The sequence below is a fragment of the Mustela lutreola genome, chromosome 5, assembly GCF_030435805.1.
Source record: "Mustela lutreola isolate mMusLut2 chromosome 5, mMusLut2.pri, whole genome shotgun sequence".
In the NCBI taxonomy this organism is placed as follows: domain Eukaryota; kingdom Metazoa; phylum Chordata; class Mammalia; order Carnivora; family Mustelidae; genus Mustela; species Mustela lutreola.
The window spans coordinates 1,455,514-1,527,028 of NC_081294.1; positions in this window are offsets into that span (position 1 = coordinate 1,455,514).

Below are 71,515 nucleotides of genomic sequence, written 5' to 3' on the forward strand. Positions count from 1 at the left end.
CCTGGTGTCTGTCATTAGCATTAGAAAGTTCTTGGCTGTCATTACCTCAAATACTTACTTCAACCCCTTCTCTCTTTCTTCCCCTCCTGGTACTGAAGTTACATGTAACACCTTTTGAAAGTGTCCCTCTGTTCCTGGAATTGTGTTTCTTCTCCCATTTTTTGGCCACTTTGTGTTCAGCTTGGAATTTCTGTTGACCTATCTTCAAGTTCACTGTATTTCCAGACATGTTTGTTCTTGCTGTCTGGCTGTCTTGTAACTTTTTGATTAAAGCCAGACATGTCCTATCTGCGTGCAGGGAAATGGGCCTCTAGAGCAAGTGCTTTTGCTAATGTGGTGGGGAGCTGGTCTTAATGTAAGGCTTTCTATGGTCTCATTGCTCCTGACTTTGGGCTTCCCTTAGAGCTCCTCCCCAGAGCATGTCTACACCTGCAGCCTGTTTGGCCATCATCCATGGTTGTCCTGGAGTAAAACTGGAGTGAGGCGAGCCTCGGGGAGGGACGGGTCCTTCTGTAGTCATGGTCCCTTGGATGTCACCTGCACAGAGGATTTCTCTCTTGAAGCTTCTTCTCCTCCACAGGTTGAGACTAGAAGATGCAAGGGGACTGGAGTTGAGGAACAATCTCCCCTGGACTTTGTACTGTGGCTCTTGGGAAACCTGTTCCCTTTGTTAGAGAGAATTATCTGGGTGTATTTTGCGGTGCTGCTCCTCTTTCCCACTGCAGAAGCCAAGAGGGGGTTTTCCTGTGACCCTCCACCAGAAGATCTCAGAGATCTTGGGAGTACAGCCACTGAGACCACAGCCCCACACTTCATACTCAGCATCCAGAAGTCCATCAAAGCCCGGCTCACCTGTCCCTACCAATTTATGGCGCCTGCAGCTTCTGCCCTGGTGGAACTTTGCTGGACTAGCCTGTACCTCAAGAGGTCAAGGTGCCGGTTTGCATCACACACTGATGGTTTCAGGTTGTCCAGCTTTTCTTAGTGCAAGGACCGGAGTGGAAAGTGCCATACCCTTTAAATGTCGGCACTAACTTCAGAGTCTCCTCCACTGGGAGAAGTGTGCTCTTCAGCCATCACAGATATATTAATAAATATTAATATACAACTAATAAATATTAATGCTGGGATATAGAATAATATATTCTCCTTAGCCAAGAAAGGAAGAAATTCCATTCCTTGTGCATCACCATTCTTAAAAATGCTTCCGGTTAATGTTTGATTCTGAGACATTGAGGACGTGAGCCCAGCCTCCTCGCACTACCTCCGACCAAGGTTCATAGGACTGAGTGACCACAAGTCCCCAGGGGAGACATCCTTGCAGTGACACCATTCAGCTCTCCCACTGGCTGTAGATTCAGCCTGTGGGACTCATTCCCGGCCCCAAGACAGGAAAAGTGTGAGACTCAACGAGTGAGGAAAAGCCAGCCCCCAGTGTCCCGAGAGGAAGCAACTCCACAGGCAAAGTGTTGCCTGGTCATTAGCTGAGCCAAGGGTGTTCTCAGGTTGCTCGAGATCAATCTGGTTTCCATTTGCCACCGTGGTGGAATGAGCAGCAGCTCGGAGTCCCCTCTGTGGCCTCAATTTGGCCAGGTCCCCTGGAGCGCTGACGGGCGGGACTCCCCTTCACCTGAACGTGCCCGTGAAGGCTCTCTGGGCTCTGTGGGTTCTGGGAGGAGGGGTCACAGAGACACCCCCTGCAACGGGCAATTGTCAGGCCCTGAACACCTTCATGTTTCACCCCACCTCAGTTCTGTGAGTTTCTTTCTTTACAAAAGAAGACTGATTTACACACAGGGAAATTCACATTTTTAGGGAATAGCGGGTACCAGCTTGCATGGCTGCATTCCTTCCAGGCAGGAACTGAAGCAAACAGCTTAGAAGCCTCAGAAAATGTGCCTGGGCTCCATTTTCTAGACACAGGGCTGGAGGAGAGTCATGGGGCATCAATGCAGGCCTGCGTACTTAGAGAAAAACGGCTGATTTTCCCTTAAGTATTTAACAAACACATCACGATATGCTTGGAAGTAAGTCACTGAGGGGTCCCAAATATGCAACCAGGTTTCCAAAACTTCATACCATCTAAGTTGATATTCTGAAAATAAAATCTCCGTACTTAAAAAATGGCAGTAAATGATCAGCAGAAAAACCGAACCTCGGGCATGCCCTTAACGCTTCAGGCGAACAGTGTTTGAAATTCACGATCAGGAAAATCTTGTTTTCTCAGAGCATCCCCCAGACCCAGGGGGACCTTGAGCTGGGAGCAGCGGGGACACCAAGGCTTTGTTGAGTTGGTCAGTGTGGGGAAGCGCCAGGGCTGCGATCAGTGCAGGTGCCCTCGCAGCCCTGGTCCCTGGAAACCTACTCAACGTCTCCCCCGGGTTACCTGTTCATGTTTTCTGTCCCCTTCCATCGCCTTTCATTTTTATCTCTCTAAGGGTGGTGTTTTGTGAATCGAGTTTCTGGGGCCCACCCGCGCAGGCAGTGTGCCGGCGAGTAGCCATGGGTCCCCGTGCGCCCGAGGGCGGTTCCACCCTGGGTGTCTGGGACAGAGCCAGTGAAGGTCCAGCATGTTTCCCTCTGGATGGAGAAAACAAGGTTTAAATGTCTGTGCCTGGCTTTCTTCTAAACTTGAAATTACTGTTGATGAACTCGCTGTAAAGAAACCTTGGTAACGTGTGCAATAATTAGTAAAAAAATAAATGTGTACTTAAGTATTAATGAAATAAATATTTAGCAGGTTATTTGGGATCTTTGCTATATCCTCAGATGTTTAAAAAATAATGAGGGGTTATTAAAACTTCCAACTCTGACTCCATGGAAAGATGTTCACAATGCAACCTCCTAAAATCAGAAAAAGGATTTGTTTCCCAGGGTGAGGTTAGGCCAAATGACATACCGGAGGCTGGGGACAGACGTCCTGGACAGAGGCCGGGGCAGAAAGATGGTGCACCCTGGTTTCTGAGCGCACCCCCGGCTGTTACAAACTAAGGGTTCAGAACAGGGAATTATAACTCCATAAGACCTCGGGTCAGAGAAGAGGGTCCGGCTCTGAGCTCGGGCTTCGAGGAAGAGTCCAGTGCAGGACCGCGTGGCAGAGCCCGGCAGGGGAGGCACCCTGTTGGCTGCCCCAGGGCGGATGGAATCGGGACCGTGGAGAAGCCAGAGGAAGGTGCGCCCAGGGGAGCCGTCCTCTCTGCCAGCACTCGGAAGCCAGGACATCAGGGTGCTCGTGGCTCCCCAGGCCCTGAGCCTGAGGGTCAGCACCAAGAAGCAAACAGACCCGGACCCCCTCCATGGCGGAGGCAGCCCAGAGCCCGCACGCTGCTCACATGCAGCTTGGTGCAGAGTCTGGGCGAGGTTGTCGTCAGGGTCCAGACTCTACAGACTGGGGGGTCTCCCCGCAGGTGCTCCTGCAACCAGTGCATGGGGGATGCTGGAGGCAGGCAGCCCCAGTCCCTGGAACAGACAAGGGGCCTCTGAGCATTCACCGCTACTAGGGTTTGGCAAAGACCTGCTTGTGATTCTCCTAGGTGACCCCCTCCTCCACTGCAGGAGGAGGGACCTGTCAGCCCCCTTTCTAAGCCCTGCCACAGTCTGAACCTGGTGCTAAGTGGCCACAGGTAAACCCTGTCCCCTGGCTGTGCCTTTCCATCTGTAAGGGTCCCTCTCCCATAGCCCGGGATGGGGGAAGAAGTCCCTGGAGCTCCGAGAGGCTAAAAGACCATGGCGGTGCTCTTCTGCCCAGAGAAAGGGGTCTGTGCATGCTCCGTCCGTCCTTGGGGTCCCTCTGCAAACCCCAGGACCCAGGCACTTAGGACACATGTGTTAACGCATTTGAAACTGTTTACCTAACAGTTTCCAAGTCACAGTAATGAAGCCCACGGATGCCACCAGCCTGGACGGCCGCAGGCACACGCACACGCACGCACCCTGCTCGGAGCTCACTTCTGCAGAAGCAAACTGCGCGGTTCAGCCCGCGTGTGTGCACTAACGTTCCTTTCTTTTCTTTTCTTTTGGCCATGAAGGGTTCCCACCGATTTAAAAACCAATAAAGTGGGAGGAAAAAACGTCAGGGCTCGTCGTGGCTGACCGGCGGCAGTGGTCATATTGGAGGGAAGCCTCCTGCAGCATAAAGTGTCATTAATTTAAAAAAAAGTGTTCTATGGGCTACAAAATGATCAGTTTTTACTTGGAGAGACAGTGTAAAGGCAACATGTGTCAGTAACACTGGTGTGAAGACCGTCAGACCAGACACTGGATAGGATTCCGAGAAACACCAGAGACTCCTGTTTCCTTGCTTTTTTCTGCCTAAAAAGGGAAAAACATTAGTAGAAGGAAGACTGAAGTTGGATGAACAGTGGCCTCCACGCCCATAACCTTCAGCGTCCCACTCACCTGGAGCGCGCCTCTACCCATAATGCACTAAGTGGATGATTAAAAAGGAATGGGGGGCTTAACCGAGGGTTCGCACGGGGTCCCGCGAGCCCCGCGGAGCACTGAGCCGTGCATCGACAGCTGTCTCCACACAAGCCCGACATTCTTTATTTATTTGTTATGAAATATTTATGGGTGTTATGAAAGGTTTAAAATAATGTGTCTGTCCCTCTCTCCCCTCTGTCTCTCCCCTCTGCTCAGCACACTGCTTTCCAATGCATAAATAATTCTGGGCTCCGGACTGGGGGACAGCACATTAAGGTGTGGAGTATCTGCTGTATCACATTTTTTCTGCCTGAGAGAAAATACCATTCCTAGTAATTTTCTACACTTATACAATCGGCGTTGACAGTAAATAATTGATGTATGAATTTAGGACTAAACTCCAACACAATATGACTTTATGTCAAGGGTTACTCCCAGCAGATTTTGAGCTAAATCATCTTGCAAAATGGGTTCTTTCAGGGGGAGAAAAAAAGCTTTTTGAAATTATTTTAATGGAAAACTGGGACCTTCGTGCAGCTCTTCTTTTGATGAGGTCTTGCTTTGCATGGCTGGTAATAAAACGGAGCAATCTACCCATTATGAGATTGGAAATGTTTCATTTGTGATCACAAATGGATTTTTTTAAAGACTGACACAAGCTGTTTTTATTCAGCTCATCCTTTTTTGTCTTTTTTTCCTCTTCTTCTTTCTGTGTGTGTGTGCATGTGTGTCTGCGTGTGATTGCGTTGGTGTGTGGTAGGCGGCCCTCTGCTTTTCATGCTAGAATCTTCCATAGAAAGTACAATTATGACTTAAATTACAAGCTGGATATATTTGCAACTTAAAGATATATAACCAGCAGAAAGGGTTCAGACAAAGCGCCACACATCCCCTCCCATCACTGCAATTAAAATCCTTTTCATCATGAAAAGAAAGCGGTTAACCGCGGACCAGGATGGGGAGAGCAGATGAGGGAGAGAGAAACCTTTCATGCGGTGGCCTGCGGAGAAACGCGGTGCAGCCTCGCGGCTGCGGCCCAAGGCCGGACGAGCAGATCAAAGGAGACAGAGTAGGTGAGGGATCCAGAGCGAAATTCTCCGTTTGTCTCACGGCGCTTTGGGGGAACGGAGATCTGGAGCGATCAGAAATCCTTATGTAAGTTCATTTTTGCTGAGACGGAGAGACAGAGGCTGGTGTTGAAAGCCAGGCCCTCGTGGCTTCGATTCGCTCTCACCTCCCTGATTATTTTCTCCCGTGTTTTCAGTTGTGCAAGCTTTGGTGTCTTCATTTCCGGACCCACTGTTCTTTGGAAAAATTCAGATCTTCCACATAATGATTCTAATTGAATTTATAATGTAAATGAAGAGATATGATAGAATCCGAAACTTTCTGAAGAAAAAACCTCCTCACAGCAAGCGCTCCACTGGACTGCGAAGTCCAAAGTCACAGGTCCCGGCCCGTGCCCCGCGCTCGCTCTGGCCTCCCCTGCGGTCCCGCTTCCCGTCTGCTCCCCCCGTCTGCTCCCCCCGTCGTCACGCAGAGGAGGCAATGGCTGTCACTTCATTCCATAGGTGGCACTCACGTCTCTATGCACGCAGTTCTAAGAAATTCCAGACGAAGCACTGGTTTGCAAAGCACTTGCTCTCAGAGAGGGGTACTTATTTCTGAAAACACGACACAGATTCCAGTAAAGGGAACTTGGAGACAGCGTTCGTAACTAGGGCTATTTGGCTCATGCCCCGATTTGGGATGGCCCTGAGAATGCTCGTCAATGGGTCTCAGCGGGCAACTGTCCAGCCGGACCATGGGTGTGTGTGAGCTCCACGTGAGTGTGTTGTTGGGTATGTGTCTGCAGGGTTCATACGGACACAGCAAGTTTTCACAAAAAAAGCTTTACTTAAAATATCCCTGCTTGAGTGGGTGCGTGAGTGCGGCATCTGCAGGGCTGGCCTCGAGCACGTTGTGGGTGCCTGCTCCCTCCCGCTGGCCTCAGAGCCCGAGAGTGTGTGCGTGTGTGTCTGCAAGGACTAGACGTCTGCATATGTGTCGGCGAGGAATGGATTATGTATGTGCATGTGTGTGTGTCAGCAAGGACCAGATGTATGTGTGTCAGTGAGGATAGGGGTGTGTGTGTGTGTGTGCGCGCGCATGCGTGTGTGTGCATGTGTGCCGGGGAGAACCAGTAGGTCTTGGGTGCTGGAAGTCCACAGATGCGAAGGTGTCGACGTCATGATTTCTGTAACAGTTTCCTCCTCAAGCTGGAAAGGAGGATCTGGATCTCGAGACTCTCTGACCCTTAGAGATGGTCTTGTCTGATGGTTTTGCTTTGTGTGTGCAGAAGCCCACAGGACACCAGCTGCTTCCCCTTGATTGCAGGCTGTTAAATGACAGGGCACAGGTGACATCGAGCTGTCAGACTCCAGGATATTCATCTAAGAACCCCCTGTGTCAGACAGAACTGGGGGGCTCCAGCATGGCCCCACCTAGTGCTGGGACTCGTGCCTGGCCTGGAGCGCCCACCGCAGAGGTCTGACTGCCCCTGAGGCCCCTGTCGGGGAGAGGGGAGACGTTCAGCCCCAGGGCTGTAGCACTGCACCACTCAGCTCTCCGGAGCAGACAGAGTGGTCTCAAGGCCCTTCGCTTGACCCCCGTGGGCCAGCCAGGGGACCAGAGAGAAGGCGCCAGAGGTCACGAGTCTGTGTTCAAGGTCACTGATGCTGAGGTGAGCATTTCACTGGGAAGAAGACTGTTCCCTGAGGTCTGGCTCCTGAGGCCAAGAAGTGGGGAGGTTTGGATGTGCAGACTGATGCCGCCGGGCCCTCCCTGTGCTGCCAAGGCTGCGAGCCACGGCAGCCGCCACGCACCATGACGGGGAATGTCCGAACGTGCATGAGTCTCTGTGTTTGGTGGGGTGACACTTGGGAGCTCCCCCAGGGTGCAGGAAAGCAGCCCCCCGGGTCTCACCAGCATGAGGTGGGCATACGGTTATCCCAGGGCTGTCTGGGCCCTGAGCCTGCGTCCCCACCACCGGTGACAGGCTGGACACACTGACTTGGCCTCCAGGGGACACTGGCCGCCTCCCTGCATGGTGTTTCTGGGTGGAAAGTGATGGCCTCGTTTTAAGCCAAACAAACTTACACCCTCCCTTAGACAGCGGCACCGTCCTCATGGGGATCCCCGCCGGCTGCTCCCCAGACTGGAAGGGATTAGCCAGTCCAGAGAGGTCACCTGAGCCGGCTACACTCACGAGGGCTCGCTGCCGCCGTCCTCTTCACTCCCCGTGTTCCTGGACGCCTTCCAGAGGCCTGGCCGGAGGCAATGGAGGCTTCGGGAGTGGTTTTCCAGCGCAGTTGGGCACAGGGCAGGCATTCCACTGAGCAGCCTGCGCCCTCTGCCCCGGAGCCCCTGCCCGACTCCCAGGCTCTAGGGGAGCCCTTGTCGCCTCCCCTCGAACACCGCCCTGGAGCTGGGCTTGTCCTCCACTGTCCCTCCCAGCATGCCTGGGACGCGGGTCAGAGCCACTGGACCGAGTTGTGGTGCTGCTGGTGTGCAAGGGAGTGTGTGTGTGTGTGTGTGTGTGTGTGTGTGCGCGCGCGTGCTGTGTGTGATGCGTGGACACACGTGTGCCGGTGCGTGGCGTGTACATGACTGCAGCCATGGTGCAGGAGGTTGCAGGGCCTGGAGGCGCCTGTCCCCACCCCGGGATCTCCTGAGAGCCCGATTCCCTCTAACCGGCAGCCGCAGGGCCGTGGGGTGACTGGCCCCTGTGTCTGCGGTGCCCAGGGCTCCCATCGCCGTGATGGAGCAGTTGGCTGAGGCCGCCTCTCACGGCCCGTTTCTTCTTTCTCTTTGCAGGCGTCAGCAGGAAAGCCATGTGAGGGGCTGTGGGGTGCTGCCCCATCCGGGGGCTGTTCTACTTCCAGGAGACACTGGGCTGCTGTGGGACAGGCTGGGGCCAAGCCCTGAGGGGACACCCACCTTGCAGGTGGGGCAGCGCCCCGACAAGGGAGCTTGTATCTGTGCGGCCCCTGGTCAGGCACCCCAGGGCCCCCTCGCCCTCTCAGAAGTCCCCCCTGACCTCCCTCTCTGCGGCTGGCCCCCTCCCGGTCCAGCCCTGACTCTCCTGGTGCAGCTGGCGGCTACCTGAGTTCCGTGAGCCTCTAGCAGTCTGCTCGCTCCTTGCCACCCCGCCGCGCGGGGGCCACGGCTCACGGACGTCACCCTGCCTCCTCTCTCTCCACTGCTGTTCCGCGACATCAGCCTGAGTCTGGCCCTGGCAGGTGCTCGGCTGTGACAGTAAGTGTGTGGATGGCGATACCAGCTGGAGGAGGCGATCCCTGAGCACTGGACCCCGCGCACAGGGCGCTGCCCAAGAAACCAGGGCCCCATTACCACGTACTTCAGCACCTCCCAGAAGGACAGTGGAAGCAGGGGCACCCCTGGGGCAGCTCACACAGCACCTTTCCCAACTTAAACCCGGGGTCCGGGGACCATTGTGAGAGCCCAGAGCTGGCCCGGCAGCGTGAGGAGCTGCCTCGTCCGTGGGACTGGACCACGCACCCTGCTCCAGTCCCCGTGTGGGTCTGACACTCCCCATGCCCTTGACTCAGCCTCGACCCTGGGCTCAGCTCTCACGCAAAGGGAGGCTCAGAGGAGTCTGCGTCTGGAGTCCAGGCTCTCGTGGTTTTGTAGAAAGACCTTCCTCGGGGTCACTGTGGGGAAATCTGGCTGACAAGTCTCCTGGGGCAGTTTTTGTGGCCTGGGACCCTCCGTGCTCTGTTCTTAGCTCAGGAGGTCCGGCGTCCGTGGGGTTCTGTGCTGTGCCAGGTGTTCCTAGGGACAACGTGGTGCCCGCTGACCATGGCCGACGCTGCTCCTCTGTTTCCGCTCGGATGCACACGGAGATGAGCTCGATGGGGACCCGCAGCTGGGCTGGCCACGCCTTTCTTTCAGTGGGCAGGGCGGAGCCCCCGCCAGCCTGCCTGGGACCCCTGGGCAGGAGCGCCTCAGGGCGGGGGCAGAGCTGCTCAGCACTCTGCGGACACCAGACGGAGAAATTACGCAGGATAGCGACAGCCTCAGAAGTCACCGAGCGACTCCCAACCAATTTTCTCAAAAGTTCACTTTGCTGCTGCTCGGATGGACAAAGTGTGGCATTAAAAGGTTCTGTCCGAGGGAAGGGTGGTCAGTGGCCCGGCCCACTGAGTTTTTAAAACAATCGTACCTTCTCGCTCCCAGAAGCTGATGCGTGGGTGTCAGGGCAGCGAGGAGGAGACGGTGTCGGGGTAACCCTGTCCCGTGGGGGCTGGCACCTCGTGGCACGTCCCAGGAGCCACAAGCGACCCAATTAACAAAGGTGATACAGCTCGGTGACGCAGGCACGCACTCAGAAGGAGGCATCCGGGGAGCGCCGGGGAGCGCCGGGGAGGCTGCCCTAGCAAGCCTGCTATTTTTAATTCTTTGGAGAACCAATTCAAACAGAAAATGTAATCAAACGTCTGTAACTAGAGCACCAGGAAGCCCTCCAGCCCTGCACACGCACCTTCCTTTGCTCAGCGAATTACCAAGGAGCCGTTTGTCAGGTAAAGCATCCGACATGTTCACGGTTTGCAGCCATGAAGTTGTCAGTCATCACCTCCCTGAGCATGACCCCGTGCTCAGCTCTTGATCTTGATGATTTGCAGAGTGAGGCTGGGCTCCTGGGAGAGCCAGCCCACCGCCCCAGGGTCCTGCTGTCCTGGCCACCGGGCCCGGGCCTCGCCTGCAGGCACACAGTGCTCTCAGACTGGTTTCGGGGCACCGTCGGGGTCCCACATGGGGTGGTGGTCGTGGAGCTTCTGACGTAAGAAAGTCAGATCAGGGTCCTGGTGCTCAGGGGCTCACGTGCAGAGACCCCCGGCCGCGTATCAGACCGAGCCTTGGGTTCTGTAGAACCGTGTGCCGTGGCCATCTTCGGCTGGAAGCTGAGGGAAGAGCACGGGGCCCCCATGGCCCCTTCGAGCTCATCCTCCCACAAAGACTGTCCCCACTCGGGGCAACCCCGCAGGTCCGCACACTTGGTTCCTTGTGCACAATGAGCAGGAAAGGCTCCATGGAGAAGTGGTAAGACAGGAGGGTGTGTGCTTGTGCGTGTGGCTGCGTCGGCCCGAGAGGTGAGGGCTTATACCCGGGCGGGTTCTCTGGAGCCGAAAGCGCGTCTGCAGTGAGCTCTCTGAGCAGCGGAAAGGAAGCTGTTTCTGCGCTTGTCCAAAGCCTGGTCTCCCGGTGCGCGTGGCCAGGGAGCTCCATTTGCTCCTGTTCAAGCCACGGGTTCTTCAAAAAGAGGCTGCTGAGGTCGGCCTGCGGCTGAGACCAGACCATTGAGGAGCTCAGGCAAGCGCAGGGTCAGCCGCAAGGGTTAAGTGGAAATGAGTCTAAAAAAAACAAAAGCAAAACCCAAACCCAAAAATCTTCTTGGGCACTTCCAGGCAGAGTATGTTCCCCAAACTTCTCTACCCTCTTCCGGGGGTAGAGAAGGTTCTCTAGAGACAGGTTCTCCGCCCTGCTTCTCCGCCGTGCACTGAGCAGGGACACGGGAGCCCCTGGGAAGCCTTCCGGAACCTGCAGAAGTAGGATTCTTCATGCAAACGTGTGGCTGCTGCAGCCGCCATGGGAAAGGGGCGCCCTGGCTCGTGGGGTGTCTGAGGGAGGCGCCCTCCAGGGCATTCCCGGACCCAAGTCCCAGGACAAGCAAGAGGGAAGCTAGGGTCTGGCAGAGCTCGGGGGCCCACAGTGGCCAGCCGGCAGCTGGTCAGGAGACAGGCATTTCCCAGCCTCCTCGTGGGACGCGCATTGGCCAGACCGCAGACAACCATGATTTAAGACGAGCACATATGGATAGAGCAGAAAAACCTCCACGGCACTCCCGGTTGGATTTTTTTTTTTTTTAATGCTTATTTCTAAATGAACACAACCTACTGCAGAACTCTTTAATGTAATAAAAATATAGCTCAGGGTCAGGTGTGAAATTAATGACACAAATTCGAAGTGTTAATGCTCGGTGGGGGGCACCGACTTCAATGAAGAAACGATCTCTGTAGCCAGACACGAGCGGATAAAGACAGAAGCACACGAGCAATTCCGACAGCAAGCTGTTCCTGAGGAAATTATGGAAACATGTATAAAATATTTATTTTTAATAAGATGAATGTCCTATTTCTTAAAACTGAAATAAGATTAGACTCTTAGCTTATTATCAAAGCAGAGCCATGATTGCAAGCGCAACCTCTTCATGTGGATGGAAATGCTAATTTTATTATCTTAATTGGTACAGCTCTGTTTCTCGTCTATTTTATTCTTTTTAAAGTTAAATAAGTAGCAATAAGAAAGCTTTGGGGTTTCATTTCTACAAAGTGAGACCTACGGTACCAGATACCCAAGTAGGACATTCAGTGGGTCCGGTAAGTCTGAGGTCAGAACAGTTTCTGCACCACAAGGACACCTCGCGGACTAGTGGGGCTTAGAGGAGGCCGCGCCGTTCTCCGATGCATGTCTGTCATGCGCATCACTATCTGCTCGTCACTTTGTAGGTGACGCCCTCCAGGAAGATGAGACTGACCCTGCGCCACCTTGGAGGGGATCCTTTTAGAGAAGGGCGAGAACCAGCGTCATCACGTGCAAAGTCTCGTCCTCCTGTAGGGCTTGGGCACATGCAGGTGTGTGAACGGCGGGTCGGGCAGCAGAGCGAGGCAGCCCGTTCCCCCACCGCTGTCATGCATGCCGATGTGGAGGGCTCAGGGACTCAGCCTCTCGGCCCGGGTGGTGGAGCTGGGCTCTGGACCTGGCAGAAGTCCACCAGGCAGTGGTCCAAGATGCGTCAAAGGGCACACGGCCAAGGGCATTTGCAGCAGAAGAGTCCGTCTCTGAGAGCCTGAACAGAACGCACTGGAGGCGGAGGGTCAAATGCATTCAGGACACGGGTGACATGAAGCCAGTAGAGGACCATTTTAGAGGATATTTAAGGAAATTGCAAAAGTGACAACTATACACTGAGACGTAAAAAAGGTAATATGGAAGCAGTATATGTAACACAGCTCCGCTCATCGCAGACCCGCTTCTCTGTGTGTACAGGGTGCGTACGGGCCGCAGGGGCACGTGTGCTACGGAAGCATAAAGACACATGTGGACACTCATGCCCTCGTGCTCTGAAATGGCTGGTGGGAAAAGTAAATATAACAGTTCACCTGTGACCGATTGACTGATTTTTAAGAGAGGGAAGGCAGGAGGGCAGAGGGAGTGAGAGAGTCTTTTTTTTTTTTAAATTAAGGATTTTTATCTATTTACTGGAGGGTTAGAGAGCTTGGGGTGGAGGGGCAGACCCCCCGCTGAGCAGGGAGCCGGACGCGGGACTTGATGCCATGACCCTGAGATCTCGACGTGAGCCAAAATCAAGAGTCGGACCCTTCCCTGGTTGAATCATGCGGGAGCCCGATCTGTGATTTAGTTTTATGTTTGTCTTTTTACCTTTTCCCAATGAAAATTTCTACAATAAATTCAGGTTTTTTCCATAATTTGAAAAGTCACAAATCTTAATACATATTAAGAAACGTTACACGAGGGGCGCCTGGGTGGCTCAGTGGGTTAAGCCGCTTCCTTCAGCTCAGGTCATGATCTCAGGGTCCTGGGATCGAGCCCCGCATCGGGTTCTCTGCTCAGCGGGGAGCCTGCTTCCCCCCCCCTCTGTCTGCTTGTGATCTCTCTCTGTCAAATAAATAAATAAAATCTTTAAAAAAAAAAAAAGAAATGTTACAGGACTACAGAATGAAGGGGTCACCACAGCCATCTAGACTCTGCCAGTATTTTCTTAAAAAAAAAATGCACAAGTTTAACAGATAAAAATGCTATTTCTGGATTGTTTATTTTTTATTAACGTGGTTACTTGTAAACCTGTGTATGCTCTGCTCTGCTGACCGGCTCTCTCTGTGCTGTACACGAAATGCTGAGCATTTCGTCTTACTTAGTATTTTGTCTTACTAATCGATAAGAGAATTTTTTAATCATATCTGTTTCAATACTTTCTCATTCTGTCTGCCACTTGGCATTATTTTTTAAATGTGTGAGTGAATTAATTGTTTATATGGGCAAATGTATTAAGTATTTGCATTTTTCTTTTTAAAATCTTATGTATTTGGAAAGTCCTTCTTCATCAAAAGATTGGTGGCCCCATTTCTTTCTAGTGTGCATGCGTTTGTATGTTTTTATGTTTAACTTTTAAACTATCTTGTGGGGCACCTGGGTGGCTCAGTGGGTTAAGCCTCTGCCTTCGGCTCAGGTCATGATCTCAGGGTCCTGGGATCGAGCCCCACATCGGGCTCTCTGCTCAGCGGGGAGCCTGCTTCCTCCTCTCTCTCTGCCTGCCTCTCTGCCTGCTTGTGATGTGTCTGTCAAATATATAAATAGAATCTTAAAACAAACAAACAAACAAAAACTACTTTGTCATTATGATTACTAATGCCCCACTTATTTGTAAGAACTAATCATCACGTATTAAATGCTAATATCCATAGTCTAGGAGGTATGTGTGTTTTCCTCATTTGTATATTTTGACATCAAAGCCAAACTTTAATAGTAACTATAACCTTAAAACATGTTTTACAGTCTTCTAGATTACATGACCTTTCTTGATGAGAGAGCGAGCGCGACGGAGGGTGACGGACGAGGTACGGAAAGGAGAAAAGGAGAGAAACAGTTTTTTGTGTTTACGCTGTTACTTCACATACATTTTTGGAAACACTGTGTCACATTACTGCCCACTTACTTCCCGTGCTAATTTGTTACATTAAAACTACACAGTTTCTATTTCTTCCTCGACTCAATTTCTTCTGTGTCGTCCAATTTATAAAAATACTTTTCTTTACATGGGTCCCACTCATTTCTTCATAGATACACATGGATGTGTATTTGTTTGGTTTGATAAATTGATTTTCTTCTCCCCATCACATCTTCTAAGTGATCATTTCAGTTAGACATGAAAGCCGTCGATCTGGTGACATTATTAGCACATGACTCTACCCAGTGCTCTGCTGTCCCATGTAACGTGTTATTTTTGGTTGACTCTTTGGCAAAGGTCACAAGATTGGCCCCTTTCAGTTCAGTCCCTTTGCCCGTTGTTTCTGATCTATAGTGTTTCATTAAGTCATAATGTGTTTCTTTACTTCAAAGTAGATGAGACGCCACAGAGAGGGCATCACCCGTATTATACAATTTAACCCTCAGACCCCCCACAAAAAGGAGCTTACAAAGGACAGTGCCCCCCAGTTGCAGGGCTGGTTGGTGGCCAAGGCAGAGGTCGGACTCCAGTGGACCTGAGGTGTGAGCACCTGCCGGTTCCTGGTGTGCAGGGGCAGTGGGGGAGGGTGGGGAGGCCTCTGCCCTTCCTTGGGTTTTAGGTGAGATTCTCTGCAGTTTTGCTGTTAATTGTGTTGATGCTGGGTTGAGGCAAATATTCGTCATTGGAAGAAATACACATTCTTTAGAGTTTTCTAATAAAAATACTCTATAGAGTTTTAAAATTAATGATATGAACCAATTGCACATTGCTAATTAATAATATTAGCATATTATGTAACGTATTATGTTGTATCCTGTACTACTACCGTTTCTATATGTAATAAATGAACATGTTCTTGAGCTTGCCATTTGCACATCGGTTATGAAACTATACAACTTCCTGACACTTAATCTGTTACAGTGATATCATGTATTAAGAGATTTACTGTTAATTAAGTCATCTTATTTTTCTGATAAATACATTTTGATCTGTTGATTTGTTGAATTCAATTTATTAGCATTTTACCCAGTGGCATGCTGGCAAGATATCCAACTCTCTGAAAAATCATATGCATAGATATGCATACGTAAGTTTTTAAACACATTTTAATGATGTAAAAGATAAAGTAGAATAGCAACAAATAATAGTAAAGTGTGTAGTGCTCTGTATGGTGAGTGCCATCAACGACTTCTCAGGATATTTTGTTGGATTTGCTCTATGCTTGACTGTGCAGCCAGTCCACGGCTGGAACGACCCTCAGTCCCAGCACGAGTGGGACGGACGCTGGTTGACCTTGTGCTGGAGCGTTGCTGTTGGGCCACGATGTGGGCACCGTCTCTGCTGAACGGGCGATGGTCTCCAGGAGCTGGAACACCAGGAGAGCCTTCCCTCCCTGCGTCGTGCTACCCACGACAAAATGGCTAGGAAGTGGCACGGGCTTAGGTTTACTATGCATTTTTGACATCGGTAAGTCCAGACGGTCAACAAAACCGAACAGCTCGCCAACACCTCCCCAGTAGTAGCTGCCCCTGCCTGCGGGCTAGAAATGCCCGGCGGCGGCCGACGAGCTGCCCACATGAGCTCGCGGGCATGAGCCCATCGGCCGGCCCTCCACCAGCGGGCGCGAGGGCTTAGCAATTACGTAAGCAACTTAGTTAGGCAGTGAGCAGGTCTTCCTATCTCCTCTTAAATATAATTTATCTAATTCTCTACAGCTCACTTTCTAATAGTGGCCGTTTTCGCAACGGGCTTGCCCCAACGCTAACAGCGGAGCAGGGTGTCCTGGCTGGCACGACGCACACACGACCCCGAGCTTTGCTCGCCTGTGTCTCCCTTGTTGGCTTTTCCTGCCCAGATTGTTGTTATTTTTGCCATTTGGACAATTGGCTTTCAATTGTCTTTCTTTCAACTGTGTTATAATTTATATGGCATTGGAATAAAATGCTTCTTAGAATTTTAAAGGTATTACTCAATAAATGCACCTTGTTGAAACAATGGCAGAAAACCTGATACTTTGAGTTACATCTGTCATTACTTGGTCACCTCCGAGTTCCTTCATCTTCTATTATCTTTGGTCACGTTTATTTACTAGAGGATTATACATCGTGCTGATGTGTTAGAACGACCCTGTCCTTACAATTGTGGTCTTCCTTCATGAGATCCTGGAGGCTCTCCAGCGGCCCCCAGCCCACCGCACCGGACTTGGGGTGGTGCTTCACTTAGATCAAGTACACATGGGGCTCGGCCATGGAGAAGTCACAGCGAGGCATCAGTATCTTAGGCTTCCATTTGTAAAACAGAGTATTTTACCTTATGTGGGTGGGCAGAACATGACCGAAGAAATCAGTGATGTTTATGAAAACCTAGGGAGGAAGCCCCAGGCCTTTTTGGGTGCAGTGAGGAACCGACTGGCCCCCCCATCCTGCATGGGTGGGCTCTTGCTGAGAGACTTCTCCAGAACCATGGCCCTCGTATCTTCCAGAATCAGTGCCACTGAGCCTGGCACAGGGAACACAGGGACCTCTATGAGTGGCCCAGAGCTGACGGTCTGGCAGGGAGGGCGCGTGGATCCAGGGGAGTGACTGGCTTGTGGCTGTTCTCACCAACTCACATGGACAGACCAGCGCCCACCAACACGTTCAGCCTCACTGAGCTCTTAGAAGCTGCTCAGAGCCGCACTCTTGGGGCAAACGGAAGTCGGATCTGAAATAATTATTGGAGTCATTCTAGATGGCCAGGTTTTATTCTGACAAACTGTACCCACGTGACACATTTACAAGACTATTTTCAATAAGCATTTGCTGTAATTTACTGCACAGATGTATTGCACGTCAACAACAGCCTGCAGGAGGCGTGACGCAGCCAGTCCCAGGTCCCAGCAGGTCGGCTCCCACTGCAGGGCCAGAGCCCTCACCTGTCGCCGTGTCGCCAGCAGCGTGGAGGGGTCGCAGGGAGCCAGAAGGACTAACCCCCTTAGTCCACAGGGGTGTCCTTTAACTTGACCTGGAGTGGCTTCCTCATCTCTAAGGCTAATTGCCTTTCAGTACGGACAGGCTGTCCTGAAGCGCACAGAGGAGTGGGGAGGACCGTCCAGGCTCCCTTGGCCAGGAGAGGGGCAGGGGCTGCCAGAGACAAGGCACTTACGGGGATTAGCATCTCCCAGGGGGCTTCTGAAAGCCTGTGCGGGGGAGCAGCTGGGGCCCCTCCCTCCGGAATTTATTGAACAAAGTGACCCCTTTCTTCCCTAAAATACCTGCAAGAAGCCGTGAGGTTCAAAGGTCCGTGCTCCTCCCTGCTTGGTGTTCACAGTAACCAACCCGACTCCTGGCCCCTGCAGACCGGCCTTGGCCGTGGAGACGCTGGGTGTCGGCAGAGAGCTCCTGGTCTTACGCAATAGGGCCTTCCAGCAAGCGAAGTCAAGCAATTTCTCTCCGACCTCCTGTGGCCCAGTGTCCCCAGTGGGATGTGCTCCATCTCCCAAGATGCAGGCAGCAGCTGTGGGGCGACCCAGCCTTGTAAGGGGGGAGGGGGCTGCCTTCCAGGAGCGGCCCTGGGCCAGGCCGGAGAGGCCGGGTCCTCCGGGGCCCCCAGCCCCAGAAGGGGGAGTTGATTCTCACGCCTGGGCGCTGGTGTGGGGACTACGGTTCTCGACGGTGCTTTTGGGAGTCAGGTGGTCGGTGGTCCCCGGCCCAGCCGCGGTCTCCGGGGGCCCGAGCCTGCCCCCTGCCTTTCCCGCGCCCTCCCCCCGCCCCACCTCGAAGGCCCCTTCTTCATCTCTCTTCTTCCTCTGCTTGCTTTCTGGGCGTCTTAAAAATAATGTTTGCACATCTTTCTCTTTAGCCAAGGAAGCCCGAGGACAGCCCTCGTGGGCGCTTCTGTGGGACTCTCCGCTCAGAGAAGGGCAGACGCCCTCGCCGGCCGGGCCTGGCTGCCAATCTATAATGTTCCCAGCCATGATTAATCTGATAAATAATAAATATATCAATCTAGTCTTTTAGACAAGGACAAATTCTTACCAGCAGGGAGGCAGGAGGCCTCCCTTACTGCTGCCTGTAGTGCTGGGATTAATTATTTAATGCTTAATTCTTCGGGAAATGAGAAAGTTTTGATTAATGCTGTCCAGTGTCGCTCCTTGCTTGTTTGATACGTGTCAGATAATTTTTCCTTGGCAGTCACTCTGAAGAAGCCAGAGGCTACTGTCACGGAGATCAGACACCAAATTTCTAGAGATTAATTGAAGAGAAAATGCAGAGGAAAGGCGCACAGGGCCGGCCTGAGGTAACCCTCCTTGGGCTCCTTGGGCTCCGGCCGGGCCGCCCGCCTCGCCGCGTCCTGACCTACGACGCTGGTCCTAACCTTGTGAAAAGCCACATTTGGTTTCCAATGGATTTTCCTTCTCGGCTCCGTCCTGAGTTTGTTTGAGTACGCGTGCGGCTGTGCCAGGGCCAGCAGGCAGGGGCGGGCGGCGAGGTTGTGCGTGTGTCTGTGATTCCGGGCTGGCTCCGGCTGGGCCGGCCGACGGCTCACACCCAGGTCGGGAGCCCGCGCCTCTCCATCTCGATTTCCTGCCAGGGATCACTTCACGGTCTTCCTGCGTCTTCTCTGCAACGTCCCATGTCCCAGAGTTCCGAATCCAAGGCTAAGACGGGATCCCTGACCTCACGCTGTCATACCCGCCCGACCACAGCTCCGAGCACTCCCGTGGGAAGTGGCCGCCTCATGCTCCTTGCCCACCTTGCTGGGAGGTCAGAAGATGCTGGGCCCATGGTGGGGGGAGGCCCGGCGAGGCCCAGGGCTCGTGGCCGGACGCCCCTGCTCCACTCCTGGGCGGCCCCTGCCTGCTCCGCTCACGGGCCGTTTCCCTCATTTGCGTTTGTTGAGCGACGACAGACACAGGACGTGCCCCTCATTTCTGGGGACGTCGGACTCGCGCAGCGCCCACGTGCCTTGTGGAAGGTCCTGACTGTAGTCCAGGCCCCCGTCGCATGTGGGGCTGGAACGGTCTTCCTGGCCGCACCCCATGGTTTCTTCCCTGTGACTTCGGGCCCCCGAGGGTCCCTGCATTCGTGTTTGTCGTCTGCTCTGTGTTTTCACGTTTCCTTGTGTGCGCAATCAGGGTACTTGTCTCTCTCTGACTTCGTTTTTTCGGCTCCAGGCCCCTCTGTGCTGTTGGGAGCACTGTTGAGATCTCTTCTTCACGGCTCAGTAACCGGTTCCTTGGACCCCCCACCCCCCAACTGGGGGTTCTGAGCCCGCTCCAGCTCGAAGCCCTTCACAGGGGTCCCGGGAGCCTCCACAGCCCCCTGCATCCCCCTGGGCCCGTGGCTGCCGATTCCTGGGGACTCGTGGCCGAGGGAGAGCCACCAGCACCTGCGGAGCAGGGGCAGCGGTCAGGGAGGCAGAGACCGCCTCGCCCGCAGGATCCCTGCCTGGGCCGGCCACAACGCTCGCTGTCATTCTCGAAAAGGGGGCAGTGGCCTGTGGTGTGCTCAGGCAAACTGGGCTCAGCCCTGAGCACATGGTGGGAAGTGAGAGCTCGCGCCGTGAACGGGCCGGTGTCGAACCCAGGTTTGCAGCGTGAGCTCAGACCTGGACATCCGGCGGTGGGGAGCAGGGGTTGGCAGAAGTCAGACGGACAAGAGGCGTCCAAGTCTGTGCTGCTGAATGTGAGGGAACCTGACACCACAAGCAGCTTAGGGAGTCGCCCGGGAGGTACAGAAAACACACAAGAAGGGGGCATTCCACATGTTTTGCATGAGGTGGACGTCGAGCACCAGGAGTTAAGAAGTTGACGGGTCTTTTGAGACATCCCCAGCCCCTCGTGGGCCCCACTCGAGCATCTGATGCTGTGGACAAAGGGGCAGGAGGCTGAGGGGGGACCTGAGCCCCACACTCTGCCACTGCCATGGACCCCGCACCCCCAGCTTACAAGCACCTGCCTTCCACGGTCATCTTTGTGCCGCGTGTTGGGTAAAACTTATCATTTCACAGATGAGGGACTTTGACTCAGGAAGGTCTAGTGCATTTCCCAAGTTTGGGCAGTGGGCATGGGTGAGCTGGACCCAGGGCGATTCTCTGACTCGAACGCTTGGCTACCAACACTTGTAACTTAACAGGCAAATGTGGTGGCCCTGTGGCCCCCCTCCCCAGAGGCTCAGACCCTATGGCCTCTTCCACGGTGTACACAGAACATGCCAGGGACACGGGGCCCCAAGGTGTGTGCATGAGGTGCCCGTACCCTGTTGCCTGACGCTACACTCCCGTGGGGGCAGAGGACACGGGGGACCATCTCTGCCCCATGTTCAAGGGCCTGGCCACACCCACTGCTTCTCCAGGAGTCCCCGCGCCCCTCGTGTGGCCTGAGTGCGGGTCACCAGGGCCTCCCTGAGGTGGGTCCCACCTGCCCTCCTCCGCTGGGCGTGGGCATGAGTGTGCGGGAGAGCTCTCCGAGACGGGTCGGGGGCCGCTGCCGGCGCAGGCTCTCCTGTACTTCAACACAGAGTTAGTGCGGGCGTCTTCATTTTCGTTTCCCCGCAGTGGGAGCGTCTGTGTGTGCAAGCAGCGTCCGCACCCCTCCCGTCTGAGCACCGCCGGGGCCGCGACCCCACCACGGGACAAGCCCGGGCCCGTGGTGGGTGCTCTGTCCAGCCCGGAAGCCCTTTCAAAGGGGAATTTGTTTAGAAAATTTGTATTTTCTGCTGCTTTCTTCTTGAACCTATTTGCATTTTAAATAATTAAAACATTAAAACTGAAAAATTTATAAATGAGAGCTGCTAAGAGGAATCCTGCCCGGCAGACAATAGAAAGGAAATTATTTCCCTGCTCAGTTTGCCTTAATGCTCTGCCGCTCTCCCCCGGCGCCTCTCCTCCGCGGCCCAGGGTGCACACGGGCAGGAGCACAGGGAACACAGCGCGGAGGCCGGACAGGGTCCGCCAGCAAAGCCCGCACGCAGCAGGGACAGACGTGGCAGCGGGAGCGCACGGGCTCCGCGTCGGTGCGCTCCTCCTGCACCTGCATCTCCCGCGGCCGCCGCGCCGCCCTCTTCAGGCCGCTGTTCGGGCAGGACTTGGATCTCATCGTGTCACTCCCCCAAACAGAGTCCTTCAGGCCACAGCCACGCGAGTCCCCCTTCGGCCCCGTGTACTTCCTCCTTGAAAGTTCCCTCGGAGGAAGGGGAGGGCGGCCCGGCGGCGGCCGGCGGAGTGACAGGCGTTTGGTCCGGCGCGGCTTTGCCTGGTTGTAACAAGCTCGGGACATCAGGAGCCACAGAAGCAGGGCTGGCCGCGTCATCAATCACGGCGCTGACAGCCGCCTTCAGTTTGTTTGCTCCACTCTGCATAATAAGTGATTGGATCAGGTTTAATTAGATATTGGGTAATCAATCATTGCCAACGAGGCAACTCAGCTTGGGATCTAGATGCTGCGAGGGGAAGGAAAAGACAAAAGCCGGCAAATCTCATCTCGTGCGCACAGATCCGGCCGCGCCAGAGCCTCGCGGTGGCGAGCGACGGAGGAGAGGTGCGCGGAGAATAATCCACATCTGGGCCGCCGTTCCCAGACGGCGCGCGGGTGACATTTTCCTTTCGCTGCATAATTACTTTTCAATATAATATAATATGCAGACCTGAGGGAGGAAGGAGACGCAATTAGATTATGCACCGGCCCTTCCTCCTGCCACCGTCCCCAGAAGTGACCAGATGCTGTGTTCAGTGCAGCCCCGCTGAGGGGTGGGATCTGCCACCAGGTAGGGGACGGGGCCGGCTGGAGCCACTGCTCGCCGTGGAAGCCTCCGGGCCCCCAGCCCTAGTCTGTCATCGACTCCAAGCTCTCAGATGATTGCTTCCCGCTCTGCTGTCAGAAGCCGGTGCCCCCGCAGCTCCCTAGGTCCGTGGAGATCACTGACCTGAACTGTGGGTGACTTATTTATTTACTTGGAAAACTACATTGAACCTCACGGGTGGAAATCACAGGGAGCATCATTGCATTCATTATTTGGATGTCAAAGGTTATGTCAATTCTCGCATGAATCTAATTAGACACAAAGCCACTGGGTCTATTATGAAAGTGTTCCCTGAGGGTCAGCAGGCAGACCCTGGGGTCCCGGCTGAGCCCTGTGCTTCACCTCCAGGAACTTCTTTGTGTCGTGCAGTGGAAACATCCATCCTGATTCTGATTCTGATTCTGAGTCGTTCTACGCAAGAGGGAGGGGGCTTCCCGTTCCCCGAAGAACAGACCCCCCGGGTTCCCCTGAGGGTCAAGGTCAGGGAGGCATTTCCCCCTTCTTCCTGTCCTCTCCACGTTGTGGGCAGGATTCTCCACCCATTAGAAGGCACCATACAGTCACCTGGGGAAAGGAACAGGTGTGGGAATGTGGTTGGTAGATCAGCAATTCTGCTCTTTGCTGCAAATTCCTACGTTGGGTGAGTAGATGGATAGACAACGGTTGGTGGGTGGTGGGTGGGTGGTGGGTGGACGGTGGGTGGGTGGTGGGTGGTTCACTGAAGGATTCTGAGTAGATGAAGAGAGGGTTGAAGGGCTGGGCTGGTGGGACAGTGAGTGCACAGTGGCTGGGTGGGCGCACAGAAGGGCTGACTGGGGGTTGGTAGGTGGCTGAGCGCAGGGAAGATAGGTGCGTGAGTGGATCTAGCGGGCGGGCGGGTGGACGGGTGGCCCTGCTTGTCTGGTGGGTCTCGCGTCCATTGCCTTGCACACGCCATCATTAACCCTGGACCGACGCGTCAGCTGTGACGGAGCCTGGACTGGTGGGAATGCCAGCGAGGGTGCGGGCACGACTTCGTCATGTCCAGGAGTTTTGTTCCTCACTTAGAGGAAAGGGAGAAACAGGTCCCCTCAGATTGTGTAACCCATAAAAGGTAATCTTAGAATAATATCTGTTTTTGAGTCAGAGTCCAACCATTGTATGGAAAAGAGAAGATGAGTATGTTTGTGGGGCAGGAGAACATAAAGTGACCAGCAGGAAAGGACACCAACCGCATACACTAGAGAATCTGAAGCTTCAGGAGCCAAGAGCTCCCCGTGGGCAGGTGAGCCCGTCACTGGGCTCCGAGTCAGGGGTGCGCGCCCTCCTCCATGCCTTTCCACCTCGCGCTCCCTGGCAGCAACCGTGGTGCCTCTGTTCCCGTCTCCTCCTCTAGGACCAGGGACAGGTCCCAGGCCCTTGAAGTGCGTCCTGTTCATCCCTCCAGGACGCGCCCTGGGCTCTTCTCTCTGAGCCGCGCGTCTTACTTGGTAGGGAAAAGACCCAAATTACAGTATGTGGGACAACGCCTTGTGTGTCGTGGGGGGGGTGGACGCCTTCCCACTATGTGCAGAGCAGGGGCTCACGTGTGGCATATGTGGGAGTGTGCATGGGGTGGGCATGGGGTGGGCATGGGGTGGGCATGGGTGTGGGGTGCTCTGGCTGTGCCTGGCCTGGCCCTGCTCCCTGAGGGGTCATGGGCTGAGAGGACTTGAGGGCCAGGAGGGCCCTGGTGGGGCTCGTCTTCTAAACCAGAGATGTGGGCTCTGGGCTGGCTGACAGTTAAGGGCAGAGCTGGCTAGGACAGAGGTCTGCAGAGTGGTGGCTGCCTTCCATGGATGCCATGGGGACAGGCCTGTTGGATGGGGCAGACGGCAGGCTGCTGGGTGAGAACATCTGTCCCTGCGTGGAGGGTGTGTTCTCTGCAAACCCGGGCCCGTGGCCTGGCCAGTCTCTCCTGGACACCCTGAGTGTTAGAGTGAAGGGAACAGCCCCGAGGACGGTGTCGGCCACGCGTCCCCAGCCCCCGATTTACTTGTCTTTTGCGTTCCTTCTTGGCCATGTGGGTGAAGGACTTCTCCTCCATCTTCAAAGCTCTCTTTGAATCCTGGAGTCGCTGCACAGCCCCTCTGTCTGGTGTCAAGGGCATAGCTCCTGTGGTGACCGCAGAGGAAGACAGGGCCGAGGTAGCCTCCCAGCGTCATGGAGAGCCACGCAAGCCCCGTGTGCGTGCCCGGCTGGCACACTCCCTGACACACTCAGCCTTTGCTTCTTCTGTTCTGCTTTTGCGTCTAACTTGAAGAGACGGTGGAGGCAGAGTGTGTCGGGAGGAAGGACTGGTGTCGCTTCTCCCACCTTGACTCTGGGGAGCGAGGAAGCACCTCTTTTATTCTAGGACAGGACACTGGGTGATGAGATAATTGAGGCAAAGAGCCCCAAGCATGGGTTACGTCACAGATGACACAGAGGTTGAGAAGGTCACAGCTTAGGACAAAAGGCCAAGACAGAATAGAGCTGCTCCTTAGGGCCCCAAGCCTGTGTCCCCCCCCACCACCACCACCACGGGCTTCAGACTGTGTAGGAGACCCCTGGGCAGTAACCTTCCCTTCTGTCCACCACACTGTCCACCAGGGGTGGGCCTGGGACAGGGGCAGAGCTGAGGGCTGGAGGGACAGCAAGCAGCACGCTCCTGCCCCAGGACATTGGCCAAGGCAGACTCTGAAGATCTGAGGACCCCGGGGAGGAGGGCAGGTGGGGGTGTCCGGGAGGCACAGCCCGTGTATCAGCCGTCAGGGCGCGGGGCCTGTCTCCCAGGAGCAGTGCCCTGAGACCAGGATGGAGCTCAATGCACGGGTCTCGCACTGAGGGAGAGCAGCAAGAGCAGGGCCACCTGCCTGGGGACAGAAACAGGGGCTTGGGCTCCTGACTCAGGCCAGTGGACACAGAGCCACGGTGGGGCTGGCCTGGGGCTCCAAGAGGCCACGGGGCCCCCGCGGCTGAGAGGGCAGGTGTCCGGACCTGGTGAGCCCGGCCCCGGAGCCCGGCTGTGGAGACGGAATGACCAACCCCGAGGGGCAGAGCACGCCCTCTGCAGATGTCTTGGTGAAGAGGGCTGGGGGCTCTCTCTGCTGTGACTTGGCCCCAGGCACTGGCTGCCGCCCCGCGGGGAAGCCGACCCCTCAGGCCCTGCAGGGGAGGGCAGGGGCCGGAGGGCGAGCAGGGCCGCGGGGCCGCAGATCCAGGGCATGGGGCTTCCCAGGCCGAGGGCGGCATCTGCAGCTCTGGGAGCGGGGGTGGCCGTGGCGGCGGGTCCCGGGTCCCCTTCGGAGCAGCCGTGGCTGTGAGGAGACCCACGGGGCTGCACCCTCACCCGCCTGCGGGCTTCACTTTCCACCGATTCCTTGGTTGAGGGTGAAAAATGGAGACCCTGATTCGGACTTGGGGAACGCTCCGCTTGTGTGGTGGCTCCTTCTGCTCCACGCTGCCCCCTCCCCCCAGGACGCTGGCCGGTGTGTGAGCATCGCACGCACCTGGGCTGAGGGAGGGTGAGAGGTCTGTGGGGGCCGCCCCGGGGGAGCCCGAGGCCCTGGGAGCCCCACGCGCTGCCGCTCCGTCATCCACTTCAGCCCAAGCGCAGGGTGACCGTGGGGTCACCTGTGGGCACCCCGGCCTGCGGCTTCTCAGTGGGGCTCTAAAAGCTTAACTGGAAAGCCTCTACGAAGATGCCTCTCCTGGGCTTTTTGTGGGTTGGGGCAGGTGCCCACATGTCTGGGTCAGCTGGGAGTTGGGGCCGCGGAGGACGGGTGACGTCGGAGGCCCCTGAGGTCGCTGGCGTACGAGTGAGGAATGTGATGTGGTGGTCGGATGGGCCTGCGGCCACGGCCCTCAAACGTGCATGTGCGCACTGGGATTTCCCTTCTAGACGGCAGAACTTCCATCTCCCCTGGCGACAGGTGGAGAGGAGGCAGGCCTGAGGGCTGGCTGTGCCCGGAAGACGCGGGTGGGTGGGCAGGACCCCCTCTGCCCCGGACACCCACCTGGTGTCCAGAGACACCCACAAGCTCAGGACGCCGGCAGCCAGTGTTTGTTCGGGATAAGATCTCGGCGGTGACAGCTTCCTGTTCCTGCTTTCCAGGGACAGTCGTCAGAAATGAAAGGCGGCGCCAAGAGGCCCAGAAGGTCCACGTTCTCTCCAGACTCAAGAGAGAGACAAGTTCCCACGTATCACAAGAATATCCAGACCCACGGCGCAGCGTCCCACCAGAGTTCAGGACCCTTCCCCATGTGGCCCCGTGGCCTCGGGGGACATGTGTGGGCTGGGGGGTGGGGGGTGACATCCAGGAAGAGCCTCTCTCTGCTCACGGAGGGGAAGGGTCTCCAGCCTCGAAGCCGTCTGCCGGGCCTTGGACAGACACTGCAGCCTCGTACGTGATCAGGACTTCAGCCGAGCCTTGTGGATCCCTTCCTGTCCCAGGGTTTGCTGGGAGAGCCGGGGTGGGCTGAGCACCCCCAGCCCCTCCCACGGGACGTCCACTGTCGGGACGAGGCGCGTGCACCGGGCAGGGCCCTCAGGTAGAACCGTCCCAGCAGCTGCCTGCTCCGAGGGCCCAGCCCTCCACCCGCCGGCCTCGGGAATGTCCCGGGTCAGGGGTGCTGGCTGCTGAGGTACAGAAGCAGCAGCTGCAATGGGCTTGCAGGGGGCTGGGAGTGACTTCCTGTGGCCACAGAGCTGCTGCGGCAAGTCCTGCTCCGGATGGAGGAGGGGTTGGGAGGGAAGGACGGGGGGGGGGGATGGGGGGTTCTCCAAGGCTGCGCCCGGGCGGTTTGGGGAGCCAGTCTTGCTGTTTGGAGAAAGTGACCGAGGGATCAGTGAAATACACAAGGTGATGGGGCAGGTGTGACGCCGGGTGACGTGCGGAGAGCGGGCTCTGGAGGCTGCTCTCGGCCCCGGGGCTCCAGGCGCCTCCTGCCCTGCCCGACGGACTCCAGGGTCACCAGCCCCCGTCACTCAGGCAAGGTCGGAAGCCCACCTGCCCCGTGGTGGACGGCCGGCTCCACGCCGGTGCGAGTGAGCTCTGCGGCCCAGCGAGGCCCCCAGACCAGACTGCGGGGCTCCTGCCGCTGCCTGTCCCTGCGGCTCGCTGGGAGGAGCAGGCATGGTGCCCAAAACACGCCTGCTGTCTCCTGACCTGCGCCGCGTGGCCCCCGGGACCCCACCCGGGCAGAGGTCCCCGTGTCCCCCCACTGCCCGTGTCCCCTGCTGCTCCCCGTCCTCACGCCCTGGCTGGGGAAAGCCTGGGCTCAGGGCTTCCTTGCACAGAAGGGAGGCCCCCGGCACGCATCGTGGGAGTTTTAAATCACTCGTTTATTCTGTTTGAAACAACACCCCCCAAGAGTTAGTCCAGAGGTCGGGGAGGTGGGGAAGGCTGTAGGTTTAGGAAACTTTGCATGTAATTTCCAGGAGGCGGGAGGGCCCCGGACGGCCGCGGCGGATCGGGGGTCGTGGAGGCTCTCACTCCCGCGCACTCTCCGGCCCCAGCGAGTCTCAAGTCCTGTCATCTGTGTCCTTCTCTGCACCAAGTTTAAATGTGACTTGAACGACTGGTTTGTGCCTTGTTGACAGCTTTCTTGAGAAGACTTGTCAGCGAGGAAGCATTTCTGCAGGTTTCTGTCTGGCCTCCCCTTTGGGTTCCGGTTTTTTTTGGGCAGAGGGCAGCGCCCACCATTTCCGGGGCTCCGCGGAGACGCCTCCTCCCGCACCAGAGGGGCGAGCTTGCCTCTCCCTGCAGCCAGAGCCCGTGCGCGGCCCCCGCCTGGTTCTGCACGTCTTCCTTGTGCCCCCCTGAGTTGTGTGGGGGCACGTGTGGCAGGGGCCTGTGGCATGCTGCCCGACTGGGGACCCAGGCCCCGGAAGCCCACTGCCCTCTGCCTACATCCTGTGAGAGGACAACCCCGACCTAGTCGGCAGCCGTGGAGGAGGGGCAGCTTCATGGGCCGTTCCTCTAAGCACTGGGTCTGATCTGCTGCAGAGGAACTGTCCTGATGCTTGTTTCCGATGGCCGGGCTCCTGCCACGGAACTGGAGTCAGCCAGGGACCGGCGGGGACGTGCCCCAGAAACGTGCACCCCAGGCCAGGTCGGGGGCTCAGGCAGAGGGCGAGGGGCTACCAGGGTGGCCCGGGACCAGGCAGGCACAGGCTCTCAGTGCCGTGGCTTTGAGGGTTCCTGCTGACATGGCGCAGAGACTGGGGGCCACTGAGGTTTGGTGGCCTCACCACGGGTCAGGGTGCGCCTCACACACAGGAGGCTCGACTTTTTAAGGCTGATCATCCCACAGTTTGGTTGACCACGTCCCTTTGCACTCTCAGAGCTGTGGACTCCACACATACCCGTCCACGGGCGGGACCCCCCCCCGCCGACCGTCAGCAGCGGTCACTCTGGGGCAGGTGGGCCCACGCATCCCCCAGGACAGCCCGGGACCTGACGCCACATCTGTCTCCATCCGACCCGCTGGCCCCCGGGTGCCAGAAACGTCCAGAGAAAGGCACCCCGGCTTCGGCTTCGGTGGGCACCGAGGAGAACGAGACAGACACGGGCCCCGCGTGTGCGGTGCGAGTCGGCACGCGCAGACACGCACACGTTCGGAGCTGTCGGAGAATACGAGCACGTTCCTGCTTCCTGTTCCCGGGCAGAGGCGCTTCTGTCCTCCCCTGCGCCTGCGGCTTCGCGAGGTGGGACGGGCGACAGGACACGTCCCGCCGCTGGCTTGTCCCCACCGCCGCCCGCACTCCCGCTCAGAGCTTGGCGTGCTCTGCTGCCTTCTGCCGTGGGGCCCGCCGTCAGCCGGGGAGGGGGACCAGGACGGCCGGGGGGGGAGACCATCTCACAGACGATGAGGGGCCGAGCCGGGCTGCCGGGCTTTGTGGGCAGACGTCCGCTGGAAGCCGCCGCCGCCGGGGGTCCCATGCGTGGGTTTCCGGACCTTCCTGCCTCCTCGTCTACTTCCTGCCCCCCCCCCCGCCCCCTCCTCTCCCCTTCCCTCCCCTGCGTCTCCTCCCCTCCACCCCTTCCCCTCCCCAGCCCTCCCCTGCTCTCCGCTGCCCTCCCCTGCGTGTCCCTCCCCTGCCCTCCGGCTTCTCCTCTTGCCCCAGGCTCTCCTTATCGCCTGGCCATGGCAGGGCCCCTAGGATGAGATTCTGGAACTTCCCCCGTTTGGGGAGAAAGTCCTCTGTGAGCAGGGAGCCCGATTCCTCCGTACCTGTCTCCTACCTGTCTGCCCGGGGCGCACCGGCTCCCTTCAGCCCCGCCCCCACCCGTCTTGCTGTCTTCCTTCCCTTTCATGGGATCAGAGTCCCTCCTGAGATGACTCTGAGGCCAGCAATCTTCCCAGAGCCGGGGGCGTTTTCATTCCGGTTGAAAAATAAGTAAATATCACAATTTTAACCAAGTTGTGTCTGTGTGTGGGCTTTGTCCTTACGTGTAAGCCTTCTGCGATGGACAGCGGCCGCAGACGCCCACAGGCAGAGTGGCGCCCAAAGCAGGGTCCCCCCAGGCACGCTTCTCTTCTCCCGATGGAAACTCTCCCGATGCTCGAAGAAACGCCGGTGAGTCTCACAAGGGGGCACATCAGGTTCCTTCTTCTGGGAAGCTCCGTAGCAGACCTAAATCACAGCACAGTACACCTAAGCCAGAATTAACAGCTCCTTCCTCCCCCAAATCGGGACGTGACCCCAGGGCCCCAGCGGCCTGTCTCAGTTATGGCCAGGAGGCAGCAGGAAGCTTTGCTGAAGCCCCTCTGAGCTCCCCAACGAACACTGAGTTGTCGTGGGACACCTGCGGGGTCCGTCGATGGAACGTCTGCCTTCGGCTCAGGTCGCGCTCTCAGGGTCCTGGGACTGAGCTCAGTGGGGAGCCCGCTTCCCCCTCTGCCTCTTTCCCCCACTCCACTCATGCTCTCTTTCTCTTAAAGAAATAAATAAAACCTTTAAAAAATATTAAAAATGGAGTGAGTGGTCCCTGTGCTGCTCATTTTAATTTAAGAAGTGTGGGTGAGGTTCCTTCTCCACCTTCAAACCCCATTCCAAGAAGGCGCCGCCATGATTATACGTTAAATATGACTCAAGTCTGCGGGGAACTGTGACTCAATAAGCGTGAAAAAATTAATGAAAAGCTTAATTATTATAATAATACCATTAAAATCTAATAAAGAAAGAAAAAAGGTTGATTTCATTTTATTTTAGCTCAGGCATCTAATATCTTTTTCTCTCCCCTTAGCAGAACCATAATTAATTTAGACGGGTTTTTCAGAAAAGCTGAATTTTAGGCTACCGTACTTAAAAACACCTAGAAACAGGCTGAGGAGCAGGAAACACAGCGCGTGGAGGGACAGGGCGGTCACAGAGCTGGCCCACAGAATCCATCGGGACGGCGGCGGTTCTCAGCAGGTCTGGGCTTTCTGCTGCTTTTAATTATGCATGAACCTTCCAGCTGCTCTGGCTCTTCCTTGGCCTCCAGAGCCACGTGGCACAAAGGTATTGAAGGCTCAGGGCTCAGGGCATTAATTCAATTAACAATGACGCAGACCCCTCGGACCACATGCGGCCACACACGGAACACGCGGGGAGCGTGTGGCCTAAGCTCCGAGGCCGAAATTCCCAGCTTAATTTTATAACATCAGGAATACATGTCTATGCGTGCGAATGTTCTTGGTGAGCACTGAGCAGGAGCCTCTCCCGTGGCCGGCATGGTCAGCGGGCATGTGGCTGGAGGCTGGAGGGCCAGTCTTGGCCCCTGGGACGGACTTTGTTGGAAGTGGGTTTCTTTTTGCAGTAATTCTCTTCGGCCACACATGCATTCTGCAGACCATGTCAGCCACCTCCTGCGTTCGCTCGTCCTGGAGCATGCAGCGGGCCCTTCTGGGTTATTGTCCCACAAACATTTACTGAACCCAAACTACACGGCAAACCACATCACCCACCGAGGAGCCAAATTTAAATGATTAGTTTAAAGTCACTTGACTTAGCAATTTAGACGACCATGGAACGCTTGCTGCTCTCTTACTTGGGGCCTCCCCGTGGGTTTATCCAGGTTTGACAGGAGCAGTGGCCCATCGCAAGGCGCTGTCGTTCTGGGTCTTCATTCTCAGTGAAACCTCCTCCACGGCCAGTTTTGAGTTCGAGCAGTGCGCCCGGGGTGCCGTCGGGCCCCCAGGAGCTCTGTGAGCCTCTGCAGGCCCCCCGACCCCTCCCACACCCCACCCCACCCCTGCAGCACCCCTGGAGTTCCCATGGCTCCCCCCTACTCCATGCTGGTTGTGCCCTTCATGGGAACAGCCAGGGCTCCTCCAATTTCAGGGCTTTTAGCCCAAAGAAACAAGGGTCGGCCACCTGGGTGACAGGGTCCATCCAGGAGCTCTTTATGAACAGAGCCCTTAATACTACAAAGCAACCTCCGTGTGACCCGCAGCCAACACGGTCACAGTGTTCCTGTTCAGGAAAATTCCCTACTGGGTCTCAGTCCTGGGGATCCCTGAGAGAACCATGCAGAGCAGTCAGGAGGGCCCGTTGGGAGGACCCAGGGCTGGTGGATCCCGGGGTCCCGGCCAGGACGGTGGCCCGAGGCCAGCCGCGGTGCTTGCTAAAAGGACTTGGATGGGGCTGAGGGGCACCTGGGGGGTCGCAGCATTTATAACGGACTTGCCCAGAAGGAGGCACGAACAGCGCGAGCACGTCTGCCTGTTTTCAAGGCCTGAGCCCCCGCGGTGGTCGTCGCGGTGGGCTGCCGGCGGTTCACCACCCCGTCTCAGCGTCTATGTCAGCCGTGGCTTAACAGAAGCCCATTTGTGGGTGTTGGCGTGGACATCTGTGTGCGGTAAGCGTGTGCACGCACGCGTGCCCTCGCTGATCACTAACGCCGGCTCTAGCACAACGCCACAGTTACTTGTGGGAAAAGCCGTGGGAGCACCAAGGCAGGTGCATTTGGGCAGAGGATGCGGACACTCGGGTTTGGGAAGCTCTCGGAGGGCACTTTGCCAGGCCCCGTCCCCTGTATTTCCGAAGTCGTGTGTGTCTTCAGGGCGGCGCCGGCCACGTGCTAGGGACTCACTTACACACGCGTCATCGGCGTGCTTTGTAAGAACTCTCTCGGGTTCAGAGAGCATCTCGGCGTGTTTCTACATGTTCAGCTTTTGAGAAAGGGGGTCGTCATGGGCAAGACAATGAGATACAAGACTCAGAAGTTCACAGGTGCTGTGGGACGGCAGAGCGTCCCCGTTCCGGAAGGAGCCTGACGGGGGGGACGGCGTCCCAAGGCAGACGCTGCAGACACAGACCCTTCTCTGCCCACCGCGCAGCCTGCGGGGAGACGGCTCTGTGAGGCAGCTTCAAGAGAGACACTCACACTGTTGGAGAGAGAAACCCAAAAGGCGTGTCACATTTCTGTCTCTTTTGGAACAGGCATCCAGTAGAATCCCAGAGCGGTCAGTGCTTCGAACGGTCCCCCTAGCGCTTGCACTGAGGTGGCCCGAGGGAGGAGGACCTCGCTTACTCCGCAGCCCCGGTGTGGCACCTGCTTGTCCTCGGGGCTTGGCCCAGGCGAGGACTCCGCTTGGGGTTCACAGTTCTCCTTTCCACTGAGACGCACCGGTCCTGCTTCCATGGCTCCCTGGCTGTTGGCTTCTGGCTCGAAGTCAACCCACCCTCCTCTTGGTGAAAGCCCAAGGAACCGGCCGCCCACCGCAGGCCCCACGGCGGAGCCCTGCTGCTCGCGGGACGGAGGCCCCGCTGTCTGTGCGTGTTCCGAGTGCAGCCCCGGGGCTGGGGGTGTGCGCGCCCCGGGCGTGGAATGTGGAGCGCGGGCTGCACGAGCGGCTCCTGCCGTCCGGCCCTGCTCTCCGTGTTCCCCCCGCTCCGAGGAGGCCCTGCCAGGCTGCGGAAGCGTCGTCTGTGCGCTTCTCTTCCCGTGTTTCCTGCTCACTGACAGGACCGTAGGCGACTAATGCAGAGGCCGGTTACAGGAAGGGGGTGGGCGTGGGGTCTGGCCACACTGCCCCTGAGCCGTAGAGGAAGAAGGGCCGTTGCCGTGTCGCCGTCGTGGCCTCACCCAGAACTCCAGAAAGTACCGGAATCCAACCCCAGCTGCACTCAGGCCACCGCCGGAGAGGACTGTGTACCGGGAGCAACGCCCACGTTGATGGCATGAACCCTTAGCACCTCGAGGAGGGTGCGGACGCAGATCCCGTCCGTCGGGGGCTGCAGGCTGGAGGCTGGGACTTGCTCATGGCTCGCCACGCTGAGGAGGCAGGTGAAGGGCTGGGGTCGCGGTTAGAGAACGGACTTGCTGCTGCTGGCACAGCCTCGTTTAAACCAACGGCTTTGGGGCACCTGGCTGGCTCTGTCAGTAGAGCGTGCGGCGCCTGTTCTCAGAGTTGTGAATTGGAGCCCCATGATGGAGACAGAGTTTACTTGAAAACAAAATCTGGACTCTGGGAGCCAAACTGAGGGTTCCGAGGGGAGGGGGTGGGGGCTGGGGAGGGCACGTGTCGGGGAAGGTGCCCTGGGCGTCCCACGCAAACAACGAATCGCGGAGCTCGGCACCGGGAACTAGGGGTGCACTGGACGCTGGCCAGCTGAACCTGACCAAAAATAAGAAAATGAATAAAAAAGATTTTAAGATTCAGTTTAAAAAAAAATCTTTAAAAAATAAAACAAAAGCTTTAAATCAAAATATGAATTTTCAAAAGAAGAGCGGCCCCGCCCCCACGGCTTCTCCGGCTCTGGGCCTGGCCGGTGTTGATTCTGTTCTGTTGGTTCGGTTTGTCCCCGTGTCTTCACACGCACATGCTGCATTTCCTCCGTCAATCAACAGAAATGTTAACCTCCCAGCGTGACCCGTTTTCACCAAGCGTCGTCCATGCTGCTGCGAGCACTTCCAGGGCTGCCCTGGGCGACCTCTGTCCGCAGGCGGCAGAACCCATCCCACTTCATCGCCGTCCAGCGCCAGGCGCCGACGGTCCCGGTCTCCAGCCGCCCCTCCGTGCAGCCAGGCGGCCCAGCCCCGGAGCTCTGGAGGCTCAGAGGCCCAGAACATTCCCTCTGAAGCTGAGGGAGGCCCCACGGGTCTGCTGCGGGCTCTCCCGTCGCACGCTGGACCGCCGGCAGCCCCCGCTCAGCGGCGACAACGCTCTCGTTCTCGTTTCTTGCAGGGCTTCTAACTTTACTCTGGACCGTTTTCTGTGTTTCCTCACGCGCCCGCCTTCCAGCGTCTTACTGGGGCCTTAGCAGACTCGAGTCCCCTGACCTCGAAGGCACAGGCTCGCAGGCGCTCAGGTGGCATCTCTCCTCCACACGCACGGAGGGAAAGCAGCGGCCGATGGGCGGGCGGAGCTCCCCCTCGGGAAGCCTGGCCTGCGGGAGGGAGGAGTCGTGCCGGGGCCCTGCCGAGCTCTGCTTGGGCGTCCGTCCCTGTACCTGCGACCGCTGGCCCAGCAGAAGACACGGAGCCGGGCTCGGGGGCGCGCAGACGCCGCACAGGCCGTGGGGAGGACACGGGTGTGCGGCTGGTTCGGCCGCAGTCACAGAAAACCGCAGACAGGGCAGCCCGGCGACGTTTACCTCCTCACGCCCCGCAGGACGGAAGTCCGGGCCAGAGGTTCCCACAGATCCGGGTCCTGGGGATGGGCCCTCTGCCCCCGGACGGCCGCACGCTTGCTGCATCCTTGTGGGCCGCTCCTCAGCGGGTGCCCTGCGAGGGAGGAGAGCCTGGCATTGCTTCTTGCGAGGACACTCAGCTTCTGGGGCCGCAGTCCCGTCCCGCGGCCTCATGTACCTTAGAAGACTAAGGTGCAGCCACACTTGGGGGGTCCCCACATATGACTTGGGGGGGCACGGACATGTGGTCCCGACGATAGGCCTCGGCTACTTGTTATTTCTGGGACTTGGAAGATACTCTTACTCTGGAGATAAAATAGAAGTCAAGGACATTTCTAGGGAGCCTCTCGGGACCGGTCCCCAGCAGACGGTCGTCCTCCTGTCCACGTGGCCGCCCGCACCAAATCCCCGGGGGCTGTCTGGAACGAGGTTCCCGGGCCCACCCCAGGCCTCCGGCCTGTAACTGGCGGGGTGTTGGTGAGTTTAGGGCATTTATTTTCAATGAACTAAATGTGAGAATCAAGAATCACTAACGCCCACCACGGGAAGCTTTTCCAGCGCGTTGGAACACGTGAAAATACATTTGGGTTGAGTGACAAGACACCAGATCCGACTCTCCAGTGCCCAGCGCCCCGTTTGCTGTTTTGCCATCTAGAACCTTTTGAACTAAGGGACCTTTGTACCCTCACGGCCATTTTTGCAATGGCTGTAATTACCGTGACATTTTGAAATTACCATGAAGTACTACTCTAGTTTTCAACAACTCCTGCCCTCCGAGGTGTGTGCCAGTCGGAGCCGTGGTGTCCCCGGGCACCACCATGATGCTGACCGTTGTGTCCAAGGATGGAGGGACGCCTGCGCTGAGCATAGAGCCGATGCCATGAGGTTTGATGCAGCTTTGCAGAGGGTGGGCCACGTCTCACTGGAAGCCGTGGGTGAGAACAGGGGAGGGAGCGAAGACGGGGTCATCCTGCAGCCACAGAGCCCCAGGTTGGTCCTCTCGCAGGGCTCATCTCCCCACTGACAGTTTTCAGCAACACTTCCTCCACGTGCTCACGATGTCTCATGAGGGACCTACAGAAACACGCGGCTGAAGCATTCGCCAGGAGACCCCTGCCAACCAGAGCCCCTGCGTGTGCGGAACCTCACCGGCTCTTCGGGTCGAACCCTCTGCCTGGCCATGTCGCCAACTCTACAGCCGGCCCACAGGGGCTGCCTCGACTCACTGTCTCTGTGCAGCTGGGGAGGACGGGGCGCTGCCCTCCAGCCCTGTGTGGGCACGCGTGTGCATCCTTGGCCTCACCCTGTGCGGCGGGACCACGCACAGAGGCACATGCGGGAGCAGAGCTGCTGAGTCCCCAGCACTGTGCTGCGGGGAAGACACAAGCGTGACTTCAAACATGTGAACACACTTTTGGCGTGACCCTTACACTCGAGCACCCCAGTGCAGCCGAGGTGGGAGGAGGTAGAGCAGTTCCAAGCCCTGGGGGCCAGGTGCCGTTGGGAAAGTTCCAGAGAGCACATCTGTGGGTCCCCCACCAGCGCCCCCTCACCTTTCCTGTGAGTAAAGGGCATCCGGAAAGGCAATGTACCCACAACTCGGGGCACTTAGAGTATGTTTCCAGATATGATCAAAAGCAAGCAGGCAGAACTTTTCCACTCCACTTGTAGGGCTATGTCCTGGGGAGACTGCCCTAGTGTTTACAGGGTGCTGGGGTCCCTACACCAAGCGAGGGCTTGGCTTGCAGGAGCCAGAGCTCTGCTGCTGGGAGTGTCTGGGGACATGACACAGAGGATATGCAGGACAATCCCTGCACCCCAACATGAGAACAACAGTCCTGAACCCGTTGGTGATAGCCCCCAGAACGCGGAAACACCTGCTGAAGACCATGGAAGCCACATGGGAGAGGATGTCCGCTCTCCCTCCCTGCACACTGTCCGCCTCCGCCTCCCTCCGACCCAAACGGAAGCAAACGGAGCAGGAAGGGGTCCTGCTCACCGCCTTCCGCACGCCTCGAGTCCTCCTGCCGTTCACGCTTCCCGGCAACGATGGTGCAGGTCTCAGACGGTCACCGAGGAGGCCCTCATTTGTTTGCAATTGCGTTGCTTTCCTTTGGGCTCTTCCCTGGTGAATGCAACAATTTTTCAAGGAGACGTAAATATAAAAATTAATTGAGGCAAATGTGGAGGCTGCCCAGTTTTCTGGTCTCGCAGCAGTTTTGATGTAAGAAGCTTATATTTAGTTTATATTTCAGTCAAAATAAACACAAAATAACCTTCGATATGCAGGTCCTATGGGCGTCTCTTAGATATATATACACAAATGTATGGATACCCACATCTGTATATGCACCATGTATATACATATGTATTTATAGACATGTAAAGATGTTTCTACGAATATATATATATATTTGATACTCTATATAAAATGTGAGTAATTATTTAATTCTACATTCTTTTGAAATCAGAAAACTGTTGAAACTTTCATATAGCTCTTTCTAAAGTTACTTTTTAAAATTTTGAGATCACCAGAAATTCACAACCATTTTTAAGAAATAGTAAAGAGGAAGCCCCTGGGGGACTCAAAAGGTTAGGCATCTGCCTTCGGCTCAGGTCACGATCCAGAATCCCGGGATCGAGTCCTGCATCAGGCCCTGCCTCGAGCAGGAGTCTGCTTCTCCCTTCCTCACTACGCATGTGCGCTCCCTCTCTCTTGCTCTCTGTCAAATAAATAAATACAATCTTAAGAAAAAAAAATAAATAGTAAAGAGAACTATCCTGTATGCCAGTTCCCCCACGGTAATATCTGACGAGACCACAGTGCAGCGTCACAGTCAGGAGCCTGACACGGACCCAGTCGAGAGCTGAGCCTTCGCAGCAGGAGGACCCACACTGCCCCCTTCCCGCCCATGACCTCTGCTCAGTCCCTGGTGACCACTGACTTAGCCTCCGTGTTTTCACTGAACTCTTCAAGAACCTGTTGTACCTGACCCTGTGCAGTGTGTGACCTTGAGAATGTGTTGCTGTCGGCTTAGTGCTATCAAGACGGATCCAGACTGCTGTGTGTCAGCGTCCCGTCCATGCTCACTGCTGACTGGCGTGCCACGGTGTGGAACCGCCAGCTCGTGCAACCGCTCGCCCACTGACGGGCATCGGCTGGTTCTTAGTTTCTGTGTATTATGGAACAGAATCAGGAATCAGTTTTCATTTCTCTGAGATCATTACCAGGGAATTCAATCGCTCAGTCAACTGGTATTTGCATGCTTTGTCCTTGAAGAAACAGTGAGACCGTCTTCCCGAATGACTGCGTGTGTGCATTCTCACCAGCAAATGGGAGTGATCTAGCTTTTCCACAACCTTGCCAGCATTTGGTGATGTCACTATATTCTTAATCCAAGCATTTCTGATAGATGTGCAATGGTGTCTCATTATGGTTTCAGGTTGCATCTGCCTAATTGCTAATGATAGTTGGTATAATCTTAGTCATTTATTTGCCATCTGTATATCTTCTTTGGCGAAATGCTTGTTCATGTCTTTTTCCCATTTTCTACTTGGATTGTTATTTTTTTTTTTTTAAACATTGAGTGGTGAGAGCTCCTTGATTAATTCAGATACTTACTTTCCATGGCTATCTGGTTTGGACATATATTCTTCCAAACTTTCATACAGTTAAGGTTTTTTTTTTTTTTTTTCACAGAGTTAATCTTTTTAATTTTGATAAAGTGTTATTTACAAATTTTAACTTTTAGGGTGCCTGGGTGGCTCAGTGGGTTAAGCCGCTGCCTTTGGCTCAGGTCATGGTCTCAGGGTCCTGGGATCGAGTTCCACATCAGGCTCTCTGCTTAGCAGGGAGCCTGCTTCTTCCTCTCTCTCTCTCTCTCTGCCTGCCTCTCTGCTTACTTGTGATCTCTCTCTGTCAAATAAATAAATAAAATCTTAAAAAAAAAACAAATTTTAACTTTTACAAGTCATATTTTGGGATCTATTTACCTAACCAGAGACCCCAAAGATTTTCTGTTGTTTTTTTTTCTAAAGTTACAAAACTTTATATTTTGTATTCAAATCTGGTATATTTTGGGTTAATTTTTGTATCAAGTGTGAAGTTTAGGTCACGGTTCATTTTTCTGAATACGAATGTTCAATTACACCTAACATGATCTGTTGAAAGACTTTCCCTTTTACATTGGATTACTTCTAGGCTTTTATCAATAAATTGTCCATATCTGTGGGTCTGTTTCTGGGTTTTGTGTTTTGTTCCATTAATCTATGTCACTGTCCATCCAGTGACACCACCCAGTCTGGATTATGGGAGCTATATAAGTCATCTGGGAATCAGACTGGTTCCTCCTTTTATTTTTCTTTTCATGAAAGCAAAAACAAAACCCTATCCTAGCTCCTATTTATTTCCATATAATTTTTGAGTAAGACCTGTCCACAGAGACTTGGAAAGCCAGAAAGGGCTGGCAAGATATATTCAGGGCACTAAATGGAGAAGAACATGCAGCCAAGAATACTTTATCCAGCAAGACTGGCATTCAAAATGGATGGAGAGATAAAGACTTTCCAAGACCGGCAAGGCTTAAAAGACTATGCAACCACCAAGCCAACACTGCAGGGAATATTAAGGGGGGGGTTCTATAAAAGAGAAAAAATCCTAAGAATAGCATTGAACAGAAATATAGAGACAATCTACAGAAAGAAAGACTTCCATGTTAACACGATGTCAATAAAAACGTTTATCTATCAATAATCACTCTCAATGTGAATGGCCTAAATGCACCCATAAAACGGCACAGGGTTGCAGATTGGATAAAATGACAAGGCTCCCTGCAGAGCAAGGAGCCCGATGTGGGACTCGATCCCAGGACGCTGGGATCATGACCTGAGCCGAAGGCAGCCGCTTAACCAACTGAGCCACCCAGGCGTCCCACTACATCATTCTTAAAGGGACTATCCACCAAGATGATCTAACAATTGTAAATATCTATGCCCCCAATATGGGAGCAGCCAATTACATAAGAAAACTGCTAATCAAGATAAAGAGTCATATTGATATGAATACATTAATAGTAGGAGATCTTAACATGCCTCTCTCAGAAATAGATCATCAAAGCAGAGAAACAATAAAGAAACAAGAGCATTGTGAGATTAAGAGTCACTTATGGTTTGTCTCCCTCCCAATCCCATCTTGTTTCATTTATTCTTCTACCCACTTAAGCCTCCATGTTGCATCACCACTTCCTCATATCAGGGAGATCATATGATAGTTGTCTTTCTCTGCTTGACTTATTTCGCTAAGCATGATACGCTCTAGTTCCATCCATGTTGTTGCAAATGGCAAGATTTCATTTCTTTTGATGGCTGCATAGTATTCCATTGTGTATATATACCACATCTTCTTGATCCATTCATCTGTTGATGGACATCTAGGTTCTTTCCCTGAGGGTTGCCGGGGGGAGGGGGTTGGGGAGAAGGGGGTGGGATTATGGACATTGGGGAGGGTATGTGATTTGGTGAGTGCTGTGAAGTGTGTAAACCTGGTGATTCACAGACCTGGGGATAAAAATATATGTATATAAAAAAAAATATATGTTTATAAAAAATAAAAAAAAAAAAAAAAAAAAGAAACAAGAGCATTGAATGACACATTGGACCAGATGGACCTCATAGATATATACAGAACATTCTACCCTAAAAAAACAGAATACTTATTCTTCTCAAGTGCACATGGAACCTTCTCCAGAATAGACCACATACTGGGTCACAAATCAGGGCTCAATCGATACCAAAAGACTGAGATTATTCCCTGCACATTCTCAGATCACAATGCTGTGAAACTGGAGCTCAATCACAAGGAAAAGTTCAGAAGGAACTCAAACACCTGGAAGCTAAAGACCACTTGGCTTAAGAATGCTTGGATCCACCAGGAGATCAAAGAAGAACTGAATTCATGGAAACCAATGAGAATGAAGACACTTCGTTCCAGAACCTATGGGATACATCAAAGGCGATCCTAAGGGGAAATACAGAGCCATCCAAGCATCCCTCAAAAAATTTGAAAAATCCAGAATACACCAGTGTCTCTACACCTTAAAGAACTGGAGAATCAACAACAAATCAAACCAACTCCACACATAAGAAGGGAAATCATCAAGATTAGAGCAGAGATCGATGAGGGAGAAACCTGTAGCTACAAACACTCTGCTAGGGCTCTGATGGGTATCACGTCAACCCGGCGCTTTACTTTCAATTCGCCTCCACTGTCATGTGTGAACTGAGTTTCTTATGCTCCGCATAAAGTCGAGGCAAAGGTTTCCTTTTGTTATGCCCACTCTGCCAATCGCTGCCTTTCAACTCATGCATTCAATCATCTGTGTTTAATGCATTTGTTGTGTGAGGGATTCATTCTGCATTGTTGTTCTCTATGCTTCTCATTTCTCTATTTTTTTCTGCTTTTCTATGGGCCACTGAGCCAGTAGTTTTAGAATTCACTCTGCTATATTTACAGACTTCTTTAATATCTCTTCATTTGGGGTTCGTTGTGGCTGCTTCGGGGTTACACGACACACATCGTTTACCAGAGTCCGTTCGTGGCGCGCCGTCGGTTCAGGGAAGCGCGGAAACTTTCCTCTGGGTGTCCTTTCACCTCCCTCACCTTGTCTGGAATATAGTTGTTTAAGGATCTCCTCTACGTACATCTAGTATGAAGTAAACAGTGTTAAAAGTTTTGTTTCAATCATCAAATACAATTGGGAAAACTTCAGAGGGGAAGAAAAAGGTATTTGCCAAAATTTTACTCTTTCTGGTCTTCTTTATTTCTGATATTCTAAGATTTTTTTTTTTCTTTTCTCATTTTCTTTCTGTTTCAACAAGTATCTTTAGCCCTTTGTCCAGGGGATATCAGCAGGCAGAAAAAATTTCTTGTTTTTCCTTTATCCGAGACTGTCCTGATACACCCTTCCCTCCTCAAGGACGTTGTTGCTTGGCTGGGATTCGGGGCCGAGGCACCTTCCTTTCAGTGAGGGCGGAGGTCTGCCCGCCTGCCCAGGCCTCCACACTCTCATCCAGAAGTCCGCTGTCACCTGGATCACGTTTTCTTAATAGGAAACATCTCATCTCTTTCAAAACTGCCCACTGCCTTTAGTTCTCAGAAGTTTGAGAATGATGTGTTTTGGCTAAGTTCGGGGGATTCTATTCTGGTCAATGTTTTATTCTGGGCAGCGTGGCTCAGCCTTGCGATTTCAGGTTCATGCCTTTGCTGCATTTGGGAAGTACTCAGCGGTTACCTCTCGGGGAGGCTTCTGGTCGCTGTCTTTCTGAGCCCTGCAGTGGCCGGAAGCACCCATAGTTCCCTGCGCTCTGGTAACTGTCATTCTGTTTTCTCTCCATTATTCAATTTGGGCAATTTCTAGTATTCTGTCTTCAAGCTTACTAAATTTGTTCCGCTCAAGTTAGTGTCCTATACAGCCACTGATTTATTTTTCAAGGAAATCACCGTAGATTTTGTTCTAAGATTTCCGTTTGGCCCTTCTCCATACTTTCTTGTTATCTTTGGAGATGTCCCATTCTCTTCCTCTGTGTGGCCTGTGTTCATGCTGCTCACCGAAGCCCTTCAGTCAAGGCTGCTTTCCTGTCGAGTGATGCGGATGCCTGTGTCTCCAAACGCTGGGTCTCCCGATCGCCCCTTTCCCACTCGGTTTGGGATCCTCCTCGTGGGCGAGACTGAAACCTCCGTATTTCCTACCGTGTTGAGACTGCGGACTGTATTTACAGGCTTAGATTTTCCAGCATGATGCAGCAGAAGATGGGGAAGACGTAGGAAGTTCCTGTTTCCTCACAGACGTCTAAGGTGTGGGGGGTCCTCAATGCAGCTGGGGGGGGCATTCTGGCTCCCTTGTGGCCCCCGCGGCCACCATGGTGGGGTGGCCTCATTGCTACTGGGCAGTGGAAGTCCTGACCCTCCTCTGGGCCCCTCTGATACCAGCCCAGCAGACAGAGGAGCCACATGCCCTGGTTACCTCTGATGGCCGTGACAATCTTCCAGTCTCTCGACTTGGCTTTCTGCAGCAGCGCCTGGCGGGGGCCTGGGGAGGCTCATCACGGTCTCACAGGTGCAAGCCCAGTCTTGCTGCTTGGCCCTCGCTGGTGCAGGTTAGGTAGATGCCACAACTTCCATATGGCCTCTGGATGCTACTGTCTCAAGACCACTGTCCTGCTGGGCTGCTTCTCTCCTAGGCACCTGACTAGAGAGAGACGACTTTTATCGGACTTTTCCTGCCCGTGTTGGCAGTCCCGGGTGGCTGGCTTCTTCAGCTCCAAGGCTGGACACACGGGGCAGAAGGAAACCAGCGAACTCACCACCATGTCATGCCTTGTGTCCCCAGGTCCCCAGCCAGTCGCTCCTATTTCCACCTTTCCGGGTCTCCGTGGACTTGTTTCACACATAAAACCCAGAGAGTCTGGGGACAGGAAAAATGCATTCTGTCCCCCCAGAAGCAGATCTGCTGTCACTCATTTATCTCCAAAAGAATTTCTTTTATGATTCTTGGGGATATGAGCATCTTAAAAATCAGTTTTTACTCCTATTTGAAAGGATACTGATTGACTATGCCACTTTTGTGACATGACACTCTGGCCCAGTATAAAAACGTTCCTTATTTTCAATATCCCAAATTATCTTTCTTAAAGGCACATAGTGCTAGACTGTGATTTTCCATTGTTTGTCAAAAATTCCTGTAGTACCGAAAATGCCATTTAATATTGAAATGCGTACCGTTCTTCTTCGTTTGTATTTCAAAATTTCCTCTTCCTCTTTCCACCACTTCTGGTCTTCCTCCTTCCTTCTTCGATTCCATATACACAACGTGGCCAGGAGATGGACGGCTCCCTTGACCCTAGGGCTGGTCCTTCCGCACTGCAGCGGCCTTGGGAGCAGAGAAGGTGACCAGGAAAGGCACCTCCACACCCCCCACCCCGTCTCCTGTGCGGAACGTTGTGCCTCACTAAGCCAGCAGCCCCGAGCAGGGCTCAGATCGTGACCTCCCCAAACATTCCACGAACTCCAGAAGCCGGGGTGGACCACCAGCCAGGCATGGAGGGATCCGATTAGGACTATTAGGAAATGACATATCTGCGTTTGCAAAGTTGAGAAGAGACCGCTCGGGGCTTCATCGGGACCTGAAATCATACTTTGTGCATCTTTGTAAACTACTTATCCTCATCTGCGTAGACTCTGTGAAAGCCAGAGGCTCCTTTACCACACTGATGTTTACCCACAGCACGTGGAACCAAGTCAGGGCTCCATTCTTTGGAAAAAAAGATGAACAAATGCATTTTTTACCTTCAAGACCAATGCTTTCTGCAACAGTGCATTTTCTTTTAGAAAAATGTTCCTGATTCTCAACAGCACTCACGGACCCGAGACTCTGCTTACCTTGATGGAAACACCTTTTCCTCAGTGACACTTCTAGTCACTTGAGGTCTCGCCGCAGGACCCAGCAAGCTCTCACAAACTGGTCTGAGACCTTAAGTGAAGAGTCCAGGCCATCGGCCTGAAGCGGAATCACCAAATTCAAATGTTTTCCAAGGATGAATTCCAATTACACCCAAAACATACTCTTAAAGGGAGGTAACGGTCTATAGCCCCATGAAAACTACAAATGTATTTCCACAGCTGAGACCCATATATTTCTTAGAATCATTTCCATGCCCACCTTTTCGAAGATGTAGGCACAGCCCTGCACGACATGGAGGCATTGCTCAGAAGCAAGACCACATGGCTCGGGAACGCAGCCTTCGCTCCTGAAAGCTGGAGCAAGCATGTAGGTGAACCAGACTGGAGCATCCTCGGGGCAGAATAAATCTGGACATTTAAAATATATATTTATATAAAGGGCAATTTCCCATTCTAATAATTATTTAATGTTGGATGAAGGTTATCAACATACAATGTGAAATTGCTGAAATTTTAAGATTAAGTGAAGAAACGGCCCCAATCCTGGACTTGTTTTGTGGATGAGTGATCAGCTGGATACTTTTTGGAGGGCTCTCTGCTCACACATCATACGGGAGCCCGTGATTCCTGCCAGCACGAGGGTGGACCGTTTGCAGGGAGCAGGGAGCTTGCTGGCCAGCTTCCTCCATTTCTCTCCTCCTTGGCTAGAGTGAATGTTTGGTAATTTGCAAAATAAATAGCACAACATTTCTGAGCACTCAATTCTGTGCTGACAGATATACAAATGTGGAGAGCATTAAGGAGGCATCCAGCATTTTCAATAATGCATGCTCTCCATCACTTAATTATTTTGAAAACATCTGTTGAAGGAAAAGATGTTCCAGAGGGGAATTAAAAAGTCAAACGCATCAGTGGCTGTGTTAGCCACGTTTCACTCTCTAAAGAGACCCAGAGACCAAAGGGCTGCAGAACCCAGGGCGCCGAGTAAGATGGAGAAGAAAGCAGCCCCGGCACTGCCCGTGTCATGCTGGACCCACGGGCCCGGGTGGCCGTGACAGGGTGGGTTGAACGAGCTCAGCACTATGGGCCGCCCAGTGTGCCCACGGCGTGTGACCATGGTGGCGTGTCTGCCGGAAGGGCCAGGTCTGCCCAGGGACATGACACAGGATTGCATAGTGTAGGTGACGATGGTGTCGTGTAGGTGCTAAAGCGGACTTGTCCAAGAAGGACAGAGGCAGGAGGGAGGTGACGTAGCAGTGGGGTCACATGCTATGGTTTTGCCGAGTTGTGCAGTAGGGTTTCCTGGGGTTAGGGCAGCCCCAACGTCGCTGGCAGGAGCTAAGCGTCAGGGGAATGAGAAAATGCGGCTAATTGCCTCATTTGAAAAACCAAGACCGTTGCAAACTCTGCCAAAGGCTGTCTGTGCCAATGTTTGTATATTGGTGACTTCGGTGACTGAGCCAGACGCCTTCCAGAAACCCCCACAAGGGGAGACGGGCGTCGAGCCGCAGAGCCACGCTGCTCCCTCTCGCCGGTTCCTCGTCCACCACCAAGACGACCTTCCTCACTCCCCTGATGTTCGGGGCTCAGGTTCGTCCTCGGGGGCCGAAGATACAGAGAAGAGCTTCGTCTCAGTCCTGCCCCAGCCGCTGCTGCGGGCTGCAACGTGCTTGGGTCCCGGCGTGTGGACGGCGGTGCGCCACGCGGCGTGAGGACGGGGTCGGCCACAGGACCGCGCGTCCTGTCTCTGGACGTCCCTGTGCTGGCTCCCTGCTGCCCCTCTCGTCCTCACTGCTCCGCGTTCAGTCAGAAAGTTTCTTTCAATTCGCTTCAATGTAGCCTTTCTGGAGGGACAGACCAATAAGCCCAGGAGAGGGGCGAGCGCGAGCCCGTGTCTCCCTCCCCCCCGCCCCTCCCCCTGGTCATGCTGCCTGCCTTTAAAATGTATTAAAAATATTCAGGAAAAAATATTTAGGAGCAAGGAAAACTACTTTTTAAAGAGCCCATAATTCTATCTCTTAGTCTCCTCTTTAAAAAGCCATTCGTGTTGGTCTTTACAGCGTCTGCTGCAGGAACAGGTTTCCCACATTAGAAACTTGGTCGCCGGGAAGACGTCTGCTGCCCCATGACACACCTCATCCACACCGACGACTCGTTAAAATGTGGCCCAGTAAACAGGTGATGATTAAGTGAGCGGTGCGACACGGCCAACAGCCCCAGTGCAGTTTGACAAAGAATACGGTTTTCTGTCTCCCGTGTCTTCAGCGTTCCGGGCAGGGGAGCGGACACCTGGCCGGTGAGCAGTGCCGGGTGTGGGCGGGCTCACTGCCCCACACCCCAGACCCGACACTGGGCGAGCAGGTCCGGGGGCTGCCCAGCTGTCCTCACCTCTCTTGGCTCCCACAGGATGGTCCCCCAGAGGGACACACGGGCCTGCGTCCTTTTTCTGAAGACGTCCTAAGTAGACAGATTGTTGGAGAAGCAAGGACAGGAAGCATCCGTTAGAGTGATCCGAAGTTAGTTGGAAATCTGAACATTCAACGCTACAGAACTCTTAAATATGTGGGCGAATTACTTCACATTCTAAAGGGAGAGAACTGCGTGTGTGCTATATCTGCATAAAAATAAAATAGAATTCAGCACTTCTAAGGTGCATCGGGTGACCGCATGGTACCGTATGTCACTTACAGATTCGTATTTAATGTGATACTTGCGTGATATCTGACCCATATGGAAAGATGTCCATTAAACATACATATATTTTTTGTATATTTGAAAATTAACTCACTTTAATAAATCCTTAAAAATTTAAATAATTTTAGATCTTCACAGTATCAAAGGAAGGACATACGTTTCATTTTAAAGCCTGAACGTGAAATGTCCGAAGCGGCGGGAGTCACGTAAGCGTGTGGGGAGGGTCTGTGCCGCGGGCGTGGCTGGGACGAGTCCCCCCGGCTCCCCGTCAGGGGCCTGACAGGCGGCAGAGCCGGCGCCGTCAGTGTGCACAAGCACAGCCTGTCTACGGGGGGAGCCAGAGACTACGGAAGGATGTGCGGAGCTCGGCACAGGTGCTGTCCCTGCGCCGGGGGCTGGCAGAGCAGGGCACACCCGTGACCCCCAAGCAGAGAGCCCAGCAGACCCGGGGACCGAGTGTGGAGAAAAGGAGAGTGCGGGGGACAAAGACCAAAGGAAAATCCGAGAGAGACAGCGAGGGCGTCCTGTGCGAGAGCCAGGTACACCGACCTCCCCGAAGGGGACTGAAGCAGCACCAGCTCGTGCGGAGTGTTAGAAGGAAGTTGGACGTCCCGTTGGTCTCACTCCCTGGACATATCACGAGACAAATGCTGACATCAGATATGTGTGTGTGTGTGTGTGTGTGTGTATGTGTGTGTGTGTGCACGTGCCCAAGTGTACCCACCTGTGTGTGTACACGCATACATGAACACGTGTGTGTGCATGTGTGCGGTCGCCGGTGTGGGTGGCCCCTCTGAGATCCGGGAGGGAGGAAGGGGGACAGCGTGGAAACCAGAAGTGACTCAGGAGAGCAAACAGCTACAGAGGAACATGACTGTCTTTCTACGTCCCTCCAGAGCCTCCACGTCTAGACAAAGTTTGTTTTGTCAGAGCACAATGAAGAAGTGACGCGGTGAATTTAAGCAAGAATTTTTTTTTGTTTCCCAGTGTAAATCAATGCTTTCAGCCCATCAGATTTCTTTGCACAGACGTATTTACATCCACTCTTATTGGGGCTCTGCTAAAGTTGGGAAGTCAAATAAGCACGAGCTTATGAAACACAATGACCAAAAGGGGGATGACACCACACCAGGGAAGTCAAGATAGTTTTGGAAGGTGGGATGGGTTCACGAACTCGCAGAATGGAGGAGCTGGCAGCAAAGCCGGAGAAGCAAAGACAGGTGGCCCTGCCAACTGCAGAAGACAGAGCTTCGAAGAAGATCTGAAAGTCAGACGTAAAGTCCGGGAGAACGATGGGCATCTTCGGACTTTACAAAGAAAATGAGCAGATGCTCTCCGCCTCCCCACACAGAAGGGCCTGCCCTGCCCCCAAACACACGGACTGTCAGGAACAGAGAGACCCACTCCCTGGAGGGGTCACCGGGAAGGGCTCTGGTCCCTGGGACACGTGCCCCACTGAGGATGTGATGAGGGGTCTTTCTGCAAACAGGAGCTACTTGGGAGGCATCCGGCCTCTTGTCCGGGCTCCACACATACTGACAGGGACTGGGAAAGCAACCAGTCCAGGCAGGGAATGCCGAGTTCCTCGTGGGTTTCAGACTGGGCTTCTTTCAGCAGGAGCAATAATTTCAGACACATTAATTCAATTATTTCAAAGTACTCCCCACGTTTAAGTGTGAAGGCAAGCTTCACAACTGTTTTCAACTTTTCAGTCTTAGTAATGTCTTGTTCACTTTCCTCCTGAAGCTTCTGACACTGTGTTTCTGGCAAGAGGCTGAGATGGGGATCCAGAACCCAGCACACAGCCTGGAGAAAGGGGGCGAGTGCTTGGTGTGGTGGGCGATTAGGAGAGCTCCCTGGAGAAAGGCCTGGCCTTGGGGAATGTCCCCCTCCCCGACTGGGGGAGGACAGAGGCTTCTCCTCCTTAAACAGGACTGTCCAATTGCTCAAAGAATTCTCTAGCTCCAGCTAAAGTTTGGGCACAGATAATTGATAGGCAGAAGAAAATTATGGAAGACAGGAGGAAAAAACCACCTAAGATTCTGTACAAAGAGAGGAAACCACAGTCTTTGTGTGTCTTTGTGAATGTATGTACATGGGCTGTGTTGGGGGGATAAGCCCACCAAGCCCTTGTCTTTCGCAGAAGAAAGTCAACACAGTTTCTAATTCTAAAGAATTGGAAAATAGTGGTATACGTGCATTCTTTAAAAAATATAAAGTTGAATGCTAGGGGAAGTACCTAAAAGAATTAAGAGCTGATTCTTTTACCCAATGAAGCAGGAGTTGGGGTCGGGGTAGAGGTGGGTTGGGAAGAGGATGTTTGCAAAGTTCACCTTGCAGCGCGATCTAACACTTGAAACTGCGCGTGCATTAATGGGACTTTAAGTCAGCAGCAGACGGGCCGTGGCGGGGTGGCTGGTAGCTGGGTGCTGCTCCCCGGACTCCGTCTCCACCCCAGACACAGCAGCGTGGTCAACCGCTTGGCGGGCAGCCCTGTTATCTGCTTTCTGAACGGAGCGCCCTTGCTGTTGCCGTGATGAACGAATGAGTGATGTCTTCGACCTACCTGGACACCTGGAGGATGGGAGACCGTGTCCGTCATTTAGCCAATGGTCTCGTGGCGCCTTGTCAGCATGACCCAGCAGAGGAGGGAATTAAATTTGTTGCCAAAAAAACCCAAAAGAAGGGAAAGAGCTCTGTGGATGGAGTTAGTGGGCTTCAGTGCAGGGGGTTTGTATGCATGTAAGGCTCATGGACAGAAGGGAAGTGACGGAGCTGCAGTCTGTGTGCGGCTGGTCGGCTGAGATGTCTCAGTGTGCGGTCAGCCAGCAGAGATGCTTGCAGACACCCACCATCCCCGCAAGGTGCACAGCTGGACCCATGCACACCCTGTGTCGTCCAGTCAGCTGTGCCGTACGGCTTCCTGGAGTTGCTTGCCATGCCTGAGCGTGCCATTATAATAACCAAGCTTGCCAAATGTTACTTAAAAGGCAAAGCATGGATCTGAGTGGAAAGTGAGTTGTTGTTTCTCTGGAGCCTAAGTTCAATGTGGTCGGTCAAAGTGAGTCGGAGGAACAAGTTCTTGGCTTCTTTGAAGACAGTGAAATGGGCGACTGTCCTGGAACACTGGGCTTGCTGTGCAGGAAAGACACGAGGAGGTGTGGACAGTAACCACTGCGGAGCGCACAGCCCAATTGCTCAACGATGTCCGGGTAACTCGGGCTGAAGTGCGGCGGGTGAATCGGGCAGATGCGTAATATGGGCATGGAGATTCCAACCACGTTCTCTGCTCACCTTGAGAAAGAAGCCGTTGAATCAGCCCTTGCTATCTTTGTTCACTGATGAAACACTTATTTTCACAGAAACTTTTACGGAAAGGAAACTGTTTATTTTGTTGTGGTGGAGAAAAAGGAAAGTGCTTCTAAGTTAAAGTATCTTCTCCTCAGAGGGCTGCACCTGTTGGAAGATGGAGTGCCACCAAGACACACCAGCCTCCCGCAGAAGCGCCCTTCCCTTACCTAACTTTGGAAGAGTGTTTTCCCAAGCTCCTCATTGGAATACAAGAGCAGGAAAGGAAAGAACAAAAAAGACTGCATCATCAGAGGTCTCAAACCCATCGTAATGGGATTAATATACAGGCAATTGAGTCCTTACTGAAAATGTATTTGAATCAATTGATATGAATTTTCATTACAGTAAGACTGAAATCTATAAGGAGCAAACTGGGGAGACCATTCCGAAGATTGTCCTTTGCAAAATATTTTTATCTGTATTATAATTCTGTGCCATGATATACTGTACTATGAACATTGATTATTATTAATTACTCACTTTAATATATGCCCACCAACACACTTAATGTTTTATAGTCATCTTGCTGAATCCTACAACAACCCCATAAGTCAGATCATATTAGAATTTCAATTTTACAGGTGAGAATCTAGGGGTGCTTAAGTAACACGATCAGATGAGAAACGTTGTAGGTGGTGGGGTTAAGATTCCAATATGAGAACTCTCCTTTCTAACCCCCCAGACTGACTAGTGAGGGATGTTCCACTAGGGCTTTGATGGATTCCTGTCTCACACTGAGGCCTTTCACCCATTTAGTGTTTATCTGTCTGTGAGCTGTATGGGAACACTCAAGTTTCATTCTTCTGTATAAAGCTGTCCAATTCTCCCAGCATCATTTATTGAAGAGATTGTCTTTTTTCCACTGGATATTTTCCCTGCTCTGTTGAAGATTAGTTGACCATGGGTTGAGGGTCCATATCTGGGCTGTCTACTCTGTCCCATTGATCTATGCCAGTGCCATACCGTCTTGCTGATCACCACTTTATCACACAGCTTGAAGTCTGGAATTGTGATGCCTCTAGCTTTGGTTTTCTTTTCAACATAACTCTGGTTATTTTGGGTCTTTTCTGGTTTCATACAAATTTTAGGATTATTTGTTCCAAAGCACTTTGACAAATGCCATTGATATTTTGATTGGGATGGTACTGAAATTATAGATTGCTCTGGGCAGCACAGACATTTAATGATGTTTATTCTTCTGATCCATGAACATGAATGTTTTTCCATCTTTTTGTGTCTTCTTCAATTTCTTTCATAAGTGTTCTGCAGTTTACAGAGTATAGACCCTTTACCTTTTTGGTTAAGTTTATTCTAAGACAAGAGAAACTAAGGTAAAAATGAACTTTAGGGACTTTATCAAGATAAAACCTTCTGCACAGCAAAGGAAACAGTCAACAAAACAAAGAGGCAATGCACGGAATGGGAGAAAATATTTGCAAATGACACTAGAGACAAAGGGATGACATCCAAGATCTGTAAAGACCTTCAAACTCAACACCCAAAAAACAACCAATCAAGTCAAAAAATGGGCAGAAGACATCAACAGACACTTCTCCAAAGAAGACATAAAAATGGCTAACAGACATATGAAAAAATGTTCATCATAACTGGCCATTAGGGAAACTCCAATCAAAACCACACTGAGATACCACCTTACACCAGTTAGAATTAGGGAAACTCCAATCAAAACCACACTGAGATACCACCTTACACCAGTTAGAATGGCCAAAATTGACAAGACAGTAAGTAACAAATGTTGGAGAGGATATGGACAACAATCTTCACAGGCAAAGCTGGGGAGCGGTTTTTGCCTTATATATTGCACCACATAACTGTTGTTAGGTGTATATATGTTTATAATTGTTAAATTCTCCTGGAATGTTGGACATTTTATCATGAGAACAGGAGACTCTGTGTTTCTAGCGATGCTCTCAGACAGAAGTCCCCTTTGTCTGATATTAGTAGAGAAAATCTGGCTTTCTTGTGCTTAAAGATGAAATTTTCCCCCTAATTTTTTGCTTTAGTCTGTTAATGTCCTAGTACTTGAAACACATCTCTGATAGAGTATATTTTGGCTTTGCTTTATTATTCAGACTGAAAATCTCTGCCTTTCCTGAAGGGTTTAGTTCATTTATATTTAATGTAATGGTGGGTATGGCTTCATTTGGGTCTTTTTTTTTTTTTTTTAATTTGTCTCATCTATCTCTGTTCCTCTGTTTCTTTTTCCACCTCTCATTAGTGTTAAGCAAATATTTATTAGTCTCAATGGTGGCCAGGAAAATATAGCCCTTGGGTCTCTGACTACTTAGAGACTGACCACTCCAGTTAATAGACTGCGCACATCAGCTGGTGAACGTGAGTCCATCACTGTGCTTGCGTCTGGGCCATACTTCTGACAGCCAGGTCCCGATCAGTGAGTGTGGCCAGCCCACACCTGCCCCACAAGGAACTTCTCAATTGTACTTTTGCTTGAGGATTCCCCATTATTATTGTCACCATTTTATTAGGCTTGTGTTACAGAATAAGACTTCTACTCATCCTTACTTCCTTCTCCTCTCTTCTGCATCATGTCTGGTAACTATCCCAGCCCCATATTCCTTTCTAGGTATTTCCCCCCCCAAGTTTCTGAGATGTTGAATCCCATCTTGGTATTTGCTTCTTGGAGGAACTGAACTAATATAACATTGTATTTCAATTCTTTTACTGGTTTCCTTGCTGGATCTCTGCATTAATTTTTAGTTATTGCTTTAGAGATTACAATATGCATCTTAACCTTAATACCATCTGCTTAGAGTCAATACTCAATTACTTCAGGTTAAATGAGGAAGAAAAACACACGGTGATACATGGACAAGGTGACAATTTCCCAAAAGAAAAGTTTGAGAGGGAAAAACTTTCAGGGAAATATTAGAACATACACCATTGCCTAACAGAGAAAAGAACTTGGACCAGAGTGGACAAGAAGAGTGGCCTAAGAGGTTGGAGATGAAACAAAATTAGCATATAGTGCCCCACACCACGCACTATTCCATTTCATCTCCACAGGACCTGTAAGAGGAAGAAGCATCTAGTGTTTCCACTTTGAGGGTAAACAGAGGCCAGCTCACATTCTCATGGTCACACAGCAATGGTGAGCGCTGGGGTTGAAGCCCCAGTCCGCCTTAGGGATAAAGGGCTGTTGATCGTGGTTTGGGCCTCGAGGGATCAGGAACCACATCAGGAACAATGAGGTAAGACATCACATGAAGGGCGGTGCTTCTCACTCATGCCTTTGTGACAGGTTCTCAGCGTGGCCCTCCATTGTCTCCCCTGTCAGTTCTCAGTGAGGCACAGGGCTGAGGCTGAGAAGGGAGGTGGCTGGACCACTTCCAGGCTGAGCTTTAGGATACAACATTCTAGGGCTCCTGCATGACCTACAAAGCTCATCACAGTCATGGGGTCCCATGGAAGCATCTGGAGCCAAAGGCTGGTGGTGAAAGGAACATGTGCTCTGACAACCCCCTTTGCAGCTCTGGGCACCCTCTGGAGCCAGCACAGGTGTTCGGCCACTAGTTCAGAGACCGGTGCAGGGGCTGCGTGGGCGGGCTTGACAGCCTCCAGGTCGCTATGCATCTCAGCACTAATTAGTCAGGTGCCAATGGGCCAGATTTTTGTGTTTAAAAATAAATAACCTTGGCCTTCAAGTAGACATCAGACCCTACAGAGAGGAAGAAGTTGGCTCCTAAAATTGCTGTGGCCTCTTCCATTAACTTGGGAGTGCGGTAAGGTGTGCATGGGCAGCACTGGTGTCACTGGGCACAAGGGCCTGTGTAGCGGCTGCCCCCACCTGTGCCCTGGGGCAGAACACCACCTGCAGTGTCTGGGCGAAGGGGCAGCCACGGGCCAAAATGCCCAACAGGCTTGGAAAACACACCAGCGACTCAAAAACTCAACCATTGTGCCTTTAGAATTATTTGTTTAAAATATTCCCACATATATGTCTTAACATTACAAGTAAAATCAAAAGTTTTCAGAAGGGAAGGGCATCTTAGCATGAAAATGTAGATTATTTGAGCTCTAAATGTAGAAGTCTCATTTCTAGTCCTGCAGCTCAGCCACACCCTGTCTCCCACAGCCTAACTAGGGAATATTTGGCTGTTTTAAACAATAAATTCACCAAAATTAACATAAAATGTCAATTGTTGCATTTGCCGCTCACAACTGCTATGTGTGTGTTACTACTGGTATTCCCGGAATAGCAGGAGGATAAGGGGTGTCTGTGGCACGGGTCGCTGCCCCCACTGGCCCAGCATGTTCATCGCCCCCTCTTCTTGCCTGTAGGAAGTTTTCTATCTCTTGCAGAAATGGGTGTACCCCGTGAGTGCGTGCACATGTGTGTGCACAGTGTGGGTGCGTGCACATGTGTGTCTGTCTGTGGATGTCAGTGGTGGTGTTGGGAGGGAGACAGCGGGGCAGCCATCCGGGGGAAGGAGGAGCGCGTATCACTGACAGCAGCCCGTACACTTTCAGTCACTCCCTCGGAAGCTGGAAGAGCAGCTTACCTCCGAAACAGAATCTGGAATTGTGTGTTCGCCACCAGCCCCTCTCATGAACTCTCCAATGTGCCAAAACAAATGTGCTGTGTCCAGCACGAGCCTTAGAGGAGACACGTGTGCAGACACAATAAAAGGACCTCAGCTAGGGAGAAGCAGGTGGCATGGAGGGCATCGAGGGGTCTCCTCTCAACACGCCCAGCGCCACTCGGAAGTGGGGTCCGGGGCCTCACGCACAGCATCAGCCCATCCTTGCGTCCAGTTGCTGTGGTAGCCACCACATGCTGAAAGCCACGGACACCACTCTCCCCTCCTTAGAAAAAATAATTATGCACGCCTTGGCTAAAATCCAAGCGAGCTACCTGGACACGGCTCTTTAATTAGAGCGTGAGCTCTGGCTCAGGAGAGGAAGAGCCATGGGTCCATTCCCGAGATGGGGTCACCTGGAATCATGATGGAAAACGGGAGACGCCTGAAATTTTATCTTATTGCCAAACTCAGAAAGACTGTAATTCTAACTTTCTGCAGAAATTAAAGCCTGTCTTCATCTATTAATACATTTCATCAAGATGTGACTTGGCACTTTAAATAAATGCATTGTGTTGGCACCGTATTCAGGTCCCTACGTCACGGATCTACTTAATGTCCCTCCTTATTGCCACTTTACCCAGGAAGCAGCGGTTACACCTCACGCAAAAGCACGTGCACGTGCCTTCACGCGTTCTCACCCACAGGCGCACACCCACAGTTTATGTGCATGTTCCCCTGTCCTTCACGGAGAACTCTGTCCATGTCTGGGTCCACAGGGACCCTGTAACCCACAGAGGCACAACTGCATCTTCCCTTCCCTGCCAGGGAGAAGCCCAGACACGCCGGGAGCCCAGTGTCCTCCGCCTTGTGTCCCCTGCTCGGAATGTTCTGGAAGGCACGGGACTCTGGCCGAGCCCAGGAGACCCCGTTCTTCAGGCTCCGGGCCGGTGGAGAGGCTCCCCGCTCTGTCCCAGCTGGGCGGCTCCTGTGGGCAAGAAGGCCCCTGGCCATGTTGACGGAGGGAGAGAGACACGGCCGCATTCCTTGCTCAGGCCAGGGCGCTGGGTCTCCGCAATGTCTGCGCTCCCTGGGAGGCAGATGGAGCCCCTGAGCTCTCCATGCGCCACCGCTGTAGTTTCTACGTCCCCGGCAACACAGCCAGTGCGAACATACCTTCAGCAAAGCAGCGTCACGTTTGCAAGAGCCCCAGCCCCCGCCCGGCCGGCCGCGCCGCCGCCTGCCGCGATGCTCAATAATTCAGGAGGAGCCGAACGGCACATCTTACAGCATATTTGATGTGCCCCTCGCAGGCTACGACCGGCTCGTCTCAATCAGCCTCTTTGTCGCCAACAGAAGCAGGACAAAGCCCTGAGCGCCGGCCAGGCCCACGGCGCTCGGACCAGCGCCCGGTTCTCTCTTTCCTGCTCGTTAAGGTCCGCGCCACGGCCGCCCCCGCGCGCTACGGCCGCCCCCGCGTCCCCCCCGCTTCGCTGCCATTGCTGTCGCTGCGTCATGTCACCGGATCAAGTGACTCTCCCCAGCCCGGGACCGGGGCTCGGCTCCATTTCCAGACGCTTCTGATCTCCTGGGCTAATTGGCTCAGGTGTAACCCGAGCCAGCAGGGCCTCGACTTTGAAGCGCCCAGGGCGCGCGGGGCTCGGCGGCCTCCCCGTCTGCGCTCCGGCACCGGCTGCGCGCGGAGCGCGGGGGGAGCGCGGGGCTGGCGAGGCCGGTGGGCGCGGGAGCCTGCTGCGAGCCCGGCAGGAATTCCGCAGGCCCGGCCGTGTCCGGCGAGGGGCCGCCTCTTGCGGGAGAGCGAGAGGCGTGCGGGCGCCGCGGCCCCGTCTCCACGCAGAGCCGCGTGCGCTGCGATCCGTCCCGCTGCTTCCGCTGAACACGGCTCTTTTGTAAAGTGCGGGGAAGGGCCCCCCGCGCCGCCGCCCGCGGAGGCTTGTCCGGGTCCACAAGTACGGAAAGGTCAGCCCGCGGCTCAGGGCCCCTTCGCCTCGCCTCCAGAAGGCCACAGGCCCCGCGCCGGCGCGTCTGCTGGTCAGTGGCGGTGCCGGGAGGGAGCCGAGCAAGGAGGTGCCGCTGACTCGGACTGTCCACGTCCTCCTGGTTGTTAATACCCGGCCGTACTGTGTGCAAACACTACACGGGTCAGGTCCTCTCTAGAGGAGCCGCCGGAAGATGCCGGAAGATTCCACGGGGTCCTGCTCGCGGCATCCACCCGGCCCCTCGGCTCCCCACCTGCCCCCCGGCCTCGGGTCTGCGTGAGACGCCGCCAGCGCTGGGGCCTGGGAGGTGAGGCCGTCCGGGACCTTCGACGGGTGCTCCGCTGGCCGGCGGGTCCAGCCTCGCTCGCTCTCTACGCGCCCAGGGGGGCGTCCACGGTACGGAGGTGCAGGCGGCTGGTTTGCGCGGAGGCTTGTCTCCTTGTTGTGTCCTCACGTGGCCATCCCCGGTCCTGTCTGTGTCTTGCTGTGAGGCCACGAGTCCCGCTGGCCGAGGGCCGCCCCAGCAGCCTCATCTTACCCTGTCTCCTCTCTAGGCCCTCTCTGCAAACACAGTCGCATTCTGAGGCCCTGGGGGTTAGGGCTTCAATGTGTGTGTTTTGGGGGGACACAGTTCCGCTCAGAACATGGGGAAGTTCGAGAAGCATGGAGCTGGACAGGCGACCGCCAGCGGGACGCAGCTGCTGGCGCTGTGCACTAACGGGGGCAGGACTCGCGCACAGAGGACGGGAGGCGGGGCCCCGTGACCCCAGACGCTGGCGGTCCTCAAGAAGGGGGCGGTTCCCCATCGCGGTGGTGTCTATCCTCCGCCCACACCCCTGGGCTCTGTGGGTGTCCCCAGTAAGCGACACTTTTCCCTGCAATCCCTGCAGTCAAGCTCTGAACTGCTCTGAGGTCTGGGCTCTCCAGCAGCTGGGGATTTGGATCTATGCTAACATTGCCCTGTCACTTCCTTAAATGCAGATGGCTCCCAAAGCAGCAAATCCGGCCTGAGCTGTCGCATTGCCGTTTGGGAGGCTGGCGTACCCCAGCACACAGCAAATCTTAGGCTGTTGGGAGGTCACCGGGTGTGGACGCAGACGCACATGGCCCCCGTTCCTCCTTGTTTCCGTTGTGTGGATGAGACGCCAGCAGCCTCCAGGGCATGGTTAGGAGTAAAAGGCAGTAAGATACTTAGGAAATGGTGGGTTTTGAATGTTTCCTATCAGTGTTAGGAATATAATCCCCTTAGCTATACATAATATCATGTGCTTTCAGAACCAGGTCCCCAGATTGCTGGAATTTGGACCGTGGTTTCTGTGAGGTCTTGGGTATCATCTGAGTGGTCTCCCCCGACGCCCCACAGCACTCAGTGCACCCTTCCTTGCCCTCAGTCCCCGACACTTCGTGAGCGTTGTGGTCTGTGAAGGCAGGACTGGGTCTTCAGCCCCCAGCCCCAAGCACCAATAAGTCCGGCACACAGTAGGCCCACTGGAGACATCGGTCCAGGGTTGGACACTCAGGCGACCTCTCGTGATCTGGGGAGAAGCATTGGTCAGTCTCCAGGTAGAAATGTTGCCTGGGGAAGGACCCATGCCCAGGTCAGCCTGTAGGGCAAGAGAAGGGGTCAGTGTTCTCAGAGGCAGGGGCCCGGGGCGGGATCTGCGGAGGCTCAGCTATCTACACGGCCTTGTGGACCTTGCTGGGAGCTACTGCCCATTATTGAAGGCTTGTTTCCAAAAGAGAAGCATTTCCCAGAATTTGGTACAAATTAAAGAAGTTACTGCATCTCCAAACATAGGCTATTTGAGAGATCCAAGAACTGGGATCTGCACCGTTACCAGCCACTATAATATAATACTAGATATAAAATGATCATGTAAATATGACTACGTTATAAATAATCATCATAAAGTAAAAAGTCTTGTGGGGGATGCAAGCGAATGCAGATCAAATGGGGTCTCTCTATTCTGTCTTCCTGATGGGGATCAGGTCGCTTTTGTCTTTAAAATGACTGATTCTTAATCCTTCAAGGAGGAGCAAGTGACCCAACCTCGTAACGGAAACTCCAGCAATGCGCCTTCCAGCAACGCGCCTCACCGCATGCCAGGGGAGCGGACAAGACGGTCGCCTCACCACACGCCAGGGGAGCGGACGAGACGGTCAGGGTGGGCGACGCTCTTCTCGTCAGCTGTTGGCTCGTGGTTCTAGACGCTCCAGGGCATCAGGCTTGCCAACGGGCTGTGTGAGACGCAGAGTGCCGGGCACCAGCCTCTGCTTTCAGGGTCTGTGACCTGCAGGTGGGGCGAACATTCGCATCTCCCTGGGTTCCCGGCGGCACTGACGCTGCTGGAGCAGGGACCCCAGCCGGAGCCGCTGCCGGTGGACACACACACCGCCCGAGTCAGACGCGCGTTTCAAGTCCATCCACACAGGCTCATTCACTACTGATTTCCGAGTATAAAGTCAGGATACTCACTGGCCGGCTGTATGTGCGCTGTTATGTTACTTCATACATCAATGCAAACGGTTTGGTTTTAAAAGTTTGTAGACACGTAGGACAGGTATCGGTTTCCTAAGTCCACAAGATACAATTCACTCTGCAGAAAGGCACGTCTGCTCAATTATGTCTGGGAGCAAAATGTTACATGACTGCTGGGAAAATACTTCTAGAATTCACTTTAATAAGACAAAACTGCTGGAATAGGCATGGCTCTAGCTTAATTTTATAATTTTCATCTGTAGCTCTTACTACAAATGTATACACTGTGATTCAAAAAATAACAATTCACTTGAATATTAAGAAAAACATTCGCCTGTCCTTAAGTGATGCATTTTAAGTGTAGGGCAGGTTAATATGGTGGCTGTGACCCAGGCATCTCCCCTCCGCGTGCATAAATTCCTCTTCCTTGGTTATTTGAATACAGAACTCATTGAAATTCTTGAAGCCACATCCTGAGCCTGCAAACTTTCCAGAGATGCTTTGAAGAATCACACCTTACGCACTCTTGACATTTCCAGGGAAACTACGGACCCCGGTCTCTGCAAAGTGGTATAACTGTCTGGCCCTTGGTTTTTAATTATTACTGAGTGAAGGAGCGTGGGGAGGGAGGAGCTCCTGTACCCACCCAGCTTCCCCTCGAAGCCCAGCTAATTAGCGGATTTCAGCGAGCGGACTGCTCCGGACACAGTGGGGGCCGGCTTGGGAGAACGCACGCAGACGAGAAGCAAAGAAAAATGAAAGTTGCAGCAACTCAAATCGGCTGCCGTCCTGCCTGGAACTGCTGGGTCGCGCAGGACTTAAACACAGACGTAGCTGTACAACAGTTTATCTAATGAAAGAAGATGAGTCTCCCATGGAAAATAGCCTTCAAAAAGGTCACAGCACTTTAGAGGTTTTTCCAGGTAATTGCTAAAATCTGGTGATGGCTATTCCGGGCTTTCCCGCCCATCACCTCCTCAGACCGGAGCCGTGGCGGGAGCGCTGGGAACTGGCGGCGGCGTCTGGGGAGCATCAGGCCAGCTTCTCTGCTCCGCAAATCCGTCAGAATGGACGTGAGCTTGGTGAGGTTTCACAGAGATGCTGAGTGAGTCACAAAACGGCTGTGAGCCTCAGCGTCGCGAGTGGAGGCAGTAGCTGGCTCGAGGCTGGCCTGAGCAGCACTTCCACCTCATTCCCTCCCCCCCGCCGCTGTCTTAGAAAACGAAGACAGCAGAGATGAGGCTGGGGAATAATGTGGCACCAGGCATGGAACCCGGCACCTGCTCGACTGCTGAAGCAGCACAGCAATCCGCCCACTTTGCAGACAGGGAAACCGAGGCAGAGACGTCCAGGTGCATGTCGAGTCAGAGTGTTGAGCGACAAATGTATTAGAAAACCCGTCAGTCCCCTTCTGGCCTCACAATGGAAACCCTCTGAGGATGTGGCTCTGGGGTCCTCCCCTCCTGGATACGGGGTGGGGGGTGTATAGAATCCTCCTCCTCTGGGGCTTTTAAGCACAACTCCAGGGGCATCACTTGTGTCCCCAGGTCTCTGCCTTTCTGAGAGCTTTGGAGTCCTTCTCAGCAACACACACACACACACACACACACACACACACACGTGCGCGCGCGCGCGTGCGCGTGCGGCGGGTCTGTTCTGCTCATCCACTCGTTTGTCTGTGTGTTTATGAGCAGTACCTGGAGTCGCCGCAAATGAACCAAAGACAAGGACTGCGATTTTCATAACTTTGCACAAAGAAGGAGTTCACTGAGAGTTTGTTGAACACACAAAGGAAGGAAGATTTAGAAATACCTGTGTACAAAGCCCACAGCACAGGTGCCGGGCGGAAAAGAAGAGCCACACTCCCTCGGGGGGCCAGCTGGCCTTCCTGGGCTTCTGTGCGACAGAGGAGGGGCCGCAGCTGCGTCCACGGGGGTCCGTTCCCTACTCAACACGAGGACATCATTATAGCGCCACATACGACTCACCTGGCCCAGCTACTCCTGAGGACTCCGTTATAATGAGTCTCCCTGAGTGATTTTGCAAGGATTATTTTTTAAGAAGCTTAGAGTTCATTACAGACGTTATCCTGCAAATTCTCCGAGCACCCAGAGAAGTATTTTAATGTATTTCTTCCTCTTTTGCAAGTCCCAGCCTTGGAGAAGAGCTCTGCCTGAGAGGAGAGGTCACTCTGTGCAGATTGGTGCATAATCATATTCCCAGTTAATTTCACCCAAATGATGATCTGGGTGACCCAGGCCTGAAACATGAGTTTTCTAGGTATCATGTTTTTGGTTTGAGTTTTCAAGACTGGCTCACACTTCCCACTTTATTTCTTATGTGTGTAGCACATCAGTCATTCTGGATTTAATGCTTTGCTGCTTGCGAGGACCCTGAATACCCTGTATCTCGACATTGCCTCAGTGCAGTGGTATTTGGCTGAAAACACACTTCCCGCTTGTCTTTGCTCCATCCCTTGTGCCTGACTTCTCATCCTCCTGTCCTCTCCATGCCACCCGCCCCGGCCTTTCTCCGCCAGCACCGCCATCCCGTGCATCAGCTGGTTTGCTGGCTTCATCCCTGCCGCACTGGGAACCAGTCACCAAGAACAAGGACTTGCTCAGGAAGAAGCACCGTCAACACACTAGGCCAAGGTCAAACCCGCAAAGACTTGCATGCCCTGTGTGAGTCCATAGCCCCTGTTAGCACATGACTACACGGGCACACTGCAAGGAAGGAATGATTCTGTTCTGTCCGTGGACTAACACCTTTAACCTCCACAGCCATCCTGTGCGGCAGGTGCTACCACTAACTCCACTTTTGCAAGAAACAGATGAAAAGAGACTAACTCCCCAGGAGAGCATCCAGAACTGAAGAACAGGAGTTAAAACCAAAGATCCTTGTTGAATCCAGGAATCAGAAGACATGAGTTTGAGTGCCCCCAGCTTTCCCACGCGGCCATGGTCTGGTTTGAGCAGTGGAGAGAGTAGACTAACGGTCCATGTCCAGCTGAGCCTGTCCACGGAAGGCTGCTGACCTCAGAGGTCGCACATGGTTGCTTAAAACAAGAACCGCACGACAGGGGTTTCTGTGAAGAAGGCTTGCTTTTGTCTTGTGACAGCAAGTCTAGAGGTCATCAGTCCAGCCAGGAGGGTGTCTAGACGATTCCATGGAAGACTTGGACATCATTTCTCTCTACATGTGCTCTCAAGGTGAGCCTATCTCTCCGAGTCAAGGAAAGGACGGCTTCCTGGGAGTTTCTGTGAAGTAGAATCCTACATATTTGTCATTGGCAGAAGTTTGCTGCATCAACCATACTTACTGGAAAGGGAGCCAGAAAATGTCATTTTTTTAGTTATATGGATTAAATTCTTTAAGTATGGGAGAAGATAAAATCATCATTGAATGGGCAAATATTAGTGTCTGTCATGGGCGGGGTGGGTTGAGAATTAAGTCCTAAGTCTAGGAGGGAAAAGTTAAGAACATGCATCCTTACTATACTTTCCAGCAGTGGCATTTCAAATCTGAACTATTTCTAAGGCATAGGAAATCCAAACCAATACATTGAATTAGAGAGATACTAGATTGATATTCCTCCTAGCAAATGATAGAAGCAAATAAAAATCTCTCTAGAAAAAAAAAATACTTGCAACCCAAGAACTTCAGAATTCTCTAGAATAAGATAAATCAGTACATGGGTTGCCTAGTGTCTCAGTCGGTTAATCGGCCACCTTTGGCTCAGGTCACGATCTCAGGGTCCTGAGACCAAGCCCCACACTGGACTCCATGTTCAGAAGGGAATCTTTTTCTCCTCTCCCAATGTCCTTCCCTCTGCTTGTGCTCTCTCTCTTTCTCTCTCTCTCTAATATAAACAAATACAATCTTTGAAAAAAAAGAGAGCTAAAACAGTACAAGTTGCAATTTAAAAATCTAACACGTACACAAATACAACATGAACACAAATGATCAAGAAAAAATAGTAAATGTTTTCAGCTGTTTGAATATTCATATACATAATATAAAATGGCTATTATAAAATGTTTAGAGAAATAATCACTTTTTAAAAAGAAGAAAGAACAAGAAAATTCTTGGAAAAGTACAAAAAAAAAACCCTACAGGAACTAAAAAAAAAAAAAAAAATACTACCATTGAAGTGGGGAAAAAAAAAAAGAATAGTGGCTGCTCACAGAATTAGATGCAGCTGGAGGTGAGATAGGCACCTGGAAAGCAGTTGTGAAAGACATTGCCTGGGATGTGCTCAAGAGAGAAAGTGACAGAAAACCTAACATAAGACATGAGTGTGGTGTGAGTGGGTTTAATGCATCTCATTGAACTTCTAGAATGTGACAGAAAGCAAGAAAGAAAGATAACAAAAAAAGGACAAAAACATTTCCTGACTTTATAAAGTATTTACCCTCATATTCAGATTTACCGCAAAATTCAAACAGGATAAATAAAACCTCAGAGTTCTAACCTCAGAGATGTGCTAATAAAACTGTAGAATCTTGAACACAAATAATAGTTTTTAAAAAAAAAATTCAAAAGCAAAACAAAACAATGAATCTAAAGAAAGTTTTTTTTAAGTTTAAACTTTGTTTTATTTTTTCAGTGTTCCAAGATTCATTGTTTATGCACCACACCCAGTGCTCCATGCAATCTGTGCCCTCCTGAATACCCACCACCAGGCTCACCTACCCCCCCACCCCCACCCCTCCCAAACCCTCCGTTTGTTTCTCAGGGTCCTCAGTCTCGCATGGTTTTTCTCCCTCTCTGATTTCCCCCAATGCCCTTCTCCTCTCTATCTCCCCATGTCCTCCGTGTTATTTGTTATGCTCCACAAATAAGTGAAACCATATGATAATTGACTCTCTCTGTTTGACTTATTTCACTCAGCAGAATCTCTTCCAGTCCCGTCCATGTTGCTACACAAGTTGGGTATTCATCATTTCTGATGGAGGCATAATACTCCATCAGTGTATACGGACCACATCTTCCTTATCCATTCGTCCGTTGGAGGTCATCTTGGCTCTTTCCACAGCTTGGCAATTGTGGCCATTGGTGCTATAAACATTGGGGTACAGATGGCCCTTCTTTTCACTACATCTGTATAGTTGGGGCAAATACCCAGTGGTGCAATGGCAGGGTCATAGGGTAGTTCTATTTTTAATATTTTAAGGAATCTCCACACTGCTTCCTGAAGTGGCTGCACCAACTTGCATTCCCACCAACAGTGTAAGAGGATTCCCCTTTCTCCACATCCTCTCCAACACTTGTTATTCCCTGTCCTGTTAATTTTGGTCATTCTAACTGGTGTAAGGTGGTATCGCAATGTGGCTTTGATTTGAACCTCCCTGATGCCTAACACTCGTGAACATGTTTTCATGTGTCTGTTAGCCATTTGTATTTCTTCTCTGGAGAATTGTCTGCTCATGTCTTCTGCCCATTTTTTGACATGATTATCAGATCAAATAATTGGACAAACTTTAGCTGGATGATGCAAGAGAAGACAGAGAAGACAGAAATTAACAAGTCTAGAAATAAAACAGAGATGTTTCTATTGACCTTTCAGAACTGAACAAGGAGCAGCTGGCTGGCTCAGTCAGTTAAGTGTCAGACTCTTGATTTAGGCTCAAGTCATGACCTCAGGGTTGTTGGGTCCCTATGTCGGGCTCTGCGCTCCACGTGGAGTCCACTTCTCCCTCTCCCTCTTCTCCTCCCCCTGTCTCTCTCTCTCAAACAACCACACAGCGGTTCAAGGGCGGCTCCGTTGGTTAAGTGTCTGCCTTCAGCCGCATCATGATTCCAGGGGTCTGGGGTCAAGTCCCATGTTGGGGTCTCTGCTTCTCCTTCTCTCTCTGCCACTCCCCTGCTCGTGCTCTCTCTGTTACACTCTCTTAAATAAATAAATACAATCTCTCAAAAAAGAATTTAAAAGCATATAGGAGAATATTATGAACATTTTATGTTAACTTTTAGACAGCTTAGATGAAGGTGGAAAATCACCAGAATGACAGAAATTATTGAAACTGACTCAAAGAACTAGATAATTGGAACAGATCTGTAACAATCAGAGAAATTAAACTAACCATTAAAATACAATATCTTGGGGCGCCTGGGTGGCTCAGCGGGTCAAGCCTCTGCCTTTGGCTCAGGTCATGATCTCAGGGTCCTGGGATCGAGCCCCACATCAGGCTCTCTGCTCAGCAGGGAGCCTGCTTCCCCCCCCCCGCCTGCCTCTCTGCCTCCTTGTGATCTGTCTCTCTCTAATAAATGAATAAAATCTTTAAAAAAATACAATATCTTGACTTAAAAAATGAAGGTCCAAGTAAATTTATGCATCAATTTTATAAAATATTGGAAGAAGAAATGAATCTTCAAATGCTTTCAGAGAAGAGTAGAACACTCACCCTCTTGAATCAGTATTTAGCATATACTGAAATCATACAAACACATGGCAAACAGCAAAACAAACTGTAGACCAATATCCCAAGTGTCTATAGATTCAAAAATTCTTAACATAGTATTATTATCAGGTTAAATCCAACCACATAGTTCAAGTGGGAATTATCCAAGGAGTGCTCAGTTGGTTTAAATCCAAACACTGTCTTAAGTGTTCTGAGCACACACACAAATGTAATTATGTGAGGTGAGGGATACATTAGTGAGCTTGATTGTGTTAATTATTACACAAGACACACTTATATCAAAATACCACAATGTGCACCCCAATGTTCACCAGCAATGGCCACAACCACCAAACTGTGGGAAGAGCCAAGGAGTCCCTCAGCAGATGAGTGGACAAAGCAGATGCGGTCCCTCAGCAGATGAGTGGACAAAGCAGATGCGGTCCCTCAGCAGATGAGTGGACAAACCAGATGCGGTCCCTCAGCAGATGAGTGGACAAAGCAGATGTGGTCCCTCAGCAGATGAGTGGACAAACCAGATGCGGTCCCTCAGCAGATGAGTGGACAAAGCAGATGTGGTCCACACATACAATGGAACGTGACTCGCCGTCAGGAAGGATGAACGCTCACCATTTGCACTGACACGCATGGAAGTGGAGGGGATGATGCTGAGTGAAACAAGTCAGTCAGAGAAAGACAATATTCACATGGTTTCACTCTTACGTGGCGCGTAAGGAATAGCGTGGAGGACCACGGGGGGAGGGAAAGCTGCATGGGAAGGAATCAGCGAGGGAGAGGGACTGTGAGAGACTCTGGATTCTGGGAAACAAACTGGGGTCGCAGAAGGGTGGAGGGCGTGGCGAGGGGGTGGCTGGGGGAGGGGACGGAGCAGGGCACGAGGCGTGACGAGCCCTGGGTGTCCTACGCAACGGACGACTCGTTCACCTACAACAAAAGCGTGTGGTGTACTATCGGTTGGCTAACTGAACATAATGAAAAAATTTTTAAAAACCCACCACGTTGTATACCTTAAATACATACAATTTTATTTTGTTGATAATACGGCCATAAAGTTGATTTTTAAATAAAAAATCAAATAATAGAACATACATTAATAAAGGGAAAAATGAGAGGGTACCTAACAGTTGCAAAAAACGCATTTCACAAAATCCCAAACACACTCATTATAAAAGCTGTCAGCAAACTAGGAGTAGGTGGATAAGCCTGAGAGAGGCGGCCTTGAAAAACGTCCAGCTGACATCAGTCACGCTTGTGAAGCAAAGGCTTTCCCACTAAGGTCAGGAAAAAAAGAGAAAAAAAGAAGCGAAGTTATCTATTGTACCATCTCCATTCAATATTGCCTTAGTAATCCTGGTCACTACAATAAGACAATATAAACAAATTAAAAGCGTAGAATCAGAAAGGATGAAATTTGTGTGCTTTTATTCATGAATAACATGATTGTGTATGAAGACAATTCTAAGAAATGTACAAGATAAGCAAACAGCTAGAAAAATAAGCGGGTTTAGAGAGGTTGCATTACCCAAGGGTAATACGTAAAAGTCTGTTGTATTTCTATAAACTGACAGCAAATGCTCCAAAAATGAGACAAAGAAAATAATCCCATTTACAATAATTCCACAAAGAGTGAAACACATCGTAGTAAATTTTAAAACAGAGCCGTATGACGTTCTGGGCCTGTATCCTAGAAACTGTAGCGTCCTACATCGAGAAATTAAGGAGGTCTCAGATAGGTGGAGAGATACCCAATTTTCATGGACTGGGAAGTCTGCACGGCTGAAATGGCAATTCTCGGTGGGTGAGGCGCCTCTGGCCAAAATAGGATTCCTGTGAAATCTCAGCGGGATGCTTTGGTGGAAGTGAGGAAGCCTACTACGGTGTCCACGGAGATGCAGACAGCCAGGATGGCTTTGAAGAAGAAGCCCTTGGTGGAGGCTTACACTGCCTCATGTCAGAACTTGCGCGAAGCTGCAGTGCTCGGAACTCCTGACCCGTCCAGCGCAAACGCCAGGCCTGGAGTTCCAGAACTTGGGCGAGAGAAGTTTTGCGACCTTGGAATTGGCAAGTTCGTCAGAGATACGACACGGAACACATGACCATCACTGAGAATCGGTCTTCATAAGAACAGAATGCCTCTGCTCCTCAGGGTGCATCGTCCCATGGCAGAAAGACAGACCCGCAGGTCTGGGAAAGCGGTTGCCGGTTGCGTGTCCAGTGTGCACCGGACCAGAGCATGAATGGGACGCTTGTGCGCCCACGGTAAGACACAGCCCGGATGAACAGTAAGGGAAGCAGACGTTTCGTCAGACAGGATGCGTGGGTAACTCAGAGCCGTTGGGCTGTTCATCCCACACCTGCAGACGGCGTGGCCCTCCCCCGGCCCTCCCCCTGCACAGCATGTGTGCGGCGCTCGTGTCCTTTGTGTGGGGGTGGGGTGAGCTTTGTGTCTTAACTGGGCCCTGGGGTGCCCAGACATGAGAGCATCATTCTGGGTGTTTCCGGATGAGAACAGCATTTGAATCTGGAGACGGAGGCAGACGGGCTCGGTGGTGTGGGTGGGCCTCACCCCATCTGGAGAAGGGAGGCGGAGTAAGAGAGAATGCTCTGTCTCTCCGCCCCTCCCTCCCTTCACCCACGGCTCTCCCCTCCTCGCCCTTCCCTGACTGTCACAGAGCTGGGACGTGGCACGTGGGTCGTGCCTCGCTGCCGACGCGGGCTCAGGCGGGAATTTCCATCATTGGCCCTCCTGGCGCTCAGGCATTCGGGCTCAGAGAGGGATTACACCGACGGCTCTCCTGGGTCTGCAGAAGGATCCACGGAGGGTAAGACACTGCTGGCTACCAATCTCTGCAGCCGTCCGTCCCCTGTGTGCTCGCTCAACTCCGACCTTGAGCCGGCATTCTGGACAAGCACTGACAAGTGGTCCCTGAGAGCAGACGCAGCCTCCGTCCCTGGGCCTCGCAACCCGGGCTCATGGTTCACGCTGCTGGAGTCCATAGCGAGCAGACACACACACCCCTCTGTCCGTCTACACCCGGGTCACCGGACAGCCATTGGCATTCGTGCAACAGCCCGTCTGTAGATTCCCGCCACCTCTCCGGCTCTGCAGCGTGGCAGGAGCGGTGGCCGGTCCCTGCGGTCTCTGTGCGGCCAGCTCCCCACCAGTACAAAGAAGGTCTCGGTGAGTGCTCCCAGCTTCAGCTCGGTCATGCTGTGCACAGGACTAAGCATTGGCAAGGGCGGTGGTGCCGCCCCAGATGTGGGATTGTGGCAACGACTCTTGAGAAGCTGAAAATAAGTGTTTGAATGTTCAAATGCACTTTAGAGTTAATACTACTTTGAAGATGACGAGTCAGAAATCGGCACCAGGAACACAGCCCTGGGTGGTTGGCTCCCCACTGCTAGCACAGCTGTTAATTATTTTCTTTTCCATTATTTTGAGAAGCCAACAGGGCAGTTGGGGGATTAAAATCAGCACACAGTCTTAAAGCGAAGTGGAGAGAAAGAGAAGCAGAACTTTCACTCGTGTGTTCAAGACTCGACAGTGGGTTTCTGTCTCGACTGTTAGGCTGCTGGGCCCTTGGGACCCTGGACGGGTCGTGTTCCCTGCTCCTCCAGTACCTCGCTTCTTGGGGTAAAAAAAAAAAAAGCAAACTGTAAAGTTAACTGGTGGCCCGGCAAGAGCTTCCAGGCCGTGGCAGGTCTGTCGTGTTCTTCGAGTGGCTCTGGCATGTCGGGAGAGATGGACTCGGCATTCCCCCGCTGGGTCCCACTGTGGCCTGAAGTGCTGTTAGTCACCAGCCCCTGCCCTGGGCCGGGAAGTGGACGGGGCAGCAGGTTTGCTAGCGCTGAGAGAGCGGGGGGACTCAGGACACCCCCGTTTCCGCACAGCTGTGGTCTTGGATGGGCCATCTGCCCTCGCTGGCATCGGCTGGCCTACCACTCCAGTCCGCTGGACGCCGTGCCCTGCTGCCCAGGCCCTTCCCCACTGGGGGTCTCTGTGGAAGCCCCAGGACAGGGCTCATCTCTGCATCCTCGTGCAAGGGCACATGCCGGCCCTAGCGGGATGGGCTTCCTGAGAACCTTGGCTGACCAAGAGTAAAGCCCCCACCGTCCGTGCCGTGAGCCTCTGGCTATGTCCATTTGCCTCGCCCAGTCGGAGTGGCCCGGCTGTGCTGGGGCGGTGGGGAGCAGAGGACCACAGCTCACCTTCTCCGACGGGCCTCCCCAGCCTCCGCCGCCAGCCCCTCGGCCTGTGGGAGGGCTCTGCTGACCTCTCCTCCCCTTAGGAAACGCTGCCTCCGTTCAAAAGCTACCTTAGACCTGCATCGTCTCGGCGGATGGCGACCGGTCTGAGCTCAGGGTTCAATGGCGGGAGGGGAGACCGTGATGTCAAATGCGAGTTATCTGTAAGCGTCTCACGGTCGCAGGTGAGGTCATTGTGCTTTTCCTCCCTCCTCTCGTCTGGACTCCGTGTCTGAACTAATCTGGCTTCTTCCAACCTCACCATCTCCAGTGCAGCTCTGGGGAAGCATGTCCTTCCACGGAAGCCTCGACTGTCCCCGGGTCCCCACCAGCCCCCTCGTGCGGAAGGTCTCAGTGGCAGATCTCCTGAACTCCTCTCCGCCTCCGCTGCCTGCAGAACCCAGCTCTCGGGAGCTGCTGGAGCTCTGCCTGCGCCTGCCTCCTATGGGGAACTCCCTGAACCAGGACGAGTGGCGGCTTCCCGGGACCCGGTCCACCCACGCGCCGCCCATCCCGCCAGGCTGAGCTCTGTGGTCCGTGCAGGGAGGGAGGCTGCTGGAGGCTGCCGTGCTGCGTCCTCACCGGCCACAGCCCTCGAGCTCTGTGGATGCGATGCTGGAATGTTTTCTCCCTCCCCCCGGACTAGATCACGAACACTCGCGGATAATGTCTCCCGTTTATCCGCCTTTATAATCCCACAGTGTCCCGCTCACGACAGGCTCTCAGTAAATATCTGCCCAAAGCAGTTGAAACCCCATCCCTATGGCCCCACAAGCGGACGCATCTACTGGTCATTTACCCCAATTTATTAGTGGCTGTGGCAGTCACTGGCCAATCAACAGGAGTCGGGGGCTTCCATGGGATATCGGGACGGGTGAGCCGGCTCAAGGTCATGAACTCCTGGCCCCGTTCATATCCAGACACAAGCGTATCTAAGATGGGGCTGAGGAAGTGGACAGATTGTTTTCGGAGCCCTCTGGAAGGAGAGCGCCGGAGAGCCCGGCTTGGGGAAGTTCCGCGCTCGGCGAGGTCCCTCTCACGGCTCCCCGTCCGTGCGCCGTAATTGTATATTCAAAGCCGATGCATTATTTAAACAATAATATACTCTCTATTAGTTCCTTGCTTTGGGTTAATGGTTGGCTAAAGCAATTACAGGGCCCCAGGGAGGGACTTGCAGAAGAGGAACCAGGATGGAGCGCCGACAATACGTGCCTCTTCTTTATTGCCGTAATTAAAGATTCTTATATCGTGCACTAAGGGACTGTAAGAGCGTTAAGGATGCTGTAATGCCGCAGACTCCCGCCGAGCTGACGCAGGGAAGAGAGCAGGGTGGGCGCGGCTGGGCTGCGCAGGACACCTGACACGGCTTGCACTTCTCTCCTGCAGTCCTCGAAAGGGCTTGCGGGCAGTGCTGTGACCCCTGGAGAGCCATGGTCTCACGAACGGAGGCATTAGCTTCAAGGCAGGGGGCAGGACTGGGTCTGTCGGAGCGGCTTCCAGCCCACTAATCAGTAAGGTCACGGACGCAGCCAGAGAGAGCTCGTTTGCGGTGAGTCTTATGCAGAGTGACCATCCCAGTGCTTGGGCACGGATGTCTGTCTTCCATCGCCAACGCCCGGACGCCCACCCTCCGTCCGGACCCCCGCTGCCCCTCGCTCGCGTCCGCCTG